Genomic DNA, 72,089 nt, shown 5'->3' on the forward strand with positions numbered 1-72,089 from the left:
AGCCGACAGAGACTATTGAGAGTAATGTACGTTTTATCAAGAGCGTGTCTGCTCCGTCCACGCAGGCTAAAGTCATTCTCCATGTGGCGTCCTGTTATTAGCGGTTCAGGAATCAGTCATTCTAACAGGTTCTCTGTTTTCTCTCTCATGCATTCAGGGTTTATTCATCTTGTGTGCTGTATGTAAGTGCTGCCAAAGAAAGAGATGTTCAGGCCTCGAGACACACACACTCCAACATGAACAACTGGATATTCTCCACACACACCTACACACACACTCCAACATGAACAACTGGATATTCTCCACACACACCTACACACACACTCCAACATGAACAACTGGATATTCTCCACACACACCTACACACACACACTCCAACATAGACATACAGAGGAATTTCGTTCTGTACGATCAAGTTGGAAATCATCTATTTTATATTGCAGTGTGTTTATAAATGAATAGAAATTACTCTTAAAGCGGCTGGAGGGAACCAGAGAGAAACATTTATGAAATCAGATCAAAAGGGTTATTGTGGATGTCGCTGCTCTGAGCTTCTCTCTGTGTGTCAGTGATACACAGCAAACTGTGCAGGATGCTTTTTCTTTCCTAGGGTAATATACGTTTGTGCATGTTTAACCTTACCGCGTTCTGCATGTAGGGCTCTCGAAGCTGCCAACTGTACAGTGGATTATGTATTCCAATAAAATAAAATAAACTACCTGTTTGTAACCATGTTTTTGTGTCTATCTTGACTATACTTTGTGTTATGGGAAAGTGGAAAACCCAACCAACTCATTTTAGTTTAATGATTTGACAGCACCTTACCCCAGAGTGAGAGTGTGTGTGTGTGTGTGTGTGTGTGTGTGTGTGCGTGCGCGTTTGGGTGAGAGCAACACTTCCATTGCTTTATACCACCTGCAATGAGGCTTTTCTAGAGAGAGGCTTTTGACTGTGTGCAAGATAAGCAAACTAGCAGACAAATTAGGCAAATACATCAGGTGATCGGGGGAAAACTTGTGGAATGCCTAGTCAGCACACACCGTCTGTTAAACAGCTCCACCAGGTAGTGAGAAGGCTAGGCTTGTTCCCGGACAGTCTTACGGCCAGCAGGTCTAGTAAAAGGGTTATAGAGTTGTTCTGGAGACGTGGATTAGTAACAGCAGTTGTTCTGGAGACGTGGATTAGTAACAGCAGTTGTTCTGGAGACGTGGATTAGTAACAGCAGTTGTTCTGGAGACGTGGATTAGTAACAGCAGTTGTTCTGGAGACGTGGATTAGTAACAGCAGTTGTTCTGGAGACGTGGATTAGTAACAGCAGTTGTTCTGGAGACGTGGATTAGTAACAGCAGTTGTTCTGGAGACTTGGATTAGTAACAGCAGTTGTTCTGGAGACGTGGATTAGTAACAGCAGTTGTTCTGGAGACTTGGATTAGTAACAGCAGTTGTTCTGGAGACGTGGATTAGTAACAGCAGTTGTTCTGGAGATTTGGATTAGTAACAGCAGTTGTTCTGGAGACTTGGATTAGTAACAGCAGTTGTTCTGGAGACGTGGATTAGTAACAGCAGTTGCCCAGTTCACAAGTTGTACAACTAAGTGCATTTGATAGCATGCATATTTGTGATAGCATGTTGTGATGGCATGCATATTTTTTACAAGTTTGTCTAAAAATTATTTTAAAAGTGTTGTGAAGACACCCGGCACATGAGTTGTACAAACTGAGTGTGAATTATCCCATTAATTGAATTCTGGAAATGTGCTACATGGCTTTAGTTTGGGTCACAATGCAGAAAAGGTTTGGGGAACCACTGTGGAGGTTGAATCAGATCATAATCACCAGGTCGTCAGCTGGATAGGGACTTCACTTTGAACCACTGAGCATGGTACGCAGGTCCCATCTGGAGTGGGTGACCTAAATGTTGTGTGTCAAGAATACAAATTAATCATCCTCTATGCAAAATTGTAATCTATGCAAGTTCATATGGTGAGAAAGAACTGTTTCAACTTCCAACTTTTTAATATAAAAACCTAGGAATATTTACTCAATTGGTAGAGCATGGAACTTGCAGCGCCAGGGTTGTGGGTTCGATTCCCACAGCGAACAAATATGAAACTGTATGCACTCACTACTGTAAGTCGCTCTGCATAAGAGCATCTGCTAAATGACTAAAATGTAAAAAATGTCAAACAAAAAAACAGGATGTGGATGTCTGCAGTACTTCCTGTATACAGACGGATGTGATTTATGTTTCAAAGTGGTTCTAGAACAATAAGGAACACAAGCTTACATGACTCGCAACCTGTTAGGGCCTGCATTTTGACACTTTGTGCCCATAGATTATTTTCCATTAATGCTACTGTCATCCTGACTTTGGTCTGAGTACCTCGTCTACGAGTTGATTCTTGGAACTGCATCTGCTTTTTATTTTGTGTGTGCATGTGTGTGTACACATTTTCACCCCACCTGTGACGTCTGTACAGGCTGCAGTGTGAGTCACAAGGCTGTTGGAGGAGATGCGTTCAGACAGGCCTGTGTAACTAACCTCGACCAGCAGGGAGACATACACCTGCCAGTAGGAGAGCAAAGTGGTATTTGAGAACTCCAATGGAAACTGTTGTGTGTGTGTAATAGCGTAAAGCCCACTAGCCACCAACGTCTACCCTGAGCCCCATGGTGAACAACACATGGAAATAACACAGTGCCAACCTTGATGAGAGCTATTTTAATATATTTCCCAACCAAAGTTACTATAGTTAAGTCAAACCTCCCTACTGTGGTCGAGGGGCCCTCATGCCCAGGGGAAATCTCACTAATGATATAGGGGTACTGGTACTAAACTATGTTCCCAAACCGCCGAGTGCAATTTCTCCTTTGGTCCATCAGACCCCTACAATGGCGTTGGTTGCCAAAGCCTTGCCCGGCCACCACACACGTGCTCCAGGGAGCAGGCCAATGGTCAGAAGGGTCAGAGGACTGGGAGAATCAGTGCTACTTAAAGAGGCCACCCAGGTCAGACATGTGTGGCTATATCCTAATTATCTCTCTTTCTCCCCAAAGTGTACACTTGTTCACTGCCCTTTACTGATTTGAAGGGAAATGACTGCTATAAAATCAGGATTCAACATCCATCCATGTCTGAGGATGTTGGGAGATGACATGGAAACCCAACGTGTTCTCAGAGCATTTCGTATTATTCTGTATGTAAATCTGAGATACTACATTTAGTATGTTACATTTTGTACGGTATGTATTCATTTGTGAATGTACAGTTGAAGTCGGAAGTTTACAAACACTTAGGTTGGAGTCAACTTAATTTTCAAACACAAATTTCTTGTTAACAAACCTTAGTTTTGGCAAGTCGGTTAGGACATCTACTTTGTGCATGACACAAGTAATTTTTCCAACAATTGTTAATAACACATAATTAAATGTCCGGAATTGTGAAAAACAGTTTAAATGTATTTGGCTAAGGTGTATGTAAACTTCCGACTTCAACTGTACGTACAAGAACGTTACGGATTTGCAAAAAGTTAAAAATGTTAAATTCCAATTTGTGGCAAACGTTAGCTAGGTGGATAAAACTAACATTAGCTAAAATTGTCCGTGATGAGATTCAAACACGCAACCTTTGGGTTGCTAGATGTTTGCATTATACAACCAACCACCCTCCTTTATGTTTTTGCCTTCAGTAACCTATTTCATGTAACATATCATACATTTTTTTCCTGGATTTATGTTTACTATGTTACATCTAGTCTGGGAAACCAGCCACTAGGGGCAACAGTGAGCATTGTTGGAAGTACGGATGAACGTCTATTTCTGACGTGAGAGAGCTTGTCTAAGATATATGGTGGAAACTCCCACTAGCCCATGCCTCCACTAAACCAATGCTTTTAGATTTGTTTGAAGTAGCCAAGCGAGAACATTTACTCCACCCAAAATGTCTGAGATAAGCCCTTTTTTGTATGGAGGTCTATCAGTGTCAAATTACGTGAGGTTTATTTGATCGAAAAGAAGTTTCCAAATTTTTAGGCTGTTACAAGTGGAAACTGAGACAAACAATTTACATGTGTGAACTACAGGCACAACTATCTGCCCTCTCATTGGCTAGAATGGTCCCACCTGCTCTTGCCTTCCTTCAATCATTGACATGTATTTCCATGGTTAGAGCAGTCACCTCGACTAGCTTGTCAATATAATAGATCATCTTTGAGAGTAGTGAAAGAGTGTACACTTCAGGAGATGATTGGGAAGCACACTGTGTGTGGACACTGGTCAGGAAGCAAGTCATTGACCATCTCCTACACTCATAATTGCCTGGGTTGTGTTCACTAGGCATGAAATTAAACAGGGAGGTACTATCTGAACCTATTCAATAACAAACCATTTTTTTGGGACACACATGCATTTATTAGATTTGTATACCCAAATGTTGAAAACATATCAAAAAGGTATGCAACGCCGACAATAAAATACACCAAGACAAGCTGCTAAATACAATAAGTAACAAAAACATTCACAACTGGATTTTTTTCTCTCAACATAAATCATAGTATTTATCTTTTTGCATTTCAATACAAACTGCAATTTTTCCCCCCACTACTCCTCTATGCATCATACCCTACACAGTACAGGTCCTATTCAGTAGGAGGCATACAACTAACATTAGCCTTAAAACAATCAATACAATGCACTTGTAGGCTACAACATCGTAGCAGCTAGAATATTTTTTATAGAAAATACATCAGGTTTAAAATGGGAGTGAAACAGTGCTACGGTGTTAATGCTAGCTAGGGATGGATCAGCGCGTGATTGGCTGTCCTTTGTGACTTATTGTCTGTGTTTCTGGATTCCATTGGCTGCTGATCCTCCTCCATCCATTTAATGTTAGGGAGGTGGACCAGTAACAGGAAAGTCGCTGGTTCAAGTCCCGGGCTGGGCAACGATAAAGTAGACCGGGGTTAGCATGACACCTAGTGTAGTGTCTTCCTACTGGAATAAGACTGGGAAGTGGGAACCAGATCTGTCCTACCAAAGAGGCTTTCGTTACCTTCAACAACCAGATCCTAGCATGAGCTTGCTCAAACAGCACTATGGTTAACTAGCGGCACTGGAAGGGACACTAAACCAGCTGAGAGTTCCATTGGAGGTTCCACTTAACTGCATTGACTGTCGAGTTATGAGGAGGTGGATGAGAGGGAACGATGCAGGATAAGAGATATGACTGGTGCTGGCTCGGTCCTTTGGGAATGTGCAGTTTGTTTGTCCAGTAACATCGATGGAGGTTAAACATTAACACAAAATGACAGGCACATTTTTTTTTTACATCTTAGTTAGCAGAAGTCACCGACATCACTTGAACATAGAAGGACATTGGTATAAGGGGCAGGGTTCTAGACACTGGGGGAGGGCTGAGGGGCGGCAGTGGGCGTGGCTTGTCGGGGGAGGGTGTACATGGCGCCCAGGAACTGGTCGGCGATGCGTCCCGCCTCTCGCAGGCCGCTGAGCAAAGCGCCGTGCACCGTGGCCGGGTAGTTGCGGATCGTGTGCTCGCCGGCGAAGAACAGACGTGGGACGGGCTGCGAACGAAGGGGGGGGGATAAATGACAAACACATCAGCCAACACAGAAATATGAGTGTTCCCATGTCAGAACGACTTGGGTTGGCTAAGGAGGATGAGATTTTGCAAAAATGCTCTGGTGGTTCCGGGTATGTTTTTAAAATATAAACGTGCGCTAATGTCCAGTGTTCTCATTGGCTTAGAGCGAGGTGAAGGTTCTGATGATGTAATAGATTGGGCTTTACACTCTTTATTCATTAGGACAACATGCATGTGTGAAAATAATGTCGGGTTCAGGCCTTTGCCACTCTATTCACTATATACGAATCAAAAGTGGGATGCCAGTACAGAAATAAGTAGTGGAGTGTGTTATTAGGGGTTCAGCAGTGATGGTGACACCTTATCGTATTTGATCTGGTTCATTATTATTATACTTATTTCTCAGGTCTGCCATTTTGAGAAAAACGCTAATCTTCTGGCAACAGAATCTTGCATTTGAAGATGTGCATCCATAGATGTAATATACCAAATTTGGTGCCGATTGGTCCAGTGGTTCTGGATAAGAAGACTTTTACAGTAGTCAACCTCATTGAAAATGATAAAAAATACATAAAATTGAATTCTGATATTTTGCAAGCGTGGTAAACATTACATAAGTAACTCGTCCTAGGGCAAAGTGACATTTTTACTGATCGTGGCACAGTGGGCACATAGCTGAACCCTGGCATTGCTGCTTGCAGCTATATTTATATATGTAGTGTTCACAGCCTTAATCACAAAGCAGAGTACTACACAGAATTAGCCTATTCCTGGACCTGAAAGCACTTTGAATGGAGATTTTCCACTGAGTGTACTTATTGACCCAGGACTAGGCTTAATTTGTATCTGGGAAACTGTTTCGTAATGTATCATATTTCTTTGTGGTCATATGTGTTAGTAGTCCCATGTGTTACCTGTGACGCTCCGGGGATGGCGGGGCCGGGGGTGATGGGCTGGGCCATGAGATCATAGTCGTTACCGGAGGAACCGGCCGCCACGTACGAGTAGGAGCCCCGCGCCCAGGGGTCGGCACGCCAACGCGTCACCACCGTTTCCTTGGGCTGCCATGACAACAAAGAAAAGAGTTTCCATGCCGATATTAGATTCCAGTAAACATGGTTGGGAAACACTAAACAGTTCCAACGCTAACCAACATGAATAACTACATATGAACCATTTTTTCATTATGTATTTGACTGGTGGTTGGAAAGGACTCAAACTATAGAAATGGATATTATGATTCAAGTTTACGTTACGTGGTGGGAGGACCGGTGGCGGTCATATTGAGTGTTATTCTAGTTTTCTGTACAAAACAAGCAAATTCACACATACCTGAGGTACTGCGCTGCTTCCGAAGATACCTTTGAGGATGGCGAGGCAGCGTCCGACAATGACGTCGTCGCTGATGTTCTCCATGATGCCGGCCGCCTCTCCGGCCATCAGCGCCAGCAGTATGGGGGCTGGGAGGAGGGGGGGAAACACATGGGTCAATTTCGCAGTAACACTGTCAAAAAGGCATATGTGAAAATGCAGTTGTGTAAAGTAACTACGTAAAAATACTTTAAAGTACTACTTAAGTCATTTTGTGGGGTATCTGTACTGTTTAACTAGGCAAGTCAGTTAAGAACAAATTCTTATTTACAATGATGGCCTAGGAACAGTGGGTTAACTGCCTTGTTCAGGGGCAGAACGACAGATTTTTACCTTGTTAGCTCGGGGATTCGATCTAGCAACCTTTCAGTTACTGGCCCAACACTAACCATTAGGCTACGTGCTGCCACAACTTTTACTCCCCTAAATTCCTAAAGAAAAGCTGTACTTTATACATTTTCCCTGACACCCAAAAGTACTCGTTACATTTCAAATGCTCAGGCAGGACAGCTATATGGTCCAATTCACAAACCTATCAATATAACGCTATGTCATCGCTATGGCAGACTTACTAAACACAAATACTGCGTTGGTAAATGATGTCTGAGTGTTATTGTGCCCCTGGCTGTCCGTAAATAAAAAGCAGCAAGACAAGTGTGCCATGTGGTTTGCTTAATATGAGGAATATGATGGATGGCATTTACTTTTGCTCAAGTATGACATTTAAGTAATTTCCCCACCACTGTACTTAAGTGCATTTAAAACCAGATACTTTTAGACTTTACCTCAAGTAGTATTTTAATGCGTGACTTTCACTTTTACTTGAGTCATTTTCTATTAAGATATACTTGAGTAATTATTCCACCACTGAAAATGTAATATTCATTTAGAGAAGGAAATTCTGTCCCAAGTCAAAATGTGTGACTACATCCAAATATCAACAGGTCTCTAACTCAGTTGCTTATAAATCTATCCTCTCCTTTATCTGCCACGGGAGAAGACTTGGCAATTGAAAACCACATGGTGGAAGAAGCTTATCATCAAATCAGGCTGGCTTTCACCTGATCAGTGCAATGAAGGAGATCCAAACAAAGAGTCAAATTAGGCCCATCACAGTTCACAGAGAAAAGACTAGTTCAATGTGCGCACCTTTAGGGCTGGGTGGTATACTGTAACAACATGGACTGGTTTGAGTTTTTACTTTACCTTCTATAATGCTATTTGAATGTTTGGTTTGTTAACTGTGATATGCCGTGGGTAATGTCCGTTTTTAATAGTTTACTTTGCTACTGGAGTCGCCGCTTTCCATAGATTTAGCCCCTCCCCCTGACACTCAGGGAGCACATTTGTTTCTCCTTGACCACGAGACACTTGCGTTCAGTCTGCATGGGTCAATGCAGCACATGCAACGATGCTGTTTTCACTTTGCTTCTTAATATTAATCCACTAGCGTTTTATAATTACACTATCAGTTTGTCTTTTCTTAGTAAGTTGGGCCTAAACCTTGTTAGTCGCTAGGTAGCTAATAAATGTACTGAGTCAGAGCAAACATAAAACTAGCTATACAGCCTGATAATACCAGTGCATGTTTTTTGTGCAACAGTATCTTCTAAATCAAAGAGGAATATGTGAAGCAAGAATGTTAGCTACATGAAGTTGCTCAGAGAGAACATTCAATGTAGCCAAAGATTAGAGTCCCCTAGGAAACACTTGTCAACACTTCGGTTCCTACCCTGTCACAATAACTCCTCCCTGGCATTTTAATTTGTTGTCAAGTCAAACACTGTATTCAAAGTGCCCACTATTATATTCTAAATTTTGAATTTGAACTCAATTTCAATGATTCCAACAGTTCACCCAAGTGTTTTGCTCTAAATCACAAGTCAAATCGCAATTGCAACATTTGGTAAAAAAATAAGGCCTAGATTGTTTGCCTATATCTAGCAGCACTACGTGTCAGTGTGGAAATGATCTCAAATGAGTGCAGGAAATTGTGAACTTTTATTATTAAAAACAACTATTTTTTGACCATGATATGATATTTTGTCCATATCACCCAGCCCTACTCACCTTTGTAAAGGTTCCAGAAGAGGAAGAGTTCTCCCCTGCTGGCTGTAGTGCTGCCCACATGGCCAAACAGGTTCACACTGGGGTCCCAGAACACACGGTCAAAACACAGCACCACCTGGTGACGGGAGGAACACACATCAGCATGAGTGACTCAATACACCCCACAGATACCAGTCTAGTCAGGACAGTTTCCCAGACACAGTTTGGAGTTGAGCAATGAGTCAATAAATTGCACAGGGAGCCAGAGATTGAGGGAAATTCTGTGCTCTAGGCCTTTCTGATGACACTAGTGATCAGAACGAAACCAGAAGTGTCAGAAATCAGAATTGAACTGTTTTATAAAGGAGACACCAAAGGGAAAGCTGGAACAGGACCAAATGTGAAGTCTGAGCAGCTGCATTTCAACATCGTTCTGACCCACAGTATTAAACGCAACTGAATTATATAAATCTCTATTGTTCCAACTGCCCGTTCTATATTTGTGAGAAGTTGTTTAAGACCCATTTCATGCACAATAATCTTTTCATATGCAAACGCTGTCATTAGAAGCAGATTGCTTCATTCAAGTGATCCAGAGACGGAGCTCCCTCTGGTGGCCACGAGGTACCACAAACAGGTCTCATTGCATAATAATGCCGCATTTTCTGCTGCAGCCGAATTAGCAGATTGAAACTCTGCAGTAGATGATGCACATCAGGGCTCAGGAAAAAAAAAAAAAAAAGGAGCGAGAGAGAGTGGGAGAGGACTCTTATCTGATTACTAACAGATTTCCAAAACACTCACTCACCCGCACACATTCCTCCCTCCCGGGATTGCTATAAAGCAGGATAAATAGCTGTGTTGGGGAGAGGTAACCTTGTATTTTTTATTTCTTTTAATTAAGCCATAAAGATTTGGTTACAATTCAAATGTCATCCTTCAGAAAAGGTAGAACAAATAAAAGAGCAAATAATATGGCTAAAATCCAATGTACTAATACAAATGTATAAGGGAGGTATCATGTTTATGAACGACATGTAGAACTGTTACACCAGCAATTCAAGGTGTATAACCAACTCATCGCAGCTCTGGCACAAAAATGGAAGAGGCAATTGCTCAAAGTAATGAATTGGTTTTGTCTGCCTCCAATGAAAAACCATCCATGGCTTAAAATGACTAGTATAAATCATAAAATGTATCAGTTCCAGTTAAGGTCGATAGGTTTGACAACTATGCTGCATAAAATTCATGACAGTTGTCTAAAGGTCCCAATACCATGGCAACGGGTTTATGAACTGATTTACAAGTGACGCATCGAGCCGTTCTTTTCAATTTAAACTATTATATAAAATTCTCGCCACAAAAGGAATGCTTAATATATGGGTCTTTGGACAGTCAGCCCTGTGCAGACTGCCATGAGGGAACAGAAACAATAGATCATCTCTTTTGGTACTGCTTTTGGCATCAGGTCAAGGAGTGGTTGTTAAGTCATAATGTCTGTGTTCACATGGACCTATAAACAGTACTGTTAGGAGATCCAGAAAACTATAATCAATCAATGGGAAAGATGATTATACTCTTAGGTAAAGTGTTTATTTTTAAGGCAATCTCTGTAGAAATGGTCCAAATAGAGGTTCAAGACCCTCGTAAGACATCAGTAAAATAGAAGGATGTGTTACAAAAGGACAGAGTAAAACGGTAATGTACTGGGAAAGATGGGTCAGTCTGAACATCTAAGGGTTGGAATTAAGACTGGAGTGATTCATTGATTGGCCGATACACTTGGAGTCCAGTCCACTTAAGAAAAAAAACGGTATATATATTTATACACACACAACCAGTCAAAAGATTGGACACACCTACTCATTCCAGGGTTTTTTTTTTTTTTTTTTTTGACTATTTTCTACATTGTAGAATAATAATGAAACCCTAAACTATGAAATAACATTTGAGATTCTTCAAAGTAGCCACCCTTTGCACACACTTGGCATTTTCTCAACCAGCTTCATGAGGTAGTCACCTGGAATGCATTTCAATTAACAAGTGTGCCTTGTAAAAGTACATTTGTGGAATTTCTTTCCTTCTTAACGCGTTTGAGCCAATCAGTTGTGTTGTGACGAGGTTGGTGTGTTATACAGAAAATAGCCCTATTTGGTAAAAGACCAAGTCCATTTTATGGCAAGAACAGCTCAAATAAGCAAAGAGAAACAGTCCATCCTTATGTTAAGACATGAAGGTCAGTCAATCCGGGAAATTTCAAAAACTTTTAAAGTTTCTTCATGTGCAGTGGCAAAAAACATAAAGCGCTAATGACTGGCTCTCACGAGGGCGGTCACAGGAAAGGAAGACCCAGAGTTCTCTCTGCTGCAGAGGATAAGTTAATTAGAGTTACCAGCCTCAGAAATTGCAGCTCAAATAAATGCTTCAGAGTTCAAGTAACAGACACATCTTAACATCAACTGTTCAGAGGAGACTGTGTGAATCAGGCCTTCATGGTCGAATTGCTGCAAAGAAACCACTACTAAAAGGACACCAATAAGAAGAAGAGACTTGCTTGGGTCCAAATGTGAGACTTTTGGTTCCAACCGCCGTGTCTTTGTGAGACACAGAGTAGGTGAACGGATGATCTCCACATATGTGGTTCCCACCGTGAAGCATGGAGGAGGTGGTGTGATGGTGCTTTGCTGGTGACATTGTCTGGCACACTTAACCAGCATGGCTACCACAGCATTCTACAGCGATATACCATCCCATCTGGTTTATGCTTAGTGTAAGGGCTATTTGACCAAGAAGGTGAGTGATGGAGTACAAGAGTGTACTAAGCTGTCATTAAGGCAAAGGGTGGCTACTTTGAAAAATCTCAAATATAACATATTTTGATTCGTTTAGCCCTTTTTTAGTTATTACATGATTCCATATGTGTTATTTCATAATTTTGTTGTCTTTGCTATTATTCTACAATGTAGAAAATAGTAGAAATAAAGAACAACCCTGGAGTAGGTGTGTCCAAACTTTTGACTGGTTCTGTATATACACAGAGCCTTCAGAAAGTATTCACATCCCTTGACTTGTTCTACATGTTGTTGTGTTACAGCCTGAATACCCCATAATGTCAAAATTGAATTTTGTTAAGATCATAATTTTTTTTGATACACTGAACAAAAATATAAACACAACATGTAAAGTATTGGTCCCATGTTAAATGAGCTGAAATAAAACATCTTAGATTTTCCATATGCACATTTCTATCAAATTTTGGGCACAAATTTGTTTACATCCCTGTTAGTGATAATTTCTCCTTTGCCAAGATAATTCATACACCTGACAGGTGTGGCTTATTTAGAAGCTGATTAAACAGCATGATCATTATATAGGTGCACCTTCTGCTGGGGACATTAAAAGGCTAGTAAAATGTCCAGTTTTGTCACACAACGCCACAGAAGTCTTAACTTCTTATGGCTGGGGGGCAGTATTGAGTAGCTTGGATGAATAAGGTGCCCAGAGTAAACTGCCTGCTACTCAAGCCCAGAAGCTAAGATATGCATATTATTAGTCGATTTAGATAGAAAACACTCTGACGTTTCTAAAACTGTTTGAATGATGTCTGTGAGTATAACAGAACTCATATGGCAGGCAAAAACCTGAGAAAACATCCAACCAGGAAGTGAGAAATCTGAGGTTTGTAGTTTTTCAACTCTTTGCTTATCCAAGATACAGTGGAAATTTGGCCCGATTGCACTTCCTAAGGCTTCCACTAGATGTCAACAGTCTTTAGAACCTTGTTTGAGGCTTCTACTGTGAAGGAGGAGGGAATGAGGTCTGCCAGAGTGCCATGAGCTCAGTCTCGCGCGTCTCGTGAGAGTTAGCTGCGTTCCATGGCATTTCTAAAGACAAAGGAATTCTCCGGTTGAAACATTATTGAAGATTTATGTTAAAAACATCCTAAAGATTGATTCTATACTCGTTTGACATGTTTCTACGAACTGTAACGGAACTTTTTGACTTCTCGTCTGGACCTAGTGCTCGTGCCTCATGAATTTGGATTTGTGACCTAAACGCGCTAACAAAAAGGAGGTATTTGGACATAAATGATGGACTTTATCGAACAAAACAAACATTTATTGTGGAACTGGGATTCCTGGGAGTGCATTCTGATGAAGATCATCAAAGGTAAGCGAATATTTATAATGCTATTTCTGACTTCTATTGACTCCACAACATGGCGGGTACCTGTAAGGCTTGTTTTTGTGTCTGAGCGCCGTACTCAGATTATTGCATGGTGTGCTTTTTCCGTAAAGTTTTTTTGAAATCTGACACAGCGGTTGCATTAAGGAGAAGTGGATCTATAATTCCATGTATAACACTTGTATTTTCATTAACATTTATTTTGAGTATTTATGTAAATTGATGTGGCTCTCTGCAAAATCACTGGATGTTTTGGAAGCAAAACATTACTGACCATAACGCGCCAATGTAAACTGAGATTTTTGGATATTAACTTTATCGAACAAAACATACATGTATTGTGTAACATGAAGTCCTATGAGTGTCATCTGATGAAGATCATCAAAGGTTAGTGATTCATTTTATCTCTATTTCTGCTTTTTGTGACTCCTCCCTTTGGCTGGAAAAATGGCTGTGTTTTTCTGTGACTAGTTGCTGACCTAACATAATCGTTTGGTGTGCTTTCGTCGTAAAGCCTTTTTGAAATCGGACACTGTGGTGGGATTAACAATAAGTTTATCTTTAAAATGGTGTAAAATACTTGTATGTTTGAGGAATTTTAATTATGAGATTTCTGTTTGAATTTGGCGCCTTGCACTTCCACTGGCTGTTGTCATATCGATCCCGTTAGCGGGATTTCAGCCGTAAGAAGTTAAGTTGAGGGAGCATGCTGTGATGGAACATTTTATGTTTGTGCTTTTCTAATAACCAATTCGACTCTGTTCTTGCAAGTGACTGATTGATCGTGCTGGAGGAATCCTCACTATCAGTATCTGCAATTTGGCAATACGCCCAGAACATTGTTTGAGAACGAAAGGGATATTTTAGTTTCGAGTTCTCAGCTTGGAGAGAAGAAGCCTTGTGAGGTATTGGTCGGTCACATGCATGAACCAAACATTAATGATGAATTAATTATGAATAATGAATAAGCTAAATCATGCAAATATAACTAGTCTTATATACTGCTTACACAGACAAGTAACGGGACTGCCCCGGCGGAGCTCACTTCAGACAGGTACTTTATGCATCTAAATTTGACTGTGACCTCTCCAGCATGCTGTTAATAAAGAATGATTCATTTAAGATTGACTTTGAGTGTCCCTGTGTAGAATTTCCACGACAATGTAATTGTAAATTCTCAAAAATCTATTTAAATGACAGGTTGTAATGCAACAAAATAGGGAAAAACACCAAGGTGGGGTGAATACTTATGCAAGGCACTGTATATAATTAATTTCCATTTTTCAACAAGTCCTCCAACCAGGGGAGAGTGGTGCAGGGGCATAATAATAAAAACAAACTTGTTCTCTGCACTATGTATGTCCAAAACATCCGGGCTGAATAATGCTTGATACAATGTAATAAAGATGCTCATGTAAATTGATAGGGTGACTGAATGAGTGAAATACATGTCTTGACAGCGGGAGAGATTATCTGAATTTTACTTCACTTCCTGATAGTTTAGTATCAAGTGAGCCAAGAGGCTTTTTTTCTGTACACACATCCATTTTTACAGCAGCAGGCTTCTCACTGAAGGTCAAGTTCCTACTTCCAAGGACACAGCAGCAAGACTCCAAAATGAGTCTTCCATCCATCTCAGTCCAGATGGGTAGAAACACCAAAAATAACAGACACACACCAAGACAACAGAGACACAAGATGTCACAGCACCCCAGTGAGGGATTTTCAGTACCTTGTTTTAGCAGCAAGACTCCCAAAGGACTTGCACCTCAGTACAAACACCAAACATAACAGAGACGCAAAGTGTTACAACACCAATTGTAGGGGTGTTCTGTACCTTGTTGAGGTTTCCAAAGCCCATCCTCTGGATAGCTGCGGTCTTCCACTCGGGCAGGGGGGGAACAAACTGCACGGCGGGGGGCTGTTGTTTCATGACACCCAGGGGTAGGGTGCACAGCACCGCGTCACACTTGTATATGAACGTCTGGGTGGTGGAGCGCGTGTTGACTGCTATCACCTCACAGCCTGGAGATATACACATGGTTAGTCTAGTTTAACACACATAAACAAAAAGAGACAGATTGACAAACAAAGACAGCTACTCACACACATCCTGTAAACTTACCAGAGGCTGTGTATCGGACCTGTCGTACTGCAGTGTTCAGTTTGATGTCCAGGCCCTCGGCCAGAGCCACGGGGACACAGGAGTAGCCGTTCCTCACTGTCAGGTGGCTGCCTGTGAACTCAAAGTCATCGTCCTGGACAGGAGAGGGAGAAAAAACAAAATGTGGGTTATATATGGTTTACAGGGACTAGAAAACATTCAAATGGACTCAATGTCAGTTATGTGTGGTTTATGGAGACTAGTCTGGTGGTTATAATGGCCTAGATTCAACTGGACCTGGTGTCTAATAGCAGTTTATAGTAAGTGCATACTGATGTCATCATCTGATCTAGTGTGGATGTGCTTACTAGGAGAGAGAAGTGCCAGGACAAGACATATTGGTTTAGTGGAAGGGCAAGAAGAAATCTTAAAGGTAGACTCAGCCAGATGACGTTGCAATGAGCAGCACCGTAAATAATGAGAAGCGCGATTCAATCCTTTGCTCTCACACAGTCACACAGTATCTGCGCTTCACGCTGCTACAACCTGGTAGCTACTGGAGCAAAAGAGCTGACAAGTTTAGCCTCGAGCTTCAACGCTCTTAGCTGTTGCCAAAATTCACCCGATATTGTGTTTACTTTTAGCATGCAACTCATCTCGCTAAGTCAACCTTTAATGAGTGAGTATGAGTGGGAGTGTACCTGGTCCCAGTGCTTGAGCGAGAGGGTGGAGAGGGGTGTGGCGTTGGCAAACTCCAGGTTGGCAAAGTGCCAGTCGAGGATCTGTCTGTCCCGGGACGACAGGTACACGTCACTGTGGAGAGATTATCAGAGGGTTAGAAAAAGAAAGGATGGATGCGAACACATCTAGCCTGCACCCAGACCCGTCTGCAGCCTGCTGCCAGACCCGTCTGCAGCCTGCTGCCAGACCCGTCTGCAGCCTGCTCCCAGACCCGTCTGCAGCCTGCTCCCAGACCCGTCTGCAGCCTGCTCCCAGACCCGTCTGCAGCCTGCACCCAGACCCGTCTGTAGCCTGCACCCAGACCCGTCTGTAGCCTGCTCCCAGACCCGTCTGTAGCCTGCTCCCAGACCCGTCTGTAGCCTGCTCCCAGACCCGTCTGTAGCCTGCTCCCAGACCCGTCTGTAGCCTGCTCCCAGACCCGTCTGTAGCCTGCTCCCAGATCTGTCTGTACTTTAGCCTACTCCAATGTCATTGTAAAGCCAAACATTGGCATGACAATTCCATAAAGAGCTGGCAAGAGAGCAGAAACAGCCTGGCACCCAGGCTAGAGCACACCCACGCTTAAACCTCTACGGGATAGGTGTCGCTATACCGGGACGGTTGAGCTAACATGCGCTAATGTGATTAGCATGACATTGTAAGTAACAGCAAACCTTCCAGGACATAGACATGTCTTATATGGGCAGAAACTTACATTTTTGTTAATCTAACTGCACTGTCCAATTTACAGTAGCTATTACAGTTAAAAAATACCATGCTATTGTTTGAGGCGAGTGCACAACAACAAAGAACGTATCACAGCAACTGGTTTGATACATTCACCTCTGAAGGTAAATAATGTACTTGCATTCAGTAATCTTGCTCTGATTTGTCATCCTGAGGGTCCCAGAGATAAAATGTAGGACAGGTTTGTTTGATAAAATCTGTCTTTATATTCAAATGTAGGAACTGGGTTCTCCAGTTTGAACCCCTGCTGTCTCTGGCTCCACACCCACCCCGCCCGACCATCTAGATGTGTGATAGTTAATGTATAAGCTAATGATCCATCATGTATGACATTCCAGGGAAAGTGTAAACTTAAATGTTGTATTACCATATCATTTTTGTATGTTCTCTATAGTTACGTACTTGAAAATGTATCAATTGACCAATTCGGCACATTTGGGCAGACTTGATACAAAATATTGATTGTCCAGTATTGCCATGCTTCACTGGATCAATCTGAAACTTTGCACATGCTGCTAAATTGAGCCGGAACTGCAATATTATATTATGGCCTTCTGCGTTTCAAAAATGATGGAACAAAAAAAAATTGAAAACGGGTCCGATCCTTAAGAGGTTTTAAGAATACGCTGGAGTTCAGGGGTTAAGAAGTAGGACCACAACAGGCCTTTACGCTGGAGTTCAGGGGTTAAGAAGTAGGACCACAACAGGCCTTTACGCTGGAGTTCAGGGGTTAAGAAGTAGGACCACAACAGGCCTTTACGCTGGAGTTCAGGGGTTAAGAAGTAGGACCACAACAGGCCTTTACGCTGGAGTTCAGGGGTTAAGAAGTAGGACCACAACAGGCCTTTACGCTGGAGTTCAGGGGTTAAGAAGTAGGACCACAACAGGCCTTTACGCTGGAGTTCAGGGGTTAAGAAGTAGGACCACAACAGGCCTTTACGCTGGAGTTCAGGGGTTAAGAAGTAGGACCACAACAGGCCTTTACGCTGGAGTTCAGGGGTTAAGAAGTAGGACCACAACAGGCCTTTACGCTGGAGTTCAGGGGTTAAGAAGTAGGACCACAACAGGCCTTTACGCTGGAGTTCAGGGGTTAAGAAGTAGGACCACAACAGGCCTTTACGCTGGAGTTCAGGGGTTAAGAAGTAGGACCACAACAGGCCTTTACGCTGGAGTTCAGGGGTTAAGAAGTAGGACCACAACAGGCCTTTACGCTGGAGTTCAGGGGTTAAGAAGTAGGACCACAACAGGCCTTTACGCTGGAGTTCAGGGGTTAAGAAGTAGGACCACAACAGGCCTTTACGCTGGAGTTCAGGGGTTAAGAAGTAGGACCACAACAGGCCTTTACGCTGGAGTTCAGGGGTTAAGAAGTAGGACCACAACAGGCCTTTACGCTGGAGTTCAGGGGTTAAGAAGTAGGACCACAACAGGCCTTTACGCTGGAGTTCAGGGGTTAAGAAGTAGGACCACAACAGGCCTTTACGCTGGAGTTCAGGGGTTAAGAAGTAGGACCACAACAGGCCTTTACGCTGGAGTTCAGGGGTTAAGAAGTAGGACCACAACAGGCCTTTACGCTGGAGTTCAGGGGTTAAGAAGTAGGACCACAACAGGCCTTTACGCTGGAGTTCAGGGGTTAAGAAGTAGGACCACAACAGGCCTTTACGCTGGAGTTCAGGGGTTAAGAAGTAGGACCACAACAGGCCTTTACGCTGGAGTTCAGGGGTTAAGAAGTAGGACCACAACAGGCCTTTACGCTGGAGTTCAGGGGTTAAGAAGTAGGACCACAACAGGCCTTTACGCTGGAGTTCAGGGGTTAAGAAGTAGGACCACAACAGGCCTTTACGCTGGAGTTCAGGGGTTAAGAAGTAGGACCACAACAGGCCTTTACGCTGGAGTTCAGGGGTTAAGAAGTAGGACCACAACAGGCCTTTACGCTGGAGTTCAGGGGTTAAAGGTTTACCTGGGTGGGTTGGCCTCTAGCTCCTGGAGCTTCTCCTCCAGTTTGACCTGCGACTCCACCAGCTCATCATACTCCTAAAGGAGACAGGGGACAGCGATGTATAAACACTGTGGAACATACAGAGGTGTGTGTGATATTTAAGGGAAACAGGGGGGTGTATGTACTGCGCTGCATACACCCCCAAAGAGGTTCTAAGTCAAGTAGGAAGGACAGCAGCTTAGTCAGTTAAATGGGCTGACTCACCCTATCCAAATTTCCCAGTTTCACCACTTACCCCTGCAGCCACCAGCCGGCTGACACGGCCTAACAAATATGTCCAACTAAAATGAAAACCCCACAACCTTCTGCCCAAGGCTTCCCCGACCATGACCTAGCCTGTATGTGTATCAAACACGCTCTCAGTGTGTGTGTGTGGACCATTTCAAACCAGACAGACCAGCCTGAGTCACGCCTTAGAAGTGGCTTTTTCAGGAGGCAGTCGACCGAGGCAGTCGACAAGTTCAGACAGCAGCTGTGTTTAAACTTGCCTCCTGAAAGTACACGTCTGAGGTGAAGCTTTATCCGTGCCTTTAATGACACACACCAGGCAAGGCATTAGACCAGTCAAACACATGCTGCTGAAACTGTCTGTTTTGCTCAGAGCTAATGCCATTTTCACGACTTATAGCATTTTTTCGTCTCTATGGCGCAAATCCTAACATTCTATTTAAGTCAAATTCTCACTTAGTCATGTGTTGATGTCAATAGGAGGCTGAGTGAAAATTGGACTTAGGTGAAAGTTAGGTATCAAGTACACTTCTTTGTCCTTGGCTTAATGGCCCAAATCCAATCTCTCCATTTGTTACGTTAACATTATTTCTGTTAAAGCTCTTAGGCTGCGTTTAAACAGGCAGCCCAACTCAGATTATTTTCCCACTAATTGGTCTATTGGGCAAACGATCTGAATTAGGCTGCCGGTGTAAACGCAGCCATAGTGTGACAGGCAGCAGGCTATAGTCATTAGTCTCTATATTTCTCCTTGCAAATTAGTTTACTCAAATGAAGAAAATACTTGAATGGAGGAGATCCTTGCTATATAACAACCACAAAAATGACAATGGAAAGTCTTCATGAGTTGATGGAAAGTAATTCAAGAGTGAGTGGTAGAGGGACTAGGTCTTTACTGTAGCTGCAGGCCATTCTGCTAGTCAAGCTGCTATTGGGAGTTCCAGTCCACAGAAAACATACTCTGATAATCACATGAAAGTGGCTTAAAATTGGTGCGATTCAAAACACATGCGTTGATAACGCCTTTAATTGAATCAAATTGTGTCTAGAGCCTAGAAATAGATGATTGCTCCTGCTAACAACTCCAGCTGTTAGATTTATAGCTTATCCACGTGGTGTGTGAGTCTGGAGAAAGTACCACACCTCAGAGGAATGGAATTAGTTTGTTTTGGAAAAACAAATAAGTAAACAGGAAAGTAATCAAAGTAATGTGGCATTAACTGCTTGAAGTCATTTGTATGGAACAAGTCAATTGAGGTGATGAGGATTTCAATCGCATTTTGTTCCTATCCACTTCAAAAACCACCATTATCAATCATCCCTTAATCTATTTTTATCCATACCTCCATCTATCCTTCCTCTGTACCTCTACTCTGCCTCTACTGTAGGGTGGTGTGACTGAGAATGTGAGTGGTTGACTTGTGGTCTCTCACCTTGCAGAGTGCGGTCAGGTCGCGGTGCTTGCTCTTGACCAGGAACTCAGCGGTGATGTCTCTGGGGGGCTTGACCTCGCTGGCCTCCTTGTGCTGCTGATGCAGCTCTTTGACCCTCTCCTTGGTACCCACCATCTGAGAGAATGAGGGAAAGCGAGAAAGGTAGATATACAAAAGAGGAAAAAACAGATTAAAAGGAGGGATAAAGTACATCTACAAGCAAGCTACTATTGTTGTTATTTTGGCCTGAGATAGTGGCTCTCATGGTCACCTTGTTCAACAGCTCCTTGAGATCCTCTTGGGTCTTGACTATCTTCTTCCAGTGCTCTATCTGCTCATCTTTCACATGTTTCTCCTGCAACCTATTGGACGATACCAGACAAAAGAACACCTCAGCCTATTGGACGATACCAGACAAACGAACACCTCAGCCTATTGGGACGTTACCAGACAAACGAACACCTCAGCCTATTGGACGTTACCAGACAAACGAACACCTCAGCCTATTAGACGTTACCAGACAAACGAACACCGCAGCCTATTGGACGTTACCAGACAAACGAACACCTCAGCCTATTAGACGTTACCAGACAAACGAACACCTCAGCCTATTGGACGTTACCAGACAAACGAACACCTCAGCCTATTGGACGTTACCAGACAAACGAACACCTCAGCCTATTGGACGTTACCAGACAAACGAACACCTCAGCCTATTGGACGTTACCAGACAAACGAACACCTCAGCCTATTGGACGTTACCAGACAAACGAACACCTCAGCCTATTGGACGTTACCAGACAAACGAACACCGCAGCCTATTGGACGTTACCAGACAAACGAACACCGCAGCCTATTGGACGTTACCAGACAAACGAACACATCAGTGATAATAATGTGCCATTGAGAAAGAGGGATACTTTTTTTAAATGAAAAACAAAATACAACCACTATCACAGAATTTGTACAAGTTGCTCGGCCGTTAATCTCTAGTGGGCAGATTCAGCACATAATCCGAAGAATCTGTCACTACGGGATGGAATGCGTAGGATAGGGTTTGGGGTTTTCTACGATTATTTGGGTATATCAGGATTGGGTGAAAGCGGTGCTTAAACTTCAACTGCTTCCACGTGTGGTGAAATTAGTGAAGGGAACTTCCAATTTCTAACACGTATGGACCCAGAACTAAATCACGCAGCTCACCAAATTGCCCTAGATTTTATTTCTGGGTTAACTGAGATGACCTGGCCAAAGGGCCAAACACTTACTGAATGACCACCTCCAGGGCCTGTCCCAGAGACACAGGCTTGTTGTTGAGGAAGTTGAAGTCCAGCTGGTGGCTGAGGTAGGAGGTGGCCTCCAACAGACGGTTGAACTCCTGCTCCACCATCTCATCCTTCTCCTTGGGCACCTGGGGGAGCAGTCAGTCATACAATGACATGTTAAGAATCAAACATAGGAACACAGCATTTGATACTAACAATTTGATGTCAATCATGAACATGAAGTCAGCAGGGAGGGCAATCCAATTTAGAAAGCAATCCTTATTTTTTCTACAAAAAGAAATTGACTTAAAGGAAGTATCGTTTACCATTAAGGTATCGGATTGGAAGGGAAGAAATATAGCTGACTACAAACATACTACAGCCAATTGAACCATAGACACACTCAAGAACAGACCCAGTTCTATTACGGTCTACTACACAGTTGCTTCGTTGGGAACTGACAGCAGATTTAACATTAATTATTAACAATAGGTGAACAATGTTATCATGAAGTAAAACAATCCCAAAACAATACATACACTTGTGCATCGTTCGCCCTTTAGCAGTCAACCAGGAGATGAACCAGGAGGTGAACGAGGGAGGGATTGAGGCCAGGGATCAAAGAAATAACAAATTAGATAAACAAAAACACAAACTTAACATTGAACAGATTTACATACACTTGAAAATGACAATTAGCATCCCCTGCAGGAAAGGAAAAGAGTTGCACGTGGTGTGGGAAGCAACCTTACACGTGTCTACCACCTTTGAACTTTGTCATATTCATTGGGTACAAAACAGAAGGAAATGGCCTGAAAAAGGGAGGGACTACCTCAACTTGTCTAATAAAAAAAGGCTTATTTCAATTCTCTGTATCAAAATATTTTTGCCCTAATGAATACAACCCTGGCCTGAAAATAACCCCATACATCCTACCGCTGCATGACAGAGCTAACACAGCACATAGTTGTGTCCTGAATAAAATCTTAACATCTTCAGCACAAGAGGTAAATAACAAATGGAGCAAGTTAACATAGGGGAACGAGAACCAAATAGTGATGTACCCAAATAGTGATGTACCCAAATAGTGATGTGTACAATAGCAGTAGGTTCCAATGGTAATAGGTTCCAATGGTAATAGGTTCCAATGTCAGAAAGTTGCATCTGGAGTAAGCAGACATTTCTACTGCTGAAATCGAGCACGCTTGCACGAGACACCAACACGCCAATGTAGGCCTAATATGACAATTCATTTTGGTATAATGTTCTATCTACATACAGGCATTCCACTCAACTGCAGTTCATTGGCATCAACGGGGGGCGTGGCCTAAACCTCATAATGCAAAGTAAGTTAGTTAGCGATGCAGCACTCACAGCTTGACCGTTCGCTTCGTACAGAGGGCACTTCTGTTTAATCTTGGCCAGCTCCATGTTGACCTGCTTACTGACCACTGCCATGGGATTCCCTCCTAGAACACACCAGATAGAACATCAGGATATAGGCCTACACAACCATAGAACCATCACATAGCCTCTATTTCATCTATTTCAACTACAAGGCATGCCATTGTTTACTAGCCTGGCAGTTCACTTGATGATGACTATTGTGTACATATTATGAACACGCAACAAGCTGAATACGAACAAACTTGTTATCTATTAAAACACATCTTAGGAATCTCATCGTCCTGATATTCAATAGTCATTTTTGTATAATTTTTAAGAAACTATGGAGAAAAGTGGTGAACAAGTATTGTTTTGCCTGTCCAGTCCTATTTATTCAGACTACATTTGATTAGACTACATTGAAATGGTCAACACCACCCTCTGCTGGTGAGAAGCTGTCCTAACAGGAACACTGACCAATTCAAAGTAGAGGCATCATGAAGTCAATAGATAATTCAAAGTAAATTGTTCCTTGATAATAGGTGAGAGGAATTTGAGGCGAATTGGAAATGACTGTTTAAAGTGAGTTTCAATCATCTACATCCTCACCTGTACATGTATGTAATTGTTTGTGTCTATAAATGTTTGCACGTCTCTGGTTCATCCTTACTAGGGTTCCAAAACTCCGTTAACCTGGGAAATTCTGGGAAATTTTTCTAAAAATCCCAGTTGGAGGATTCCCGGATTTCCTGCTTATTCCCCACTGATTCTGGGGATCTTCCAATCTGGATTTCTGGAAAACATGGTATTTTTGGGAGTTAACAGAATTTTGCAACTGTAATCCTTACCCAGTCCTGTCACCACCATGGCCCCCAGATCAGCCACGTAGTTGCCCTTCCGGAAGGTGGCCACTCTCCCCCCAACGCGGTCCTGAGGAGACAATAACCATATTACACAACTACCATAGTGAAGAGGAACACCTTAACCATTAGCTGTTACACCAGGTCAAAGCAGGACACAAGGCTGAAAATAATATATTACTGGTCAGTTCAGTAGATGTAGGTCATGTTCATTTAGCACAAAACAGAAGAAATCCATCAGAGGCGGAGTCAAACAAACTTTCTGAGCTTGTCCAATAATAATAATTTGTTTTTCTACGGTTATTGTGCTGTTGACATGCAATGTGCTGTTGACACACCCTGGCCTCCAGTACGGTCACGTCCATGCCGAAGCTCTGCAGCTGCCGCGCGGCCGCCAGCCCAGACACACCCCCTCCGATGATGATTACCTTCCCCGTCTTCTTCGCTGCAGGGACACAAGAGAACCAGAGTGGTTGACAATCACATCATAGTGATGTGGGATGATATCGATAGTTGCATATCGCAATTTTATTTTTGACCGATATTATATTGATACTTTGGCTCCAAGTATCATTTTTTTTTGCTAGGTAGCGTTAGCTAGCGCTAGCTGTCTGTACCTGCGACAATACTCTGGAATTTTTTAAATAGTGAGTCAACATGTTTTCAGGATTTTTATTTCCCTGACTGATCAAAACTCATTATCATACGATCTTGTGTCTCTGCAACAGACATATTGTGAGCAATACGTTTTGAAAATTAAAATCGCAATAAAATGAGTATTGAATCGCAATACATATAATAGAATACTGAGAATTGCAATACATATTGTATCAGCATCTATGTATCGTGATAAAATCGTAATCGTTAGGTACCTGTCAATTTCCAGCCCTATCACATAAGTTATGTGCGGGAGCAATACATGATGCTTTCACACACAGCACACGCGAGCTGCGCAGAACAAAAAGATGCTCATTACATTTTATACCTATTATTGAAAAAAACAATAAGTTGAACCATTGGTTGCAGAGGGATTTATCCTTGAAAGGTCGAGTATTGCTTTCTAAAGCTGAAGGTATCTCCAGACTTACTTATGCAGCCCAGTCCCTACATCTTGATAACAGAATAGGTAAAGCGGTTGACCAGATGCTTTTCAACTTTATCTGGAAAAATCGTACATATTATATTAGGAATTCTGTCGTTATGAACACATATGAATATGGTGGTCTCAATGTTTTAGATTTTCCTACTTGGAAAACTACTTAAGATAAATTTGGGCTAAAGATTTCTTAAAGAATCCAACATCAACTTGGAATTTCATCTCTCATATCTTCTCCCGTTTTGATGGCTTCAATTATGTTACTTTGTAACTATAACATTGATAAGATTCCTACAAAATGATCTGCTTTTCATAGACAAGTATTCTTAACTTCGTCGTTAATATATAAACATAAATTTTCCCCACATAGGTATTTCATTTGGAACAATAAGGATATTTTGTATAGAAAGTCTTTATTTTTTAAGAACTGGTTCAATAATCATATCCTGTTGGTAAGACAACTTTTTAATGCAGAAGGATTGTTACTCAAGTCTGAAGAAATTTTATCTCGTTACAATATCCCTGTTACACCTAGAGACTTCGCCATATTCTTTGATGCTATTCCATCTGGAACTCTCATGTTGTTTAGATGTGTAACCAGACCTCACCTTCTTGACCTACCCTCGCTTAATCCAGTTGACTCTCCAATAGGAAAAATGTGTTTCTCCTTGCTCCCTCAGAACAACAGACCTATACGTGCTTTATTTCAAAGGGATATTTTATCCATTCCTTACGTCACAACTTACTGGAATACATTTGTCAATAATATCTGTTGGGAAAAAGTCTGGTTATTTCCACACAAATACCTGCTTGTTAACAAGGTCAAAGAGGTCTCTTTCAGAATGATCCATAATATTACCCATCCAGAAACAGTTTTGCATTTATTTTGGCATTGTCTACATGTAAAAAAATGTATGGAAAGACATTCATAGTTTTATAATTGTTAATATTCTTGATGAATTTGTTTGTTATGGGAGAACGTGCTGCTCGGTGTCCTTTACTATAATAGGGATAAAGAAAAACTATTTTACCTCAAATCTAATTGCAATAATGGAAAATTGTCTGTTGTTGTTGTCTGTGTCACACTGCTTTGCCTTATCTTGGTCAGGTCGCAGTTGTAAATGAGAACTTGTTCTCAACTAGCCTACCTAAAGGTGAAATAAAACAAAAATATTCACAAATGTAAATCACACAAAAAAAAAAAACGATTATGTGTTTTCTATAAGGAATTTGAGCAGTACATTAAAACCATTCTACAATCTTCTAATAAGAAAGCTGTTAAAACAATCAATGTGTGTTTCTTTTAAGGTCTTTGTATAATCTGTAATTTGTTGTACCCCGTAGCATATGTTGGTTTTTCTGTAATAAAAAAAAATATATATATATATATATTTTTTTTTTTAAATAACAATGTCAATATCTCTTTTGGAACGTCTGTCTTAAAGGGGCAGCGTCCTATTTTCAAATCTTCTCAAAATGACATACTTCACAAACAAAAACAAGGTAATTAATACAATGCTATTCTAATGAATAGACTAGTGACTTGCATTGCTAAATTATTACACAGCTTTTAAATACATTTCATAATAACCAAATGTAGCCTATTAATAGCTGAATAGAGAGAAAACATGCCAACCTATAGGCCCTGCATGATCCCAATGCATTTAAGAACTACACTATGTCCGGGCCTGTAGAAATTCTGTTTGGGCCAGCAGAACTGGACCGACCAGGCCAGTGAGGAAAAAAAAGTTAACATTGGATTCTGGCATGTTTCATATGTAGCCATGAAGTGGTGGCGTAAAGGCTATATACTGTGCTTCGATTGACAAACAGCAAGCTGGACTCGTTTATAAAAAAAGTGTTGAACTGACTGAAGTCGATCTCACACATCCTTCCCATTCATAAATCTTACAACGCAGTTATATATCCACGGTATCGCATTGGGACAACTAAAGATCTTGTTTGTATTTTCGATATAAAGTCCATCAGGACTTGCCAGACAGTGACGTTAAAGTGAGGGACTAGTCAGTAGCCTACTGAATTGAATCTGTAAGAGAGCTGTTCATTTGGCTCCCTCATTTGCATACCGGTAGGCTTTTTGGCAATTATCTACAGATAAATGATGAAAACATTAGATGCAGATGGTGAATCCTCCTTACTGCAGAAACAATAGGTAGGCTAGTGGAGAAAGAGCCTCACTCTGGTCCAAAATATTATAAAAGAAAACAGATTGAATTGTTTTAAAACCTAATGATACATACATGGTATTTTCAGATATTGATGCAGGGTCTACTGATTTAATCAAAGTGCTGACAATGGAGTAATCAACTGCTGCTTTCTGTGTAGCAAAGCCTATGTTAAACACCTGCTTCATTCTTTAATCATCCCTGTATTGCAGATAGCTGAGAAAATGCCTTTTTAAAGGAAGAGTGAAGCCTGTGGAAGTCAGCAGACTCTTAAAAGATTATATAAAGGCCCAGTGCAGTCAAAATTAAGTTTTCCCTTGTTTTATATCATATTGTGCAACATCTGATGAAAATAACACTGTAAAAGTATAAACATTTGATATTTGATGATTGAAAATACAATTTAGCATTAAGATGTACCAGAGGACACCAAAATAAAGCTTGTTCAGCAAAAATGTCTTAACCCGGGGAGCCTGACTGGCTACTTTCTCTTTTGTCTGGCTACTCCATGTGCTTGTGGAAAACATTGTATATGCATGCCTAAATACCTATAAGTACTACTGGTGTGTTTAATATGCACATATCTAAATGAGTGTAGGCATTGTACATAAAGTTTATGTAGCACGCAGATAGTGGAAAGCTAATATACTCACTTGGCAAAGGCTTGACTCTCTTGTAGATGCCAAAGTTGATGAGGCCATGTCTCTCCAGGTAACTGTGTATCCTGTGCACCAGCACTGTATCACTGTTGTATGGCGCTTCAAGTTGCTGTGCTGTGGCTTCGAAGGTCAGCTGGATTTTCGGGTTATCGAGCCAAAGTTGGAGCTAGAATGGAGAATTCGCCACTACTTCAGACCAAAGCCCAAAATGTACAATATTCTCCAGAATGAAGCAAGTTGTGTTAATGCAGTAAGTGTGTGCGCGTGTGCATATGGGGCGGCAGGTAGCCTAGTGGTTAGAGCGTTGGACTAGTAACCCGAAAGGTTGCAAGATCAAATCCCCGAGCTAACAAGGTGAAAATCTGTCGCTCTGCCCCTGAACAAGGCAGTTAACCCACTGTTCCTAGGCCATCGTTGAAAATAAGAATTTGTTTTTAACTGACTTGCCTAGTTAAATAAAGGTAAAATTAAATTAAAATAAATAAAATTCTCACCGTGCGGTTGCGGATGTACAGAAACACCTTCTGCGTCTGCTGGGGCCCGCTGATGATGTCCGGGAAGCAGGCGGCCTCCTGGGAGGTCATGCGGTCGTGTGGGAGGCGGCTCTGGAACGCAGCTCCCTCCACGCCTGAAAAACCACAAACACACACGCACCACCCTCACCACCTGCCCTTACACATACACACACACCTTTCGCTGCCCAATGTGACATTCACGCTCGCAGACACACACGTTCGCACAGTCCGACTCACACTCACCAGAAGGCTCCTCAGGCTCACTGTCCGGCTCCTCCTCCACAGGCGGAGCCGGCGGTGGGATCACCTGCTTTCTCTCTTTTTCTGCCTTGGCGTTGCGCTCCTCCTCCGAGTAGTATTCGTCCTCAGACAGATTGGCCAGGCTTTCGTCCATCTCGCGGTACTCCACCTGCAACAATGGGCACAATAAACGCTCCATTAAAACCATGTTCCGGCTCACCTGAGATGAGGTCAAAGGTCAAGCTCCCTGTGTTCCTCTGGTGTTGTTCACCACTAATTAGATGGCCATACACAGATTGCTGTATTCTCAAGTCATTCATTGTGCTCCTGGTCTAGGCACGTGCTTGTAGTGACTTATTCTATTTCTCTCTAAGATAGGGGGGACAGGAGTAATAGGTTTTTTACTTTTGATCGCTTGCGACGGCTTGTCCTGCGGCCCTCGGCCGTGTCCGGGTCCACGCCCCCGAGGCCGGGAGGGTGGGGCAGCGGGGGTCCGCCAGGCTCCCCGCTTGGGGAGGCCCGCTCTTTCTTCTTGATCTCCATGGGGCCTGGTGCTGAAGCAGGGGCCCCAGCCTGGGCAGTAGCCTGGGCTTCAGGGGCCCGTTCAGCTCCCCCTGCCGCAGAGGAGGAGGAAGATGCGGAAGAAGAGGTACCTGCATCCGACTTCTTACTCGACAGCATAATGGAGGAAGACAGAGGTCTCTCCTGGAAAGTGGAACCACAAAAATAGGCATGAGACAAATCCATTCGGTGCTCTAGAGTTACAGTTGGTGATGTGATGCTCTAGGATGGCCAGTGTTTTAGTTTTTTTACAATGTTGATCCATTGTGGTGTGATCAAAAATAATAAACGGCTATGAAGTTGCATATTAGCAACATTTCTGCATTTCGCAAATGAAAATTACTATGAATTGCTGTTCACAAATGTTTTAATTAGATAATTTTGTAGTTTACCAGCTCAACTAACATTTCACAGTCTAACTGAATGTTACATTTTTATTCCAGATTTCATAACTTTATTTGTCTGATTAAATGCATTCACATTCTCACTTTCTACATGGATAATATCCATATCATGATGAAAAAAATATGGAAAAGTGTTCTGAACAACTCCATAACAGCTAGCTAAATACATTTATATAATTTGTATTGTTGGGGCTTTAAATGCACCTGCTAGTCACGGGAATTGTAACGTTAGCGTGCCTAAGAACTGCACTACTAGCTAGATGCGTTGACAGATGTGCATGATGACAAATGTAAGAGGACGCCACAATAACCTTGTCTTGTTTTAACCATTTCTCCGGGCACCTGGTAATATCCATTCAAACACTAAGAAATAAAAACAGAATCAGAAATATGGTCATGAACAACAGCAACTGAGAAATTGTTAGCTAAATCCACCTAGCCAGGCAGCCAGCCAATCAGTCCTGGGCCCGGTTCCCCAAAAGCATCTTAAGGCTAAGTTCATCCTTAGAAGGTTCTAGCTAACGATTAACTTAGCCTTAATAAATTAAGATCTCCAGTTGTATTAGCTAGCTAGGAGTTAGCAATTTAGCTAGCTAGCCATGCATCTAGCTAGCTATTTTTAGGTAGCTAACTACTTCAGGTATTGTAATTGTATTTTAAACATGCAGAGAAAAACAACCGTTGGTACTAGTAGTTAGGCCAGCTAGCTATCTAACATGACTTGGTTCGTACGAATCGCCTTTTTCGATGGTTTCGTAACTAAAAAAACATGTCGACGTACAGCAGCAGCCAGTCAGTCAATCGAGCTGGCTAGCAAGCCATCTGTATGGCTAACGTTAGCAAGCTAGCCATCTTATAAAACCCAGTCTGACATTATTACTACCTAGTTAGCTTCTCTGACTTAACAAGGTCGATATTCCGCGTGTTGTATGTTGTACTACCCTCATCGGATTCACAAACGAATCAATGTATGTAGATAACTAACTAGTTAGCTAACGTTAGCAGGCTAACAATGAGTCTCAACAGATGAACTGGCTCTGTATGAGCTAGTTAGCAACTAGCTAACGTTACCTGTGTCCGTGAAAACATTGCACTCCAATTACATGTTAGTAACTTAGCTACGCTATAAAATAATATCGCATTTCACTATTCATGCAATACTGGGCCGTGAGATGAACAGTAAAACATAACTAGCTATATGCATAATATGATAATTTTACCTCTAGATCTTCGCAATTTGTCAACACAAAGACAACTCGTCCTCTCGTTGAATGATATGACCCGCCCCTCACTATCATCATATTGGTTAAGGATGAGAACGTCTAAAAGCTCGTGAACGCAATGATTGGTTTTGGACATTGTCAATTACCAAGGAAGAGGCGATTTTTTTCAATAACGCTGACAACAAACATTAATTGCATATTCTGTAGGCTACTAGTGCATTTGTTTTCAGAGTTAATTAAAATAATGAATTAATTGAAGTCCCTGTAAATTCCATAGAGAAAGAAACCCAGACTATATATAGGGTAGGCCACCAACAAAAAAATAGACAATGGAGCAAATGCATCCCTTTTAGTATCACTTGATCTATGCTGCTCAAGCAAAAGCATTCCATGAAATCATTACTCAAGCTAGAGCCGAGGGCATCCTGTCGGGCTGTATCACCGCCTGGTACGGCAACTGCACCGCCCTCAACCGCAAGGCTCTCCAGAGGGTGGTGCGGTCTGCACAACGTATCACCGGCGGTAAACTACCTGCCCTCCATGACAACTACAGAACCCGATGTCACAGCAAGACCAAAAAGATCATAAAGGACAACAACCACCCAAGCCACTGCCTGTTCACACCACTACCATCCAGAAGGTTAGGTCAGTACAGGTGCATCAAAGCTTGGACCGAGAGACTGAAAAACAGCTTCTATCTCAAGGCCATCAGACTGCTAAACAGCAATCACTAACTCAGAGAGGCTGCTGCCTACATTGAGACCCAATCACTGGCCACTTTAATAAATGCCACTTTAAATAATGCCACTTTAATAATGTTTACATATCTTACATTACTCATATCACATGTATATACTGTATTTTATACCATCTATTGCACCTCGGCCATCGCTCATCCATATATTTATATGTACACATTCTCATTCACCCCTTTCGATTTGTGTGTATTAGGCAGTTGGGGAATTGTTAGATTGCTTGTTAGATATTACTGCACTGTCGGAACTAAAAGCACAAGCATTTCGCTACACTCGCATTAACATCTGCTAACCATGTGTATGTGACCAATAAAATTTGATTTGATTTGAAATGACGTCACTGTGAGGAACACCATTGGCAGGAAGAGAAAGGAAAAAAGAAGGAACAGTCAGTCAGGTAAAGGTGTTAGCGGTAGGCAGCGCCCTGTTTGGCTATTTACTTTACGCTGCCTATTTTGGATATCCCTCAAACGAATCTGAAAATAAAGATAAAGATTTTCTTCTTCGTTAAAACGGGTAAGTAAGCTAGTTTGCAATGATTTACTTTCTAACTTATCAGAGTGAAGAATGGGGGTGTTCATTGTCTCTTGAACAAACGTAGGCGACAGGCACGCGGAAATATAAAAAAAGATTCTTAAATTCTGCTAGTGTAGAATGCCATGTTTGCCAAATGCTAGTCGCTAATGTGATACCACACTCGGAATACTAACCTGTATTTCAGTTAACAAAATAAGAAATGCTCTCATTTTACCTCAATCGTCCCTTTTGAAAAGACAACTAGTATTCATGAATGCAATCATTCAGTTGTCCATACACCATTTCTCCACACTATAAGTAAAACAAAAATACAGTTGACATAAACATAACAATGCTCATTATTTCTATCAGCTGTTTGAGGCAAATCATCATACTTGGGATTATATAAAACCCAATATCAAAGAAGTTGTACTGGTAATTAAAGGTAGCCTCAGCGATATGACGTAATGGACAAAGTAAACAACATCGTGGTTCATGCCGCATTCAAAACAACTGGGAACTCTTACATTTCCAACTTCAGTGTGTTCAGGACAAATTGGAATGGGGAGGGGGTGAGAAAAACGAGCTCCAAATGGGAAAAATATTTTTTTTATGGTCATCCAACTTGGAATTCCATATCGGGAACTTGGGCCTCTCTCTAGAGCTCTGACTTAACAACTTCAAGATCACTGACGTCATGATTTGACCTCGTTTTTTTTTTTGTTCCCAGTTGTCTTGTAAGCACCATCAATTTCTAAAGGCTTCCCATCGGTGGTGGCCACTGATTGGCTGAATACACTGGGTGAGAGGTGGTTGGAGTTGTCATTAAAGCAGCATGATCGAATTATGACGCACATTTTTCTAACTACCTGTAGTTTCTTTGAAAATGTATAAAGCGATCTGTGTATTTAAACAACCAGTATAAATACACCCATTTCACTTTTGCAAGTCAAACACCGAATCACCACTGCTGCACATGCTGCCACTGTTTTGAACAGATCAGATTATACCAAAGATGGTACAGTGTGAAGATGGGCATAAACTGCTTCTCCAATAGAAATCCCAGATCACGCTTGTAGGTTATGTCATGGCGACGTTGGTTAGCTAAGCTCATTAGCAGAAACATTGTCAATGGGTCTAACGGTCGCCAAACCTGCGCATGTGCAGGCGGTCAAATCAGTCAGTTTGTCACTTTCACGACGTTAAAGTAATAACATGTTCAACTACTTAAGACATTGGCTTGAATCTAGGTTGTGCCTTTTTAGATTTTAGAGAAAATTTAAATAAGGAAGAATTGTTCACTTCTCTCATTGACTTCTCAAACCCTGGTCTGTTTTGCAAGCATTCCCGGAAGTTTCGAGATGTTCCGCAAGGAGGCCTAAAAACCTGAGTTACACCAGCTCTGTCAGGAGGAATGGGCCAAAATTCCCCCAACTTATTGTGGGAAGCTTGTGGAAGGCTACCCGAAATGTTTGACCCAAGTTAAACAATTTCACGGCAATGCTACCAAATACTAATTGAGTGTAAGTAAACTTCTGCCCCACTGGGAATGTGATGAAAGAAATAATAAATACATAATTTTCTCTACTATTATTCTGACATTTCACATTCTTAAAATAAAGTGGTGATCCTAACTAACCTAAGACAGGGAATTTTTACAAAGATTAAATGTCAGGAATTGTGAAACTGAGTTTAAATGTATTTGGCTAAGTTGTATGTAAACTTTCGACTTCAACTGTGTATGTATGTATGGAATTTTTTTTTTTTACCAATCACAAGTGGGGCACCGCCCGTAATGGGCGGGCTGCCACTGGATCCCAATCCGAAACAGTTCTGAACAGTTTTTTTGTTAGTTTTGGCCGTTTTGGGGAGGGCTGTTCGTGCACACAACACTTTTTCTCGAGGCAAGCCGAAGTTCGTAGCTGAAGTCTACGCCCCTTCATTAGTCAACAGTAGGGATGCTTCAATGAAGTGTTTGTCATTCAACGAGGATGACTCGTTTTCATGCAAATTTTCACTTGAGAAATACTGCACCAAGCATCTTAGTTAGATGTAACATTACACAACTAAGATCTCCTCTGCAAAAACGTGATTCTTAGATTAATTCGGACTTTTGATGAAGTGACCACGACATCTCAAGATGGACACAGTACTATTGCAACTTTTTTTCTTGTTTTTCAAGCGAAGGTCTTTTTAAGGGAGTACGTGAGCTCACTCGTTGGGTTCGCCTAGCGGAGTTTGGCTAGGTGCCAGCTGAACTTTTACAGCATTGAAGCACAAGGCTCAACTTCTCCAACGTTTTGATGCCCTGGCTACCAGCGTGAAGTGAACCCGTGAGAGTGAAGTCTTGCATCTCGCTCATCTCAATGGGAGCGTTCGAGCTGATCACTTTTGTCAAGACGTTGGTCACCGCCTTTGTTTTGCATTATGGGTATGAAAATGGTCCGACTTGCAACTGCATGACCTCAACAACCATGTGATCAAAGGTCATGAACTTTCAACTGCAGTCGACTAGAGTTTTCTGCAGTTGCTCCTCACCAACTGCAACTTGAAGTCGTAGCCAAAGCATTGTGGGAGACCAACTTCTGGGTTTTTGGGAAGCAAAAGGCAGAGATGGCGCCATACTGGATGGCCACCGTTTTGCAAGCGCCAACCCAACGTTACTATTTTTGTGGTTCTTTTGTAGTGTATTTTTACTTTATTTTCACAATGTATCTGCTTCCATTTCTTACAACCTACAATAACTTTTGAACATCAGATCAGCAGTTACTTGCCTTAATTCCAGCTTCAACTTCGACCCATCTGCCCTGGGCTCCTTGTGTAATTCCAACCCAATTTTCGGGCTACTCAAGAGGAAATGCAGGCATTAGAGGCAAGGGTTGGGGGAGATCCTGGTGAGATTAAGGCGAAGGCATTACCGGGCCACCTCTTCCCTCCATTCTGCTGACCAATCCATTGCTATTAAGATCACTTATTTGCTACCAACGGCACCCTCGACTGCAATATTATCTCCTTATCTGAAACATGGCTCTCGGACATATTGTCACAAGCCGTACCACCCTCAGGCCCTAGAGTCTGAGAAGGGAGATATGGAAATTTGAAAGAAGGAAGAATTGGGAGTTTTGTTTTGTTGTCAAGGTACTATTCCTATTTGAGTGGATCACGTTAGTTTCCCTATCACATATGGATTTTCTTTTCACCTTGTTTTGGGTTTTTAACCCGTCCAGTTGGTGGCAGCAGTACACCTTTTTTTGGGTTGTAGTCCGCCATAAAACCCACAGAAGAAGCCTGAAGGAGGAGAGATTACTAGAAACAAACTCAGTTGACCCTTTTATCTGTCTATTTAATTGTCGGAGTAAAGGACTTGCATTTCAAGTAAAATAACAACCCAATGTTTATATCCCATGACAAATTACCTAATAACAGCAAGCTTGCTGGCTAAATTGCCAATTTTTTTTTTATGATTTTCGACCGGTCCCCAAATGAATATAATTGGTTCAGAGTTAATTTTGATATTTCAGTCTGTGTGTGCTGATCGCGTCTGGTGTGGGTGGACAAAATCAATATGCGTGCGATGGCGCACGCACGCGAGCGGTGTGGTCAGCATGTAATCCTTTTCTGTACAGTGAGTGCGTTGTCCTTCATGTGATTGAATCAAATTCTGGTTACTGACAACAACATGAAGGTTGAGAATTAAAGAAATACACTGGAGGTTGTAGTGAAGCTGACATGAAATCAATTACCACACAGTAAGAATCTTTGGACTCCGTTTAATCACAATCTGTTACAATTCCATGTTGCACAATCACAAATAATAATAAGGTACAAGGGCATGACGTAACGGCAACAACAGAGCATATGCTGAAAAAACACTTAAGTTCTCATTCTAGTAGCCTATGCACTCACTAACTGGTTATATTTTGAGAAGACCATCACAAAAATACAAAACAAGTCTTGTGAATGTTAGAGCTTGGGCTGGTATCTAATTTCCTCATCAGAATATGCATTCCTTGGACCATGTTGATCATGTTCGTGTTGGAGAAGTGGAATTTCGATTGCATCCACTTCATCTGCAATAACAAAGGCGACTACAATGTCTGCCATAGTCGCGTTTCCTAGAAACGGCAGAAGTTAACCGACTTGCTGACGGTGAATATGAACCTCCCCTGACTTTACTCGTCGACTTCTGTCTACAGTCGACTACTTTAAGTTTACCACTCAAATGTGCCTCTGCTGTGCTGCTCCTGGCAATGTCATTTTGCAGAGTCTACCTTTTTAACTTGACAGTTTTACTTATTTTGCCAAAGGTTAGGTTTATCTTAATTGGATTATAATGGTGCTGGGACAGTTGAATAAATTAAGTAAAGTAAAAATCTGTCACATGATTGCGCGAAACACAGGGCCCTAATCCTGTCAGTGAAACTGCATAGTATTATTTAAAAAATTTCCTTAGGAATTCCTGCATGGAAAAACTCTGATAGGCCTGCATACACGTTTCAGGGCTAGGTCAATTCAAATTGAAGGTAGTCAATTCAGGAAGTAAACTTCAAAAACAATTCAAAATGTGAACTGCATCTATTTTCAATGGCTTCTCAATAAACTGAGTAGAAGCTATAGTATTTATTTCAAACGTTTTTGAATATTACACTTAAATCACTTCCTGAATTTATTGCCTTCAATTCGAATTGACCCCTGCCCTGATCTGCTGGTTCACACCTCCCTGAATAAAAAATATAAAGTCCCTCCCTATTGTTTTTTACTAACAGAATCATGATGAAAGAAGAGCTAGAAACGGCCAACCGGCCAGACAACACAGCCTTCACACAGCAGAGGCTCCCTGCTTGGCAGCCCATGCTGTCGGCTGGTATCGTAATCCCTGGGTTTGTGCTCATTGGCCTGGCATTCATTGGCATAGGTGTTGCCCTCTTCATCGCCTCACAGAACATCACAGTGCTGGAGGTAAGATTATGACTGACATGGGCATAACTGGTCAAAAGTGACTCCTAGTTTCAGGATTTATGATACCTTTTTATTGTCTATTTGCATAAAATGTAATATTGGCCCGTTGTATGTTCTCAATTTAGTTATGAACTTCATCAGAGTAGCTCAATTTTTACTAGTTCAAATTAGACATTGCCTGTAACTCTTTAGGTAATTGTGTGCATCTTCTACTTGAATGTTACTCTTGCAATCTGTTCAAGCTTGTTTACTAGCTCATTCGGTGTTGGCAGGATGAAGATGATGGTTTCTGGCACACAACATAATGGAGGTGTGAGTTGTGGTTTTATGTTGATAGGTGCTGATCAATATTTAATGCAATGCTTTATGTTAACGCAGAAAGATTACACCGGAGTAGAGACCACCTCAGACTGCTACAAGTGCTCCAACCCCAGCGACAAGAACTGTACGTGCAAACTGGATTTCTCCCTCTCCATTCTGTTTGAGGTAACGTGACATTCGTACCCCTTCGCTTATTTAAGTTATCACAGTAATGTGAGGTCTGCTCATTACATGTAGTACAGAGCTGGTTCTAACTTACTTTTTGTTCTTCAGGGTCCTGTGTTTTTCTACTACGGTCTGTCCAACTACTTTCAGAGCCAACGCTCATATGGGGCTTCAAAAGATGAATACCAGCTCTCAGGGGATCTGGAGTACTTTAAGGTGGGAAGAGATGTGAATGTGTGACAAATGATCTATGAACAGCCTCAAATGTTGTGACTGACGACCTATCACCAACTGTTTTCCCCTCTTTGTTGCAGACACCTATTTCTGCATGCTCTCCCTATCAGTATGATGCCAACCAAAAGCCAATTGTGCCCTGTGGATCATTAGCAAACAGCATGTTCAATGGTACAAGCCCATAATTCATTAATCAGAACTCTAGTAGACTCTTTTATTACCACGCTGCACTTGGAGTAAATGTTCTGTTCAACGTTGTCCAGTAATTAAATCTCTGCATTGTTTTTTTAAAGACACCTTTAAGCTCTATCAGATCGTGAACGGTACCAAGAAGCTTGTTCCCTTTGATGGAAAAGGAATAGCATGGTGGACTGACTACAACATCAAATACAGGAACCCCTCTGTTACGCCTCTAAAGAGCGCATTCAATGGTAATGAGCTCAATGCAGAGACCATGACATAAATGTATACAGTGACATCCTAACTTGAGATGCCTGATCAATAATACCCTACATCCACATGTCTTAACACACTGACCTAGGAGTTTTTAAACTTTGTTTCCTTTGAACATGCGATACAAATAAAGGCATTTATAATTCATTATATGAAGAGTGCCTCGGTCCTCCTTTCTTTTTGATTACCAATTTATCCCTTTTACCAAAGAGCACCTTCTGTCTACCAAAATCTGACTATTGTGTACCTTAGCACCTTCTGTCTACCAAAAACTGACTATTGTGTACCTTAGCAACGCTTCCCTTCCTGCATTTTTTTTCTACACTGATCTAGAAGTTGGACGTTACATTGACTTTAATTTGCTTTCCTCACGTAGGTACTGTGAAGCCATCCTTTTGGTCCAAGCCGGCCTATGAGCTGGACACCTCTGACCCATCCAACAACGGCTTCGTGAACCAGGACTTCCTGGTGTGGATGAGAAGGGCTGCCCTGCCAGACTTCAGGAAGCTGTATCGACGAATCACAGAGGGTGACTACGCCAGTGGCCTACCTGCAGGGAACTACTCCCTTGAAATCGCCTACAGTATCTTTCACTATAAAATGTATAGGTCTATGGAAATGTCTAAGTCAGTGGGCATGTGTGAAAGGGTGCAGTCTTAGGTCCTTATGAAGCGTTTGTTTTGCCTGAAGACAGAAGAACTGAGCAGTTCTGTAATTACATATGGAATGACAGATGATTCAAACATTACAATGTCATATTACGTAATTCAATGAGCACTCCTGTAAATTGATGAGCGCTTATTTAATTCTAATACAATTGGCATTTCCACTCACTCATTCATCAGAGTGAGTGGAAATGAGAACATAAACTGCATGTTGATGCTATTACTCCAGCTAAATGCAAGCAACTGTAATAATAATACGTTTTGTTACTCCGCTCAGAGTGAGTTGTATTTCACTCCCATGGGGCTAGTGTCTCGTGTTACAACAGTTTGTTGCTCAATGGTTTACACCTGCATTTCAGCTCAACTGGTCTTACCAGTTGGGTGGGACTCTGCTTTTCAAACAGAGGAGAATGGCAGACAATAATACCATGACGTGGTCGTTTTTGGGCCTTGGAAAAAAGCATATGCTAGGGAAAGAGTCAATCTTTCTATAGAAATATTACCAACGGTGTCTAATTTGTATGGTCACTCTCAAATGTCCTGTTCGACCTTAACACACTCCTTCTCCAGACTATCCCGTGTTGAGCTTTGGTGGGAGGAAGAAGGTTGTCTTCAGCAACGTGTCCTGGATGGGCGGAAAGAACCAGTTCCTGGGCATCGCTTACCTGGTGGTTGGATCTTTGTGTGTTGTCATGTCGATGGTTATGCTCATTGTGTACGCCAAGTTCAAGTTCCCTGAGGATGATTAATGTTCGGGCTCCATTTTCGGATGTTGTTGGAAGGTTACTTATATGGATGTGTTCTTCGAGTCCAGTTTCTGACCTGACCTTTTAGAGGTCAGTCATTAGCTGGGTAAATGTAATCACTTTAAATTACTTGATTATACTGCCATGTCTGTCCAATATTGAATCTCGTTGAGAGAATTATGATTTACTGGGAGAGTTGATAGAGGGCTCTTTGCATACATAGTTCATTAAGGGTTTTAGTTAAGAGGTGAGTGAGGTCAAGTTGGACATTTTAAAGTTTTAAAAGCTATGTAATTTGATACTCTGGGAAAAGCTGCATTTGAATATCTTGTATAGTTTAAGAACTTAGGATGAAAAAGCCATTCATAAAAACGTATTTTTGTTGCGTTACGTCACATTGGTAACTGCAGCTTTTAACATTGGTCAGAAAAGCCCAATCTGTTCATACTGTTTGTTATAGATTTCTGAAAACTAGAGGATAATTTACAAACGTGGAGGGATTGTTATTTTTAGACAGGACATGTAAGCCATAGAATTGTATTGCCATTTGTTATTGGATAAAATTTCAGAATTTATGTATCTGAAATGTTTTGCTGTAACCTTTTCTAATGGGAATATATCTCAGGGTTGTATATACTGCACATAACTGAACATTCTCTTTTTTTTTAAAACGTTTTTATTGCAGTATGTTTCTTGTAATGGAATTTAGAAAATTCCTTGGTGAATTTAATTTGTTTTCTCTGAAATAATAAATGCACAACTTGAGGAATGAACTGATAGCTCTCTGCCATCCCTTTGTTCAGTTGATATGGAATTAAGGTTGCATCATCAATGATTGTCAAAGAAATCTCTCACAGTTCCATGGCATTGTCACAATTACAGCTCTGAGCGGAATGTTGCCAAAGATTCTATGCTCAGTTTGATACATTATACATGTCTGATGCCTGTCTCAGCTTCACTGTGTATGGTTTAATCTGGTAAAGATGGTCTTTTCTATATGGCCATTTTCCAGTCCCCCACCCCCCAAAAATTCAATTTTCCCCAGCCTTCCGGCTTGGGCAACGGTTGGAATAGATATAACTCCAGAGGAACTTGCTGCATTTTTCCGACCCAGTGCCAGTGGGATTAGCCAAGTTTTCAGTGCAATAGAACCTGTGCTCCCGTACCTGCTGGTGATCTTCTTGCCATTTTTTGCCTTTAATATTCTTTACAAAATATACAAGAGGAAGCTGATCAAGACATTACTGGTAAGTAACATTATCATCCACTTTCACATCAGGGCAACATTTTAGATTTTTTGAGAAGCATCACTAGATATGTAAAATCTGCTTCTTCTATATTGGTGCTTGTCCAGGTTTAGTCTCAAAAAAGCTGGTTGTAAACAGACATTTCTGCCCCAAAACATTGAGGAATACTAAGGATTTAACTTATCAAAATGGTGGTTAAAAAAAAAGTTAGAAGAATCCAGGAGGGGAGAATCTCTGAAATGTGTTTTTCCTGCAGAAGTCGGAAATGCTTAACACGTCTGCCATGCTGTCAGAGCATCTCCAACAGCTGAAGGGCGTGGAGGTGAGGCTGCTAGCCCTGGAGAAGAAGCTTCAGGTGGTGGATGAGGAACGTAGGAGATGGGGGAAAGCACCTCGAAATAACAGGGGCCGAAAACTGACCCGCTGTGACGCTGTGGAGTCTTCCTCATGTTGCTGCTCATCAGGAGAGAGTGAAGACGAGGGCAACCAATCAGGAGCTTTGACAACCAGAACCGCGGAGCGCTGACAACCAGCACTCGGGAGCGCTGACAACGAGACAGGACTTGGAGCCTGTTCTGTTCTTGAACCTAAAATATAACTCAGTTCTGAACAAAATGTTGCCTTGTGTGTTGATACACCTCTCTCTGTACTGTGTTTGTTTTAAGAAAACTATTAGAGGGTTAGAATAATTAGAAAATGGTATAATTCATTATTTAAGATGCATTGTGCTTGTTACACTTGTTTTGATGAGCACACCAGGGTGCTATTTTCACAAATGATTCATTTCCAAAGTTGGTATAGTTGTGACTTGGCTGTCATGATAAAATCACGGCACAGATGATGTAATAATGGGGCTGCTGAGCTATTCTGAGGTTGCACTGGCTCAGGTCCTCATTTGTTACTCAGACACGATTGGATACACATCTCTGGCCTCCAAAGATAAGAACCCAGAGCTGTTTTTTGAGCTACTTCATTATCTGAAGATGGTCTGTGTTGGTATTGGCGTGGAGCACTGCAAACACCCAACCTGGTCAAGGGTTGGGATGGAGATCACACCCGATGAACTGAGAATGGTAGTGGAGAGCAAGGAGTATGACACCTCCTTCTTGGACATGTCCCTGCACAACGTCGGCTGCATGATCTTGGCTCTCTGCATGGCCGTTCTGGTCATCTCCATGATTTACCTGTGGATCAGCAGGAAGAAGAGCCCTGGACAGGTTGGTGAATAGTTATTCTTAGTCAATTTGTGAATCCAGTTACATCATTTTTGGTGGTAATAAAATCTCTGCCCTAGTTTTACATATGGTCTACATTGGAAATATGCACCTCTGTGTACTTCGCTACATAGCTAGCCTACGTTGCTTAGATAGCTTACAAAGTGCCTGCTGGGACAGGTTGGTGAAAAGTCCTAAAATCATACTGCTCTCTATGTATTTCTATGTTACTGTATTTTGAAGGACACATTTTTGTTTTTTGAATGTATGTCTGCCAACATTTCTGTCAGGGCAAAGGAGGATTCCTCCAGTGCGAAGGCAACATGCAGAAGCTGCGCCAGGGATTTGAGTTGCAGGAGCAGGTTCTGCTCAAGATGGATGGCATGGAGCAGCGTATGGTTTCCCTGGAGGATTTCCTCAGATCCATTTGGAGGAGGAGATCCAGAGGCGATGGCAAACAGGAGGCCGCTGACAAGTACAGAGATGTCCCGGGCTTCTCTGACCGCTCCGACTAATACCTGATTAACCGCTCAACACCTGAAGACCCGGTTTATGGAGACTGATTTATGGACACTGTTTTATGTCTACTGATTTTGGGATTCTGTTTTATGGACAGTTTTAGTGCATTTGGTAAAATAAGCATTTTAAAAACATTTAAAAATGATTTAAAAATAAAATGTGTGAAATTGCATCCGAATTGTTTATCTTTTATTTAAGGTTCATAGAATATGATTCTAAACCAATGATATATGCTTGATATATATATATGTAACAGTTTAACTGCACCACCGCTAACTAGATAGGCATTTCACATCCGTTACATATATATACATTGAAATGGGAAATTTGGTCAAGCAAGATATATAAATCACATCAAAAAGTCCTAATGATTTTGAGATTTACAGGGAATTGTTTGACTTTGGCTGCGTTATCCAGAATTTGACAGTTTGAATTCCAAATCAATAGCGACATATAATTTAGAAAAAATGGGTGGTAATTGTAAATAAGTACTTTATTTGACCAATCGCTGTGATCTATTATACTTTAATACGCGTGATGTTCCCATACGAGATATGACTACATTTTAATTTAATGAATACTTTGGCATATTTGTGATGAGATGAAATGACGCTCCCACGTTGGAGGACAGGTAAACTATTTACGTCAAAATGATCCCACGAAATTATGGAGGTTCAGTTACATCACTGTTCATGTTGATTAAAATATTTTTCTCCTACCGTAATCTGGGACTATACTAAATATAATTATAATTTTTGAAAGAGTCAAGTAATAGCAAGGGAACCAATTCTCTCCATACATAGTCCCGCCTACCTGTCAGGAAAACTAAAGAAAAGCACTTGTATCAAAGCACCCGTTCTACTATCTTTGACCATGGTTTTCTCAAAGTGGAATAAAACAATGTGCATGTCTTTTGCCTCTCGTTTACATTAGCGAATCAATCAATTCGTCATTTGTATCTAAACGTGCAAACACTGCATTGACGTGTGTGCCTCTGCCGTATATACATTTCTGAACGTAGGCTGCGCTACATCATATGCTGAAATTTGGCTCTGAAGACTGCAATTGTTATACTTGTCCAGTAGATAGCACTGTAGCACACCTTTCTCTCTAACATCAAATCAAATTTTATTGGTCACATACACATTTTTAGCGGATGTTATTGCGGGTGTAGCGAAATGCTTGTGTTCCTAGCTCCAACAGTGCAGTAATATCTAACAATTCACAACAATACACACAAATCTAAAGTAAAAGAATGGAGTTAAGAAATATACAAATATTAGGACGTGCAATGTCAGTGGCATTGACTAAAATACAGTAGAATAGAATACAGTATATACATATGAAATGAGTAAAGCAGTATGTAAACATTATTAAAGTGACTAGCGTTCCATTATTAAAGTGACCAGTGATTCCATGTCTATGTATATAGGGCAGCAGCCTCTAAGGTGCAGGGTTGAGTAACCGGGTGGTATCCGGCTAGTGATGGCTATTTAACAGTCTGATGGCCTTGAGATAGAAGCTGTTTTTCAGTCTCTCGGTCCCAGCTTGATGCACCTGTACTGACCTCGCCTTCTGGATGATAGCGGAGTGAACAGGCCATGGCTCAGGTGGTTGATGTCGTTGATGATCTTCTTGGCCTTCCTGTGACAACGGGTGCTGTAGGTGTCCTGGAGGGCAGGCAGTGTGCCTCCGGTGATGGGTTGGGCAGACCGCACCACCCTCTGGAGAGCCCTGCGGTGGGGGGCAGTGCGGTTGCCGTACCAGGCAGTGATACAGCCAGACAGGATGTTCTCAATTGTGCATCTGTAAAAGTTTGTGAGGGTCTTGGTGGCCAAGCCAAATTTCTTCAGCCTCCTGAGGTTGAAGAGACGCTGTTGCGCCGCCTTCACCACACTGTCTGTGTGGGTGGACCATTTCAGATCGTCGGTGATGTGTACGCCGAGGAACTTGCAGCCATAGACTGCATAAGGGACGGTTATTGTGGATCAATTGGACAGTGGCTGCATAATTTGTGAGTAACAAAACATCTGCCCCACATTGAAATGATGCACGGCAGTGCAACTCCATATTCTATAGATTGCACTGTAATCTCCTGAGTTTGTTGCATGTAGTTTAGGCTTTTCTTGTAGTTTGTCAAAAAGCAGTGTGTCCATATCAATGCCGTATATTATAAGCTAGATTTTATTGAGTTGCCTTTGATTTGATACAACAGGGGGATTGATATCCATATTTAATATAAACCATGATTTTCAAGTAACCTATCCAATTAATTCCCTAGCATTGCCATGTTTTGAATATAGACAGTCAGGGATAGAGGCCTGGCAGTACGCCTCTGTAGCCTAACTCAACGTCTTTGAAGGATATGGTGACAAGAACACCATGGAGTAGCTTGTCAATTGTTCATCTGGCAAACCACTTTAAATGATGTTGTTGAATGCTAATTTGCATATTTCCACCACAGGAGATTATGCTAATTATATACCTAACTAGAATTTGCATTACTTTCTCACATGACAGTGTAAGAAGCAGTAGCGATGCGTGGGTAAAATCACTGGGGAAGCCAAGCCAGGGAAAAATTACAACCTTTGTGTTGTGATAATTGCGGTATTTGCTCTATAATCTGTTAGTTCATTATGCCTTGCCATATTGATATATAGGCCTAAGGCCGAGACAATAAGAAGACACAGGGGCAGAATAAATTCAACCACACCTTTGTTTCATCATAAAACCGGAGAGCAACATCTGTCTGGTGAAGCCCCCAAAGTATTTTAAATAAAATAATAGCCAATTACAATTTTATCTAGCTAGCTAGCCACCGGAGGACAAAGACACAACGGGATACAACAATTCAATTTTTTTCTGTAAATTACGTTCTGCTTTTGATGTGATGTGATTGGTGTGAAGCCAAATCCTAACTGGTTTCCCATGACATTTGTTTTTTGGTGCGCCACGACCATTCACAGTTGAGCTTGCTCAGTAAAGCTCAACGCTGATTGGCTATTATTTTATTTTTTAAATTATAAAGGGAGTGCAAATGCTCGCTGGCTTCCCTTGCATTCAATGCTGTGGGCGGCAACAATACCATACTCTTTTTGACCATACAGCATCAGATATATAGGCTACACATACAGAGAAAGAGGGGTGCTGTTTTGCTCGCCGGAATCTTTCTCCGGTGAGATAAATTCAAGCTCTTGCAAAAAAAGGAAAAATTATGAAACACAAAAACGAAAGATACCACATTTTTGTAATTGTATTTTATTTTTTTTGTACATTTTTGGGGAAGCCTGGCTTCCCTTGGTATCCATGAGTACATGCCAGTGGTGAGAGGGAGAGAAAATGTTTTTAAATGGCTGAAATCCCACATGGCCTACCTGTGCTCACGTCATGTCTATCCAGCCTGCATGCGAACTGTGATCATGACAAAAAGGAGAAGTGTGGAGAAGATGAGAAAATAATAAATCCATGCTGAGTGCATTAATCAAAGTCCATCATCTTGAAGTAGGGCCGGACCCCCCATTAGACAGGATTAGGCGGCCGCCTAGGGTGGCAGATTAGCGAGGGCGGCATTTTCTGAGCTAAACAGTGCCCACTTTGTCAAAGGCAAGGGCGCAAAATATTTTGCTTCTTCATTCCCAGCGCGCCTCTCCAGGGTGCTGTTGGAGAGACACATCGCTGCGGCATTCTAATGTAAAAAAAGAATCTAACATAAATCATGTAGCAGATACAGCCTATGGTAGAAAGAGTAGGTCATGGCCTTTTCTGTAGCATTACAGGCTGGAGATAAAATGATTGACATTGTAGTGAGATGGACCCTTTTTAAACATCATGCACGTTTCTCAGATCAAATAGCCTTACCTAAATGACGCCCAATCAAATAAAAAATGCTCTGACATGTTAACGAACACCATATCCTAAAAACAGGACAGATCAAAGTAAAATTAACAATATGGAATGGACAATCAGGCTACTTACAACTGCTGATTAACGCATGGGCTAAAATGTAATGATCAGTGGTTTCAAGTTTGTATCCATCAGCCGATCATAGCGAAAAAATAAAATACGTATGCATTTCCTGCTGTGTAAACAAATTGATTATCATTGAAAATAAGCTCAGGATAACTCCTGATAAAGTTGGATAGCTGATATTCAGAGCTTAAATTTGATACTGTGAGATTTCAAAACTGTTAAAACCATCACTAGAGAGAGACTCAATGAATACAGCAAAGAGCTGCTGTTTTTATAAGTAAGTTCATGTTTAATTTGTTTTTCAGCACTTTGTTCAACACTTTTATAAGCCATAAAATGCTAGTTCTCCCTACTTCCACTCACGCTACAACCAGCACTGCAGCTGCAATGAATGACTCTAGCAAGGTGTTTCCATAAGCTTGTGTTGTTATTATTAGCGGCTTGTGTCTTTTTTAATATTGAGGAATAGAGCCAGTTTCATCATATCACATGATGGTTTTTATGACTGCACTCGAAAAATCTTACAAAGTTCTTGAAATTTTCCGTATTGACTGACCTTCATGTCTTAAAGTAACGATGGACTGTCGTTTCTCTTTGCTTATTTGAGCTATTCTTGCCATAATAATAGCCTATTTTTACCAAATAGGGCTATCTTCTGTTAACTAATCCTACCTTGTCACAACACAACTTATTGGCACAAACCCATTAAGAAGGAAAGAAATTCCACAAATTAACTTTTAACAAGGCACACCTGTTTATTGAAATGCAATCCAGGTGACAACCTCATGAAGCTGGTTGAGAGAATGCCAAGAGTGTGCAAAGCTGTCATCAAGGCAAATGGTGGCTACTTTGAAGAATCTCAAATATAAAATATACTTTGATTTGTTGAACACTTTTTTGGTTACTACATGATTCCATATGCGTTATTTCATTTCATTATTCTACAATGTAGAAAATAGTAAAAAAGAAAGAAAAACTCTTGAATGAGTAGGTGTGTCCAAACTTTTGACTGGTACTGTTCGTCATATACGATTTCATCCGTGTTCATGCGTCTGAGTGGGGCTGTAGCCTTACAGTGCATTTCCACATAACACGATGGGGGATTTGAAACAATGGAGCCCCATTCATTTTCAGCGGAGGGAAGTGAAGTGTGTGGGGGGATCGTTGGGCGATGTGAGCATGGGCGAGGGAGCGTGAACAGAGCAGCACCAAAGTTGGGGAAAGCTGAACTTTATGCAAATACTAAGCAATATTGTGAAGCGATTGACCAATCGAAGCTCCCTATAGCTTCCCCTACTGGATTTGCGGTTGATACCTAGCACTACGTAGCCTGCTTGCTACCTTGCTAGCACCCACAGCAGGGCGAAGCTAGCGTGGCTATCTGAATTATTGTGTTATGTGTCAGCGTGTGTCCATTTCCCTGCCTGTTGTGCCGAGCCTCATCATCAGTGTGGTGTTGTTATTACTCTGCGATACGGCTCCCTTCATTTCCTGTTTCTCCAGCCGTGTGAAGGCAGAACGGCAGCGTTATTGAAAGGGAAGGGTAAAGGAGCAGAAGCCGTCTCCTGTCACAGCTGATTGTAAGACATATTGCACTGTCACTGTGTCACACACACACACACACACACACACACACACACACACACACACACACACACACACACACACACACACACACACACACACACACACACACACACACACACACACACACACACACTAAGAGCGCAATATGTCATATCTTTTCAAAATAAATGAAATAAAGCAATCGATGGTGAAGCATGACGATGATGCAGAGGCCAGTCTGTATTCCTCACACCGCAAAAATATCAATCAACAATTTGGTCATGTCAATTTGTCCAACGTACACCCCCACATAGACGCAGGGTCATCATTATTGGAGTGAAAGTAGTTCCTTTCTTGCACCATACGTTCATCAATACTGGCTCATCTTGTGGTAGCCTGTACCCACATGACTTCTTGTCAAGCAAAATGTTATTTTTCCTGGGCTAATTATGATTCGTGTTGATGTTGGACAAGTTCACACAGCAATACCTGGTAACCCTACTGTTGTACACCACAGTATTATTGTGGTGTGAGTTGTCATAACAACAGCTGCTTTATCGGTAGCGAGCTGTCAGGCAAGCTGGGCCCCAGAAGAAAGCTTGTTTACTGTTCAGAGAACCAGAGTAGAGAAAGAGAGGGAAAAATAGAGGGAGAGTGAGTGCGATGCTGTTGGTCCAGGTGTTTTTCAGGAATGAAGCGATTGAAGCGGGGTGAGGCTGAGTTGTTTGTCAGGTGGAAGCTTGATAGAGTGAGAAATAGAGTCAGCTCAGCGCGATTGACTCTTGATTGCCGCGGTGCGTTCCCCACACCCCTTAATTTCCACGCCAGCACAAATTTGCAAAACATTGTCCTCTATCAATTGCTTTCGGAATTGTTGATGCTCAGTCTAGCTTTTGTTTCGATGACTGTTACCAAGCTGAACAGAGTGGAGAGACTATAAATGTAGAGCCGTTATCATTTTTCTTGACAGTTTAGATTTAGTTTGAGTCATTTCAATGTCGATTAAGATCGTCCGCCCCCCCCCTGCATTTAAAATTGGATTGAAAGGGCTCGCCGTATGTTTAACACCCCTGGCTTACTGTATTTATACTTGGGATATCGTTTTTCATTGGGAAAAGTAAAAAAAAAAAGCTGGATCTTAATATCTTAATTAAGCTTTCAGCACCGGGTTTTTTGTTTTGTTGGATGACTGAGTATATTGGCCAAACCAGTGGCCTATTCGGTGGACCTATAAAACCACTGAATAGATGGGAAGTATTGGAAAAAGCGATAGCCTAATGCTGATACTATCTGTGATTTGACCTTTTCATACCGTCATACTAACAATGGACTATCTGTTGCTATTATTAGGTGGATTTAGCGGTAACTACTTTCACTAATTGAGACTAGTACGCACTGCACATATTTCAAACATAGCCAAACATAGCCTACAGTATGTATACTATCAACAGCTGACAATATTTCTTATGTTATTGAAGTCATAAATCTTCCAGACAGAACTGGGTCAAGCCTAACAGTACAGTTTGATGACCATGAGAGAGAAGACAAGAAACCAAGGACACGGTGTTCTTGGATTTGAAATCTCAACACGTCCCTAAATTTTTTTCCCCTTTAAAACCTCCTATAGTTGATCTCCTCGCCCTGTGGAAACCTAATTAGAATAGTTTAAAAAATCCCCTCTAAAGATGTGTCAGTTTAAGCTATAGATACACTACATGACCAAACGTATGTGGACACCTACTCCTCGATCATCTCATTTCAAAATCATGAGCATTAATATGGAGTTGGTCCCCCTTTGCTGCTATAACAGCCTCCACTCTTCTGGGAAGGCTTTCAACTAGATGTTGGAACATTTCTGCGGGGACTTGCTTCCATTCAGCCAAAAGAGTATTAGTGAAGTCGGGCACAGATGTTGGGCGATTAGGCCTGGCTCGCAGTCGGCGTTCCAATTCATCCAAAAGGTTTTTTATGGGGTTGAGGTCAGGGCTCTGTGCAGGCCAGTCAAGTTCTTCCACAACGATCTCGACAAACCATTTCTGTATGGACCTCGCTTTGTGCAGAATGTCCAGCCACGTGACACACACACACACACACACACACACACACACACACACACACACACACACACACACACACACACACACACACACACACACACACACACACACACACACACACACACACACACACAGATACAAAGGTATTTCTCATGGAGGTGTATTCTTAACCATCAGACTGTGTAGCTTCTAGGGATGGGGGGAAAAATCGATTCAGATAATCACGCGATTAGTTTTGACTATATTATAAAGATTCTATGACTCTGTAGTGTATCGATGCTCTAAATAATAATACAAATATATATATATTTTTTTTTGCCAGGTAGTTAACGTTAGCGAGCGCTAGTCGGCTGTAGCTGCGTCAAAACTTTTGTATTTCTCCTCCTATAACTTGACCTCAATCATCTTTTTAAATGGTGAGTCAACATGTTTTCAGCACTTTTATTTCCATGACTGATCAAAACGTGTTTTTATTATGGCTCTCTCTTGTCCCTCTGCAGCAGACATATAGTGAGCAATATGTTTGGAACATTGAATCGCAATAAAATCGCAGTATCGAATCGCAAGACATATAATTGTGATAAATGGTCATATATATGGAATAGCAACACATATAATTGCGATGAATCGGGATACATACTGTATGGAATTGCAACACATACAGTGCATTTGGAAAGTATTCTGACCCCTTGACTTTTTCCCATTTTGTTACATTACAGCCGTATCCCCCTAATTGATCTACACACAACATCCCATAATGACGAAGCGAAAACATTTTTTTTTGCAAATGTATAAAAAAAAAGTTTTTTAAAGAATACCTTAAATATATTTAGACTCTTTGCTATGAGAAATTGAGCTCAGGTGCATCTTGTTTCCATTGATCATCCTTGAGATGTTTCTACAACTTGATTGGAGTCCACCTGTGGTAAATGCAATTGATTGGACATGATTTGGAAAGGCACACACCTGTCTATATCAGGTCCCACAGTTGACAGTACATATCAGAGCAAAAACCAAGCGATGAGGTCAAAGAAATTGTCCGTAGAGCTCAGAGACAGGATTGTGTCGAGGCATAGATCTGGGGAAAGGTAACAAAACATTTATGCAGCATTGAAGGTCCCCAAGAACACAGTGGTCTCCATCATTCTTAAATGGAAGTCGTTTGGAACCACCAAGACTCTTCCTAGAGCTGACCGCACGGCCAAACTAAGCAATGGGGGAGAAGGGCCTTGGTCAGGGAGGTGGCCAAGAACCCCCCCGATGGTCACCCTGACAGAGTTCCAGAGTTCCTCTGTGGAGATGGGAGAACCTTCATGAAGGACAACCATCTCTGCAGCATTCCAGCAATCAGGCCTTTATGGTAGAGTGGCCAGACGAAAGCCACTCTGCAGTAAAAGGCACACGACAGCCCACTTAGAGTTTTCCAAAAGGCACCTAAAGGATTCTCAGACCATGAGAAACAAGATTCTCTGGTCTGATGAAACCTAGATTGAACTATTTGGCCTGAATGCCAAGCATCACATCTGGAGAAAACCTGATATCATCCCTACAGTGAAGCATGTTGGTGGCAGCATCATGCTGTGGGGATGTTTTTCAGCAGCAGGGACTGGGAGACTAGTCGGGATCAAGGGAAAGATGAACGAGCAAAGTAAAGATAGATCCTCCAGAGCGCTCAGGACCTCAGACTGGGGCGAAAATTCACCTTCCAACAGTACAACGATCCTAAGCACACAGCCAAGACAATGCAGGAGTGGCTTAGGGACAAGTCTCTGAATGTCTTTGAGTGGCCCAGCCAGACCACGGACTCTCCGGAAAGACCTGAAAATAGCTGTGCAGTGACGGTTCTCATACACCCATACAGAGCTTGAGAGGATCTGCAGAGAAGAATGGGAGAAACTCCCCAAATACAGGTGTTGCCAAGCTTGTAGCGTCATATCCAAGAAGATTCGGGGCTGTAATCGCTGCCAAAGGTGCTTCAACAAAGTACTGAGTAAAGGGTCTGAATTTTCTGTTTTTATTTTTTTATAAATTTGCAAAAATTTATAAAAACCTGTTTTTGCTTTGTCATTATGGGCTTTGTGTGTAGATTGATTTGACTTAATCCATTTTAGAATAAGGCTGCAACATAACAAAACGTAGAAAAATTCAAGGGGTCTGAAAACTTTCCGAATGCACTGTAATTGTGATAAATCATAATACATACACTGAGTATACCAAACTTTACGAACACCTTTGCCCTCAGAACAGCCTCAATGTGGACTCTACAACGTGTCGAAAGATGTTCCACAGGGATGCTGGCCCATGTTGACTCTAATGCTTTCTACAGTTGTGTCAAGTTGGCTGGATGTCCTTTGGGTGGTGGACCATTCTTGATACACACTGGAAACTGTTTAGTGTGCAGTTCTTCACACAAACCGATGCGCCTGGCACCTACTACCATACCCCGTTTCAAAGGCACTTAAATCTTGCCCATTCACCCTCAGCCTATGTCATGGAAAGAGCATATTTGTATATTTCAGTGCAAAACTTTTGAAAAGGTCGAATTAGCTCTGTGTTTTTATTCTGTGTTTAAGTTGGAGCTGGCCGGAGGGTTTTCATGTACTCTCAAAAGATCCCAAAATATATCTTTGAAAAAGATGAATGTGCTTTAGCTCAGTTCATTTCAATGTCAGAGGTCGCTGAAGGTTTATGACGACTGACTAGACGGGGGCACAGTCTAGTAAAGGGATTACATGGTCAATCTTTCTAGCCTGCTATGCTATTTAAAACCCACTCCATACCAATTAGGGAAACTATTCAGTTCTGAAATGGAGACTAATGACCCCACTGATGTACAGCACCTATACGTTTAATAGATGTACAGCACCTATATGTTTAATAGATGTACAGCACCTATATGTTTAATAGATGTACAGCACCTATATGTTTAATAGATGTACAGCACCTATATGTTTAATAGATGTACAGCACCTATATGTTTAATAGATGTACAGCACCTATATGTTTAATAGATGTACAGCACCTATATGTTTAATAGATGTACAGCACCTATATGTTTAATAGATGTACAGCACCTATATGTTTAATAGATGTACAGCACCTATATGTTTAATAGATGTACAGCACCTATATGTTTAATAGATGTACAGCACCTATATGTTTAATAGATGTACAGCACCTATATGTTTAATAGATGTACAGCACCTATATGTTTAATAGATGTACAGCACCTATATGTTTAATAGTTGTACAGCACCTATATGTTTAATAGTTGTACAGCACCTATATGTTTAATAGATGTACAGCACCTATATGTTTAATAGATGTACAGCACCTATATGTTTAATAGATGTACAGCACCTATATGTTTAATAGTTGTATAGCACCTATATGTTTAATAAACTCCGTCCTCACCTTTTACTCTTGCCCTGTCCATTTTATTCAATGTAATATTCTCTCAGGGACCATTCAACCCAATCATTATGTCTTTTTCTTATAAAGGGGAATTAATCAAAAATCTTTGGAGAGAATCTCAATAATTAGGCATCTTTATTCTCTGATGAAGTTGGTAATGAACTATGGCTGAAAGAAACAAACGTCATGATTTCGTTCAATAAGACAAAAAAGAAAGTGGAAAACAATTGACCGAGGCTTTATTATTAGTTACGCTCAACCAGAAGAGGTATCTTCTCTTAAGCTTTGGACCCACTGTGATGACGAACAGCTAAGCGGGTGACTGTCCTATCGTTTGCTGTTGCTGCAGTGTGTTATAGCAACCACTTGCTGGGTGTCAGCGGGCAGTGGCTATTGTCACGTACTCAACCTGTAGAAACATCTAAAAATGAACAGAAAATAACAGACAATGTTCTGTTCATAGACACTCTTTTGCACTTGGCCGTCCATCATTCTGGTGTGTTTCCTCTGTAAGACATTTAATCTTTAAGAAATTGCTTTTGTGTCTCTCTTTCATAGTCTTCACAATAACAGTGCTTCAGTGCAATTGTTTAAGATGCAGATTGTGACTACTGCCTCTAAGCATGAGATGATTTAGGATTTATATTCGGATCCCCATTAGCTGTTGAAGAAGCAGCAGCTATTCTTCCCGTTGTCCACACAAAACATACAGAACACTACACTAAGAGACAAGAACAGCAACACAAATTAAATGTTTGCCTTTGATATTCGTATGTACCGCTGCCTCACTGAATCCTCCGGTGTTGTGCCTCTCAATGCTCTCTCAACCAGATGTTCTGCCATTGAGAGTTCCAGTCAGACCCTATGTGGTGAAGAGCCTGTCCCAGTTCCACTCTCCACTAGCATCTTCCCATTGTGCTGATAACAGTATGTTCATCTCGCTTTTGTGACAACTCAATATTCACCACACAGCTGCCACTGCCTCACAAGCCTCTCCCGTTTTTATTAAAAACTCTCCCTGACGTTCAATGATCTCTGTCTGAGGTTGATCAGGGACCAGAATAGATACTGGAAATAAGGGGAGGAGAGAAGAGATCTTTAAAAAAAGGCTTTTCGTTTCGGTCAACTTTATACACCACATGACTTTTATTGTTCTGTTATTGACGACATGTCTTCTGGTTGGATCTAGCTGGATCAACCCGGTTTTCATTGTTGAACCAGACTCTCCATAATCTCATTGTTTGCTATGTATACATATTTCCCAGGGTTACATTGTAATGTTGTCAGAGAGGTTTCATGCAGGCATTCTGCTCCAACGTGCCTCTTACGTCAAGGTTTAGGTTACTGGAATGCAACGCCCATGGACTTGAGAAGCTGCACTGATTATTGTACTTCTCAGTTTGAATTGAAAACTTGGCTAAAATCTATCCAAACCTGTACACACGAGTTATCTGTGGTTCCTCATGTGTAAGATGACAGTTGATGATAGTGTTGTTGTCGTTAGAATGATATATTATTGGATGTAATGTATTGTTATGTTGTATTGTTTTAGTGAGTATGTATATTGTTGCTGTTTAATTGTCCTTACCTGTCCTGGGACTACAGGTACAGATGATCTTCTGGCTAACCCCGCCACATTTACATGGATGTTGCATTATTGTAATATTAATGTTGATTAATGTGCATTGTCCCCTATAAATAAATAAATCAAATAAATGTTTGGCTATGTGGATATCCTTGGTGTTTATCAGTTCCATTATTACCCAACACTGCCAGCCTAAAGCTGTTTCAACATCTGGTTTGATTGACAGAGCGATATGTGTTGTAGACAAGGTGCTGGGACTGACACCTCACATATTAGTGCTGGCCACGGCAATTTCTCTGCTGCAGTGATGCCAGCTGTGCAGTGGAGGGTCAAAACACACGTAAAGACTGTTTACGCACCTTTTGCGGGGGAAAGAAAAAATGCTTTGATAGCATATGGAACCTCAGAATTTACCCACCATTTTCTTTTACCACTACATCACTGAATGATGCATATCTTACATCGTATTACAAAGCACCCTGTTATGTCATCCAACAAGGTTATGGATTAAAGCTACTGTTTCGTTTACCCAATATATCTTGCGAGCCTTACATTCCTTTTTTGTGTTGGCTACTGCAGCATTAGAACATTTTCCATAATAGATTTGACCAGCCACTATTTTCAGTCTTCAGCTAAGGAAACTCTGCTTATTTGGCACTGCTGATAATACAGCTTCTCCCTGAGGGTTATTGTAAGGATCTGTGTGTGTAGACCTGTCACAAACATTCACAGAAGAGCTGACCTCACCACACACAATGAAACTACCACTAGTCAGTCAGACAGCCCAGCTAGCCTTGGAATATTTTGGGTTTCATATTGGTTGTAAGAACAAAGCCATACGCTTCATGACTGTTTTTTTTAAAAACATGAACATTTAGCCTTTTCTGGGAACGTTTATTTTTTAGGTTGCAGGGAGGTTCTGAGAACGTTTTATTCTGGTTCATTAAATGTTTTCCTGGAAGGTTTTATTAACGCTCTGAGAACGGAAATTATGTTATCCTGAGGTTTTGAATAACTTCCTTTCACTGAATGTTTCAATAAGATTTTTAATAACACTGCTAGCTTATTTTGGGTTACTTTTTTGAACTCCAAGCACAGATAGGACACATATAAATTAATTTCCTTCGGCCTTAATCATGCAAACACATCTACTTTTTATTGTACTACTACATCTCTTTCCATGGAATTAGTCCACTGCGCCATCAGGATGGAGCTAGCATGCCATGTTTTTTTACGCATACAAAACTTTCCAGAGGAGGAAAGAGAGAAGAGAGGGATTAAAAAAGCCTGTTTTGAGAGGGATGAGAGGGAGTCCATCGACTGGAGGAGGTATGACTGACACCTCCAAAGACTACCACTCCGCTTGAAGATCTCAAAGACTACCACTCCACTTGAAGATATCAAAGACTACCACTCCACTTGAAGATCTCAAAGACTACCACTCCACTTGAAGATATCAAAGACTACCACTCCACTTGAAGATATCAAAGACTACCACTCCACTTGAAGATATCAAAGACTACCACTCCACTTGAAGATCTCAAAGACTACCACTCCACTTGGCACACAATGGTTGAATCAACGTTGTTTTCATGCCATTTCAATGAAAATACGTGGAACCAACGTGGAATAGACATTAAATTGACGTCTGTGCCTAGTGGGACTTCCATGCCACTCTTTCCTATCTGTGGAGTTCTGACTGTGTTTCATGTCAATGTCTGCCTGCATGAGAGAGAGAGTTTGCTTGTTTGAGGATTCCCCTCTGTTCATTATCATGTTCTTTTTTTGAAAAATGAGAAAAGCAGATTATGCTGGTGGCCTTTAGAGGAAAACCTCAATCTTCCCTTGGAGTGTTCACCGAGGCTTTGATACGCCACATATCATTTGTGATAAAGTCCTGTGAGAGAAGGGCCAATGGATGCCTTTTGAATTCAAGGCTCCTATAGTCCTCTGATCCCTCTAATACACTTCCTCTTCTCTTCCCCTCCTGTCTCGGTTTTCCTGACATACTCATTCAGTCTCTTTTCTTTCCCCTTTCTCTCTCTCTCTCTCTCTCTCTCTCTCTCTCTCTCTCTCTCTCTCTCTCTCTCTCTCTCTCTCTAGTTCTCTCTTTATCTCTGTCTCTCTCTCTTTCTCTTTCTCTCTCTCTCTTTCTCTCTTTCTCTCTTTCGCTCTTAGTTATTCCCCACTCTCATCCCACGTTCCTCTTTACCCGTGTGGACCTTTCAGACTTAAACATTAACCTGCGGCTTTGCCTAATCTGGGAAGTACAGCTGGCTGGAGAGAGAAGTTGAAGCAAAGGCCAGATAAATAAAAGCTCTGAATGTGTGTTGAACCAGAGATAGTCCAACTTCACCTATAAGCATACCTTGGTTGCCGCTATGTCTGGAGAATGTTCATCCACAGACAGTATGTTCAAAGTGTTTCGATCAATAGAGCCTTTAAAAGTTGATAGGTTAGTCTTCAGTGGCTCCGAAATGTTTGCCCAAGTCAGAACGTGGGATTGTCTTGGCCAGGTTGCAGTTGTAAATGAGAACTTGTTCTCAACTAGCTTACCTGATTAAATAAAGGTGAAATTTAAAAAAAATGTAACTTGAAGACACTGGGAGGAAGTGTCAGGAAATAACATGCTACAATTTGTTAATGGAATATCATAATTTCACTATCATATAACCACATGCTGCTGCAGGGGCATCATGCACCCCAGAATTCTGAGGGGGCGCAAAGTACATTAGGATGGCTGGGGGGGGTGTTAGTGTAGGTGCCAGCTAAGATTTTCATACTTGAGTAAAAGTAAAGATACCTTAATGGAAAATGACTTATGTAAAAGTGAAAGTCACCCAGTAAAATACTACTTGAGTAAAAGTCTTAAAGTATTTAGTATTACATTTACAGTGGTGGAAAAGGTACTAAATTGTCATACTTGAGTAAAAGTAAAAAGTATAAGTAAATGCTATACATCAAATTAAATATATGAATTAAAACAGACATAATTTACAAACACTTTATTTGTGTTTAGTAGTAATAATAATACTACATTTTATTTTAAGTGCTTTTCACAACACCCAAAGTCACTTTACATACACAATAAAATCGGCAGGATAAAAAGTTATACAATCTCATATTAAATAAGTATATAAAAGAACACTAAACATGATGACAGACTAACCATAGAGAAGCCTAAACATGATGACAAACTGACCATGGAGAACACTAAACATGATGACAGACTGACCATGGAGAACACTAAACATGATGACAGACTGACCAGGGAGAACACTAAACATGATGACAGACTGACCATGGAGAACACTAAACATGATGACAGACTGACCATGGAGAACACTAAACATGATGACAGACTGACCATGGAGAACACTAAACATGATGACAGACTGAGCATGGAGAACACTAAACATGATGACAGACTGACCATGGAGAACACTAAACATGATGACAGACTGACCATGGAGAACACTAAACATGATGACAGACTGACCATGGACAACACTAAACATGATGACAGACTGACCATAGAGAACACTAAACATGATGACAGACTGACCATGGAGAACACTAAACATGATGACAGACTGACCATAGAGAACACTAAACATGATGACAGACTAACCATGGAGAACACTAAACATGATGACAGACTGACCAGGGAGAACACTAAACATGATGACAGACTGACCATGGAGAACACTAAACATGATGACAGACTGACCATGGAGAACACTAAACATGATGACATACTAACCAGGGAGAACACTAAACATGATGACAGACTGACCATAGAGAACACTAAACATGATGACAGACTGACCACGGAGAACACTAAACATGATGACAGACTAACCATGGAGAACACTAAACATGATGACAGACTGACCATGGAGAACACTAAACATGATGACAGACTGACCATGGAGAACACTAAACATGATGACAGACTGACCATAGAGAACACTAAACATGATGACAGACTGATCAGGGAAGTGAATTAGACAGAAGATAAAAGCTAAGACAACAGAGAATCTGGGTAAGCCTGTGTCCTATGATTGAATGTAGTCTGGCCCAGGAGTGTGAAGGTGAACTGAAAGGCACTGGAGCAACGAACCGCCCTTGCTGTCTCTGCCTGGCCGGTTCCCCTCTCTCCACTGGGATTCTCTGCCTCTAACCCTATTACAGGGGCTGAGTCACTGGCTTACTGGTGCTCTTCCATGCCGTCCCTAGGAGGGGTGCGTCACTTGAGTGGGTTGAATCACTGACGTGGTCTTCCTGTCTGGGTTGGCGCCCCCCCTTGTGTTGTGCCGTGGCGGAGATCTTCGTGGGCTATACTCGGCCTTGTCTCAGGATGGTAAGTTGGTGGTTGAAGATATCCCTCTAGTGGTGTGGGGGCTGTGCTTTGGCAAAGTGGGTGGGGTTATATCCTGCCTGTTTGGCCCTGTCCGGGGGTATCATCGGATGGGGCCACAGTGTCTCCTGACCCCTCCTGTCTCAGCCTCCAGTATTTATGCTGCAGTAGTTTATGTGTCGGGGGGCTAGGGTCAGTCTGTTATATCTGGAGTATTTCTCCTGTCTTATCCGGTGTCCTGTGTGAATTTAAGTATGCTCTCTCCAATTCTCTCTTTCTTTCTTTCTTTCTTTCTTTCTTTCTTTCTTTCTTTCTTTCTTTCTTTCTTTCTTTCTTTCTTTCTTTCTTTCTTTCTTTCTTTCTTTCTCTCTCTCGGAGGACCTGAGCCCTAAGACCATGCCTCAGGACTACCTAGCATGATGACTCCTTGTTGTCCCCAGTCCACCTGGTCGTGCTCCAGTTTCAACTGTTCTGCCTGCGGCTATGGAACCCTGACCTGTTCACAGTCATTACTATTATTTGACCATGCTGGTCATTTATGAACATTTGAACATCTTGGCCATGGTCTGTTATAATCTCCACCTGGCACAGCCAGAAGAGGACTGGCCACCCCTCATAGCCTGATTCCTCTCTAGGTTTCTTCCTAGGTTTTGGCCTTTCTAGGGAGTTTTTCCTAGCCATCGTGCTTCTACACCTGCATTGCTTGCTGTTTGGGGTTTTAGGCTGGGTTTCTGTATAGCACTTTGATATATCAGCTGATGTAAGAAGGGCTATATAAATACATTTGATTTGACTTGATTTGATTTGTGAAGCGGTGTGTCTTTAGTGTGGACTAGATTATCTGTATGGATTGTGAGGTTCTGACATGGAGAGGGAGGGAGTTCCAGAGTTGGGGAGCTGCACTGCTAAAAGCCCCGTCTCCCACGGAGTGGAGCCTGGTGAGAGGGAGGGTGAGGAGGTCAGTGTCAGAGGAGCGCAGTGAACAGGTGGGAGTGTAGGAGGTCAGTGTCAGAGGAGCGCTGTGAACAGGTGGGAGTGTAGGGGTGCAGGAGGTCAGTAAGGTATGAGGGCGTCAGTACATTGAGTGCTTTGTAAGTAAGCATGAGCAATTCACAAGCATTTCACTACACCCACAATAACATCTGCTAAACACGTGTATGTGACCAATAACATTTGATTTAAAGATGCTCCTGTATTGAAGTGGGAGCCAGTGGAGTTTGATGAGGGTGGGGGTGATGTGGTCCCAAGGTCTGGTGTGTGTGAGGACTTTTGCAGCTGAATTTTTAATATGTTAAAGTCTGTCCAGTGTTTTGGCGGGGAGTCCGTAGAGAATAACGTTGAAATAGTCCAGGCGTGATACAAATTGAGGCGTGAATTAAGCTTTTAGCAGTGGGGTCAGTGAGAGGGGGTGTGAGTCGTTAGATGTTTTTGAGGTGGAAGAAGGCTGACTTGGTGATGTTCAGGATGTGGGGTTCAAATGACCGAGTGGGGTCAAATGTAACACCAAGGTTCCTGACTGTTGACTTGGAGTGGATGGTGCAGCTGTCAATTGTCATGTTGAGTTGACCCAGTCACACTAAGTCCACCAGATCAGAGGTAGTAGGGATGACAGTGCGTTATATTGATAGGTGTGTGAATTGGACTGCTGTCCTGTCTGAGCATTTAAAGTACTTTTGGGTGTCAGTGAAAATGTATGCAGTAGTGTTGCGTGGGGAAACTCACTGGGGAATCCAAGAGAGTAAAAAAATCCATATTCCAACCTATGTTGTGATAATTGTGTTGTTTGCTCTATAACCCATTCGTTCATACGCCACCATGACATACAATAAGGCCGTGACAACAAAAATACCACTATCACACAGTGGCAGAATAAATTAAACTAACATACATTTGTTTCATCACAAAACCAGACAGCAACATCTGTCCTGTGAAGTCCACAAAGCAAATATTGCATGTAACAAACAGTTATATGACCTGCAGCATGGTTAAGCAAGTTAATGTTTTCGACAGTTTACTAAACAACTACTGATATAGAACCACAGAGTTACCTCAAGTCAGCACAAAAACAACAGGAGCCCTGCCTCCGCTATTCCAGCACCATTTCCACTTAAACATTTAAACATTATCATATCAACAAGGCTATATATGCTTAGTTTAATACACTGAAAACAAAATTAAAGATACCAAAAGCAATTTAGTCCAATCAATGTTGCTAAATATCATGTGGCTGTCTATGGTACGGATTTCTGCGTGTGTTTTGTGTGTGTGTGAGTGTGTGTGTGTGTGTGTGTGTGTGTGTGTGTGTGTGTGTGTGTGTGTGTGTGTGTGTGTGTGTGTGTGTGTGTGTGTGTGTGTGTGTGTGTGTGTGTGTGTGTGTGTGTGTGTGTGTAAGTAAGTAAAGGGGAAAAAAAATGTTGACTCACCCATTTATTTATTTATTTTATTTCACCTTTATTTAACCAGGTAGGCTAGTTGAGAACAAGTTCTCATTTACAACTGCGACCTGGCCAAGATAAAGAAAAGCAGTGTGACACAAACAACAACACAGAGTTACACATGGAATAAACAAGCGTACAGTCAATAACACAATAGAAAAAAAGAAAGTCTATATACAGTGTGTGCAAATGGCGTGAGGAGGTAAGGCAATAAATAGGTCATAGTAGCGAAGTAATTACAATTAAAAAATTAACACAGGAGTGATAGATGAGCAGATGATGATGTGCAAGTAAAAATACTGGTGTGCAAAAGAGCAGAAAAGTAAATAAAAACAATATGGGGATGAGGTAGGTAGATTGGGTGGGATATTTACAGATGGACTATGTACAGCTGCAGCGATCGATTAGCTGCTCAGATAGCTGATGTTTTAAGTTAGTGAGGGAAATATAAGTCTCCAGCTTCAGCGATTTTTGCAATTCGTTCCAGTCATTTGCAGCAGAGAACTGGAATGAAAGGCGGCCAAAGGAGGTGTTGGCTTTGGGGATGACCAGTGAGATATACCTGCTGGAACGCGTGCTACGGGTGGGCGTTGTTATCGTGACCAGTGAGCTGAGATAAAGCGGAGCTTTACCTTACATCGACTTACAGATGACCTGGAGCCAGAGGGTCGACTAGAGTATACAGATCGCAGTGGTGGGTGGTATAAGGGGCTTTGGTAACAAAACGGATGGCACTGTGATAGACTGCATTCAGTTTGCTGAGTAGAGTATTGGAAGCTATTTTGTAAATGACATCACCGAAGTCGAGGATCGGTAGCATAGTCAGTTTTACGAGGGTATGTTTGGCGGCGTGAGTGAAGGAGGCTTTGTTGCGAAATAGGAAGCCAATTCTAGATTTAATTTTGGATTGGAGATGTTTAATATGAGTGGAAGGAGAGTTTACAGTCTAGCTAGACACCTAGGTATTTGTAGTTATCCACATATTCTAAGTTAGAACCGTCCAGAGTAGTGATGCTAGTCGGACGGGCGGGTGCGGGCAAGAATCATTTGAAGATATTGCATTTAATTTTACTAGCATTTAAAAGTTTTACTGCACCAGGTCAACCCATAGTTGAGATCAGCTCAATGCTGATATGACAATAATATAATTTTTTAGCAATGAGTCCAAATGTTTGCTGGCATCTTTCAATCAAATGCTACGGCGGAAACATATCCTACTCTTTTGGTCCAGACAGCATCAGATACATGGACTACACATACAGAGACAGAGGGGTTGGTTTCTATGGTGAGATTCAGCCACTTGCGAATTGTTGGAAAATTATGAAAGCACAGAGACGGATGAAACTGTTTTTTTATTGGTCAAATATTTGGTGAAGCCACTGAACGTATGGGAGTAAAGATGATTATTTTTTCTTTAGGAATGTCGTGGAGCAAAAGTAAAGTTGTCATACAAATATACTGTATATAAATAGTAAAGTACAGCTAATCCAAAAAAAGGACTTAAGTAGTACTTCAAAGTACTTTTACTTAGTTACTTTACACAACTGGTTACATCGTATTGAAGTCAGGGAATGGAAGGTGGAATGATGGATCAAGGACTTACGTCGATGGCATTGATAGAGGAGGAACTTCAGGCATGGATGGTCACGCAGAATGGAACTGGTCAGAGTCAGTGAGCAGTCAGGGTCAGCAGATGCTCTACAGCGCACTCTGCTGACCCCAACGTCAGTGCTCCGGTCATTTTAGCCTGATGGTTAGCTAACTAGCTATCAAGCTACTCCTCACCACTAAGTCATTGGGGATGCTACTGCTGTCACAGATGCTGAAAGCTCCCCACAGATAATTAACAGTCAAGACTATCTTCACTAGGACAAGCCAACTCTGTATGCAGTCCTCTACTTCAGGCTTCTCATGAAGCCGCCCACTGGGCACACACTGGTTGAATCAATGTTGTTTCCACATCATTTCAATTAAATTAAGTTGAACCAATGTCAAATAGACGTTGAATTGACGTCTGTCCCCAGTGGGCAGTGCTGTGGCGTTCAAATCCAAACAGTCCAAAGCTGCCAGTTAGCTAAGCCAAACAAGACAACATCAGTCTTGAATCTCTGTCGAGATGACCCATTACAACAAATTCAAAAGAGCAATCAAAAAACTAAAAACTGATGGAAAAATGTTAATACACAAAACACTTAAAAACAACAAAATCGTAATAAATATGCAAAACAATATTGGAGCGATCTGCCATTATCCTCCATGTTATAGTACGGCGCCATTACTTTCTTTGTGTGTTGTTTTTTGGAGGTCGATTTTTACAGATTTGTTAGACTCGCCATACACACGTAATTTGTCCTTATTATATTGACTCACATAATGACATATAGCCATACGAGTTAAAAACACCCAGTTAATGGGCATTTTCAGGCGTGCTGTAAACCAAACCCTTTATTGCATTTTCTATGTTAATTAGTCCCACAGTTAGTTTAAAGCATCACAGCAATTATGGAAATGACCACTAAGCACTTAATGCCTGCCCATGGTTTTATAACCACGATTAGAAATACTTCTGATTTCAGCATCAACAGCGGGGATTATAGATTATAGAATTGTGGTTAAACATGGGGGATGTTTAGACCCAGGGATATGGATAATTTTAGGTTCTCTTAGGTTTAGTTTTGTTGAGAAAGAGTTCCAATATCCCATTGATCGCTTTGATATTTTCATTAAAAAATCAGCATCTCAGCAAAAGCCATGCACATGGTTTAAACCTTAAAGCCATCTGTGAAAAAAGATCCATAGAGACATCCTAACTAATAGAGAAGAGGGGGCACCTGGAGTTATAAAGCATTCAGTAGCTCTGTTGGCACTGGTCAGGGGTCATGGGTTCAGGCAGGTGGGAATCTATCTATCCAGCAGGCTTAGAGTCACTGGCCATCTCGTCCCTGCTCCCCAACCTACTTCTACTATTCATCATCTTCCTCCTCTGTCATGGTGTAGCCCCAACCCAACTCCCTTCTCCACAGACATTGCATAATGCCTTCACGACGTGAGCTGGAACTGGAAGTGAGTTTGGATTCTATCCATTTTCTTCCTGTTCCGGCTTTAACATTCCATGTTTAATGAATGGAATTATGAGACAGTCACAAAGTATAACTCAATAGCTCCAGCAGTGCTGATGCGGAGATGTACAACATAACAAATGCAGATAACTTCTAAGGAGTCCAAAGAGAAGGGCACCGTATTCAATATAAGATCAACTGTGCAAAGTCAGATTAGGCTTTGCAGACACTGTGAATATATACAGTACCAGTCAAACGTTTGGACACACCTACTCATTCAAGGGTTTTTCTTTATTTTTAATACTTTTTTGTTTGTTGATTACTACATGATTCCATATGTGTTATTTCATAGTTTTGATGTCTTCACTATTATTCTACAATGTAGAAAATAGTACAAATAAAGAAAAATCCTTGAATGAGTAGGTGTGTCCAAACTTTTGACTGGTACTGTTTAAATACTGAACAAAAATATCAACGCAAAATGCAACAATTTCAATGATTTTACTGAGTTACAGTTCATAGATGGAAATTAGTCAATTGAAAGAAATGAATTAGGCCCTAATCTATGGATTTCACATGACTGGGCAAGGGCGCACACATGTTTAGGCCTGGGAGGGCACCCACTGGTGAGCCAGGCCCAGCCAATCAGAATTTGTTTTTCCCCGCAAAAGGGCTTTATTACAGACAGAAATACTCGTCAGTTTCATCAGCTGTCCGGGTGGCTGGTCTCAGAAGATCCTGCAGGTGAAGAAGCCGGATATGGAGATCCTGGGATGGTATGGTTACACATGGTCTGCGGTTGTTAACCTCTACGGGACCGGTGTATGTCGTCCCCCCCCTTGGGACGGTTGAGCTAAAGTAGGCTAATGTGATTAGCATGAGGTTGTAAGTAACAAAAACATTTCCTTAAATTCTAGTTAATCTAACTGCACTGTCCAATTATTATTATTATGTTTTACCTTTATTTAACTAGGCAAGTCAGTTAAGAACAAATTCTTATTTTCAATGATGGCCTTGGAACAGTGGGTTTACTTGCCGTGCTCAGGGGCATAATGACAGATTTTTACCTTGTCAGCTAGGGGATTTGATCCTGCAACCTTTCGCTTACTAGTCCAACGCTCTAACCAGTAGGCTACCTGCCGCCCAATTTACAGTAGCTAGTACAGTGAAAGAATACCATGCTATTGTTTGAGGAGAGTGCACAATGATGATCTTGAAAATGTATTAATAAACCAATTCTTGATACAACATTTTGAACAGATATGCAATGGTTCATTGGATCAGTCAAAAATGTTGCACATACACTGCTGCCATCTAGTGGCTAAATTGCGCCTGTGCTGGAATAATACATTTTGGCCTTTCTCTTGGATTTCAAAGATGATGGTACAAACAAAAAAAAGAACGTATGTTTTTTTCTTTGTATTATGTTTTACCAGATCTAATGTGTTATATTCTCCTACATTTCCACAAACTTCAAAGGGTTTCCTTTCAAATGGTATCACGAAAATGCATATCCTAGCTTAAAGTCCTGAGCTACAGGCAGTTAGATTTGGGTATGTCATTTGAAGCGAGAAAAAAAAAAAAAAAAAAAGGGTCAGATCCTTAAGAGGTTTTAAGGCCGGTTGGACGTACTGCCAAATTCTCTAAAATTATATTGTAGAGCTTAACTTATATAGAGAAATGAACATTCAATTCTCTGGCAACAGCTCTGGTGGACAATCCTGCTTTCAGCATGCCAAATGCACACTCCCTCAAAACTTGAGACATCTGTGGCATTGTCTTGTGTGACAAAACTGCATATTTTAGAGTGGCCTTTGATTGTCCCCAGCACAAGGTGCACCTGTGTAATGATCATGCTGTATTACTCAGATCGAGGTAGAATCTTTTCCAAGAGAATGACACATTTTCAGTAGAAAGTTGTACATGGCTTAGAATTATTATCTGATATTCTATTTTCATTTCATTTAAATCAGCTTTTATTAGAGGATAAGAGTGCATATTTCTTTGAAGAATGGTGCTGGAATGTATTGCGGACGTTGCACGGGCTCCTGAACAATTCTGATATTTTGTGTTTTTTTTTGCGTGGATCTTTACTTTTTTGTACATAATGTTTCCATCATCGTTTCCTATGAGCAAAAAAAGCTTCTGGACATCAGAACCGCGACTACTAACCTCAATTTGGATTAGGATTTCTACTTCAATGAGTCAGCGGCACAGCACATGCTGCTCACCCCAGACCAGGCCCTAATCCCCGACACTGGGATGAGAAAGACAACACCGATATAGAGGCCGACGTGCGGGTACCCTGATGAAACTACGGCAGTGAGTAAATCCTTTGCCTCTACTCTCTGTTCTATTGGCGAATGTACAATCACTGGAGAACAAACTGGATGAGCTTTGTTCGAGACTATCCCACCAACGGGACCTGAAGAACTGTAATAACCTATATTTCTCGGAAACTTGACTGTTTTTTTTTTATCCATCGGCAGGACAAAACGGCAGAGTAAGTAAGCTATAGCCATGAAATGTTTTGAAAGGCTGGTCATGGCTCACATCAACATCATCATCCCAGACACCCTGGAGCCACTCCAATTCACATACCGTCCCAACAGATCCACAGATGACGCAATCTCTATTGCACTCCACACTGCCCTTTTCCACTTGGACAAAAGGAACACCTACGTACGAATGCTGTTCATTGACTACAGCTCAGCGTTCAACACCATAGTGCCCGCACACGACTCCAACACAATCATTAAGTCTGCCGACGACACAACGGTGGTAAACCTGATCACCGACCACGATGAGACAGTCTATAGGCAGCAGTTCAGAGACCTGGCCAGAACAACAACCTTTCCCTCAACATCAGCAAAACAAAGGAGCTGATTGTAGACTACAGGAAACGGAGGGCCGAGCACACACCCATCGACGGGGCTGTAGTGGAGTGGGTCGGGAGCATCCAGTTCCTCGGTGTCCACATCACTAAGGATCTATCGTTGTCATAACACACCAACACATTCGTGAAGGGGGCGCAACAACGCATCTTCCCCCTCAGAGAACTGAAAAGATTTTGCAGAAAGTTCTACAGCTGCACCATTGAGAGCATCTTGACTGACCTCTTGGTATGGCAACTGCTTGGTATCTGACCGCTACAGAGGGTAGCGCTGACGGCCCAGTACAACACTGGGGCCAACCTCAGAGATCGGCCCCAGTAATGTACTAGGCTGTCCGCACCACCCTTTGTAACGCCAATACGATCGAAGCCGGTGCTATTGCCATACAAAGCAGTGATGCAGCCAGTCAAGATGCTCTCAATTGTCATAGTGAATGCACATGAACAGTGCGGGAGTGGGCTACTTAACTAGCCAGCATCATTCATCTACCAAACTGTTTTTTATGCTAGATCGCTGTGATGCGTTAACTTTTTATGGCTGCAGGGGCAGTATTGAGTAGCCAGATAATAGGTGCCCATTTCAAACGGCCTCGTACTCAATTCTTGCTCGTACAATATGCATATTATTGTTATTATTGGATAGAAAACACTCTCTAGTTTCTATAGCCGTTGAAATTTTGTCTCTGAGTGGAACAGAACTCATTCTACAGCACTTTCCCTGACATGGAGTCAGATTTCAGACATCTTGGCCCCTGATCTGGAGTCAGTTTAAAGGTCCCTGTGAATGCTATGAGGATACAAACACTGCTTACGTCTTCCCCTGGATGTCATTACGTGGTGACGCTTTGAATGGAGTCGATTGCGCAATCAGAGCCTCTATAAAACAACACAACGTGTAGGTAGTGTCCCTTTTCCAGCTGCGCCTGATGCAAGGTGGACACGGACCTGCTCTTTTTCCAAGCTTTAGTTTAGCCAGTAATATTTCTCCGGTCATGTTTTTGCTCGTTATAGGTGTTAAAAACATCATAAGGTAGTTAATTTAAACCGTTTTATAGCAATTTATATCCGTTTAGTGCGATTTTGAGGCATTGCTTTCTGAGACACTTTGAACCTCTGGGCACGTTTCCAGTTCATGCCGAACGCAGTGGGCATTTCCACATGGCAAGAGGACAGCTTTCGACCAAAAGACGATTAGACCCAAGAAAGGATTCTTTGCCCAAGATTCTGATGGAAGAACAGCTCAAAGTAAGAACAATTTATTATGATAAATCGTGTTTCTGTCGAAAAATGTTAATCGCTTATGCCGCCATTTTGTTAGATGTAGCTTCGCTTGGCGCAACCTGTATTGAAAAGTAAGGATAATTTAAAAAATGTAATTCAGCGATTGTATTAAGAATTAAATTGTCTATCAATCGCTGTCCACCCTATATTTTTTTAGTCACGTTTATGAGTATTTATGTATAAGACTAGATCACTGTCTAATATGGCGCACGACATTTTCTGACCAGCTGGGCTACTTTTGTCATTGTCTAACCATGATTTTGGTGGCTAAATATGCACATTTTCGAACAAACTCTATATGTATGTTGTAATATGATGTTACAGGAGTGTCATCGGAAGAATTCTGATTAGGTTAGTGAAAAAATTAATATATTTTGGCGATGATTACGTTATCGCTCTCTTTGGCTCGAATCAATGCTCTGGTAACGTTTGCATATGTGGTATGCTAATATAACGATTTATTGTGTTTTCGCTGTAAAACACTTAGAACATCTGAAATATTGTCTGAATTCACAAGATCTGTGTCTTTCCATTGCTATGTGCTGTGTATTTTTAAGAAATGTTTTATGATGAGTAAATTGGTAATACACGTTGCTCTGTGTATTTATTCTAGTCGATTTGTGATGGTGGGTGCAATTGTAAACTATGATTTATACCTGAAATATGCACATTTTTCTAACAAAACCTATCCTATACAATAAATATGTTATCAGACTGTCATCTGATGAGGTTTTTTCTTGGTTAGTGGCTATCAATATCTTAGTTTAGCCGAATTGGTGATAGCTACTGGTGTTGAGAAAAAATGGTGGACAAAGAAAAATGGTGTCTTTTGCTAACATGGTTAGCTAATAGATTTACATATTTTGTCTTCCCTGTAAAACATTTTAAAAATCTGAAATGGTGGCTTTATTCACAAGATCTGTATCTTTCATTTGGTGTCTTGGACTTGTGATTTAATGATATTTAGATGCTACTATTTAATTGTGACGCTATGCTAGCGATGCTAATCAGTGTGGGGGGGGTGGGGGATGTTGTCATAGGTGTACCGACCTCGGGCTTGCAGCCATAAGAGGTTTTAATGCTTCACCCACCCACTCCTGACAGCCTCACAGCATGGTTTCTACTGGGAATGTCCTATGTCCTTGACTCTAAGGTCGATTTGCAATACTGTGATCAGTATTCTTTGTCACTGTCGAGTTGTTATGATAGCGTTCATCGTTGCTTAGCATTAATCCCTTCCCTCTACTCCCTTGCCGTTGGCTCTGGTCTTTGTGTAAGCAGCTAGATAGTTATGAAGGTTAGCGGCTAAGAGTCTCTGCTATGGGGACAGCAGTTGTGCGGCTGCAAAGGAATAAACCAGCTGCTTTTTTAATTGAACTGTAAAGTCCACAATGCTACATCCACCTAAAACATACCATTGTGAGGCTGTGTCTCGGAAGATTTAATGGTTCTGGTCTTCACCTGAATGAGGGCAGAACGCCCTGCTATGCTGACAACTCTGCCAAAGCTCACACAGACCGTTGAGACTTTGGAATTTGGGGATTTTATTTTTTATATCTTTATCTCTCCACCTCCACCTCAATATCCCCCTCTCTCTTTCTCCCGTGCTCTCGCTCTCTCTTTTTTTTCTCTCTCTCTCTCTCTCTCTCTCTCTCTCTCTCTCTCTCTCTCTCTCTTTCTCTTTTCATTAAATTATACATAATTCATATCTCCTTCATTATAAGGCCCTTCCTTGGCTGTGGTAAGTGTCAGTTGTATCATAGTGATGACAAAGTAAAAGAAAGAGAGATGGAAAACTTTCTCTAAACTTTCTCCGTAACGTCTGATGAATAAAGATGTGCTTTTAGGGAATGATTTTGAAAGAATAATGGCTTGGCTGTGAGCATGGAAAATGGGTGCAAATCAACCAAAAATGTTGAACAAATGGGCAACCATTGTTAAAGTCTACCTTGGTTCTTTAGTCTTACCATGTCAAAACAATGCTATTGCTAGGATGAAGCTCTCTCTAAGAAATATTGCTAGTGCTCGTTCCAAGCAAGAGACAACACTACTGTGTGTTTTTATTTAGATTCAAAGTGCATGTCTCATCAATGAAAATATGACTTTCAGGCGATGTCCCTTTGGGAAATTAATGGTAGACGTAATGTGACGAGGTTATCAGATCCCACTGTCTATTTCAAAATGCAAAATAGAAAGTATATTGCGTACATACATCTATTGCCTTAGAAGAGCAGGTGCTGGATATAAAACATGTCAATAAAAATGGAAAAGGGACTTTTCAAACTGCATTCAATGCTCCCGTGTGAATTTTGAAATGCTTGAAACGTTTTCTAATAAATTCACATGGGAGCATAGAAATCAATGTGTCCCTTTTTCATCTCGTTCAAATTGCTCGCATAACAAACCAATAATTGTTGTCATGGACGCACAAAAGGCATTTGACAGAATCGAATGGCGCTTTCTGTTCCGAAATCTTTAAGAAAAACCAATTCAAAAGTCGGTGGACACCCCTTCAAATGAGTGGATTCGGCTATTTCAGCCACATCCGTTGCTGACAGGTGAATAATAATCAACCACACAGCCATACGATCTCCATAGACAAACATTGGCAGTAGAATGGCTTTACTGAAGAGCTCAGTGTCTTTCACTTTCTGCCCTGCTATTGCTGCCCCGGTCAACTGTAAGTGCAACTATTGTGAAGTGTAAATGTCTAGGAGCAACAATGGCTCAGCTGCGAAGTGGTAGGCCACACAAGCTCACAGAACTGGACCGCCGAGTGCTGAAGCGCGTAGTGCGTACAAATTGTCTCTGTCCTCAGTTGCAACCCTCACCAGCGAGTTTCAAACTGCC

At 41.5% G+C, this 72,089-nt stretch overlaps 3 protein-coding genes across 6 annotated transcripts in view; 2 read left to right on the forward strand and 1 right to left on the reverse strand.

Moving 5' to 3' along the window:
- Positions 1 to 734, forward strand: part of LOC120060167 (leucine zipper protein 1-like) — a 64,879-nt gene extending 64,145 nt beyond the window's left edge. The window contains exon 4 of the mRNA XM_039009288.1: positions 1 to 734. This exon is cut by the window's left edge and continues 4,544 nt beyond it. The gene's annotated coding sequence lies outside the window, so the exon portion shown is untranslated.
- A 3,657-nt stretch (positions 735 to 4,391) lies between these two features.
- Positions 4,392 to 30,887, reverse strand: LOC120060168 (lysine-specific histone demethylase 1A-like). Of its 4 annotated transcripts, none has more exons than XM_039009294.1 (21): positions 30,824 to 30,887; positions 29,915 to 29,966; positions 29,044 to 29,343; positions 28,642 to 28,807; positions 28,378 to 28,511; positions 27,878 to 28,049; positions 24,281 to 24,387; positions 23,931 to 24,012; positions 23,071 to 23,165; positions 22,236 to 22,253; positions 21,700 to 21,842; positions 20,703 to 20,793; positions 20,432 to 20,566; positions 18,732 to 18,805; positions 16,009 to 16,120; positions 15,329 to 15,461; positions 15,041 to 15,228; positions 9,040 to 9,154; positions 6,931 to 7,058; positions 6,513 to 6,659; positions 4,392 to 5,578 (listed from the first exon to the last, which is right to left on the reverse strand). In XM_039009294.1, the coding sequence occupies exons 2-21, from the start codon at positions 29,957 to 29,959 to the stop codon at positions 5,393 to 5,395; spliced, it is 2,571 nt and encodes an 856-aa protein (XP_038865222.1). In that variant the 5' UTR covers positions 29,960 to 29,966; positions 30,824 to 30,887; the 3' UTR covers positions 4,392 to 5,392. The 4 variants fall into 4 exon arrangements, with proteins under 4 accessions (XP_038865222.1, XP_038865219.1, XP_038865221.1 ...); XM_039009291.1 differs by having other exon boundaries at positions 28,636 to 28,807; XM_039009293.1 differs by having other exon boundaries at positions 28,642 to 28,810.
- Positions 30,888 to 31,959: 1,072 nt separating this feature from the next.
- Positions 31,960 to 40,401, forward strand: tmem30b (transmembrane protein 30B). The gene is made up of 8 exons (XM_039008865.1): positions 31,960 to 32,097; positions 36,864 to 37,056; positions 37,435 to 37,542; positions 37,651 to 37,758; positions 37,857 to 37,947; positions 38,070 to 38,207; positions 38,606 to 38,812; positions 39,465 to 40,401. Exons 2-8 carry the CDS (start codon positions 36,868 to 36,870, stop codon positions 39,641 to 39,643), a joined length of 1,020 nt encoding a protein of 339 aa, XP_038864793.1. The 5' UTR covers positions 31,960 to 32,097; positions 36,864 to 36,867; the 3' UTR covers positions 39,644 to 40,401.
- The last annotated feature ends 31,688 nt before the right edge of the window (positions 40,402 to 72,089 follow it).

Source organism: Salvelinus namaycush, chromosome 15, assembly GCF_016432855.1.
Source record: "Salvelinus namaycush isolate Seneca chromosome 15, SaNama_1.0, whole genome shotgun sequence".
Classification (NCBI taxonomy): domain Eukaryota; kingdom Metazoa; phylum Chordata; class Actinopteri; order Salmoniformes; family Salmonidae; genus Salvelinus; species Salvelinus namaycush.

Bases quoted from the DNA above. Each gene is read 5' to 3' on its own strand.
- LOC120060168 (XM_039009290.1), bottom strand. From the start codon at position 29,959: ATGGATATTACCAGGTGCCCGGAGAAATGGTTAAAACAAGACAAG. The intron at 15,229-15,328 runs GTAAGTTTACAG...GTATATCTCCAG, and splicing joins GGTCCGATACACAGCCTCTG to GCTGTGAGGTGATAGCAGTC. The intron at 7,059-9,039 runs GTGAGTAGGGCT...CCCTCCTCCCAG, and splicing joins CTTCTGGAACCTTTACAAAG to CCCCCATACTGCTGGCGCTG.
- tmem30b (XM_039008865.1), top strand. From the start codon at position 36,868: ATGATGAAAGAAGAGCTAGAAACGGCCAACCGGCCAGACAACACAGCC. The intron at 37,948-38,069 runs GTACAAGCCCAT...GTTTTTTTAAAG, and splicing joins AGCAAACAGCATGTTCAATG to ACACCTTTAAGCTCTATCAG. The intron at 38,208-38,605 runs GTAATGAGCTCA...TTCCTCACGTAG, and splicing joins TCTAAAGAGCGCATTCAATG to GTACTGTGAAGCCATCCTTT.